This window comes from Nicotiana tomentosiformis, chromosome 1, assembly GCF_000390325.3.
Source record: "Nicotiana tomentosiformis chromosome 1, ASM39032v3, whole genome shotgun sequence".
NCBI classification, from domain to species: domain Eukaryota; kingdom Viridiplantae; phylum Streptophyta; class Magnoliopsida; order Solanales; family Solanaceae; genus Nicotiana; species Nicotiana tomentosiformis.
The window spans coordinates 116,949,747-117,021,835 of NC_090812.1; the positions used below are offsets into that span (position 1 = coordinate 116,949,747).

The window sequence follows — 72,089 nt, forward strand, 5'->3', positions numbered from 1 at the left end:
TTCTTTGAGTGGTCGAATAGCCAACCTAGTTAGCCAACATTGTGCCAGTTTCGAAGAAAGATGGGAAAGTTAGAGTATGTGTCGATTACCGAGATCTGAACAGAGCAAGTCCTAAGGATGATTTCCCACTGCCTAACATGCACATACTGATCGACCACTGTGCCAAGCATGAGCTCCAATCTTTTGTGGATTGCTTCGCGGGATATTATCAGATCTGGATGGACGGAGAGGATGTTAAAAAGACTGCCTTTATCACACCATGAGGGATATATTGTTACAAAATGATGTCGTTTAGTTTGAAGAATGCTGGGGCCACCTACATAAGGTCCATGAAAACTATCTTCCACGATACGATACACAAGAAACTAGAGGTGTACGTTGATGATGTTATCATCAAATCCAAAAGGAGCTCAGAACATATAGCAGACCTAAAGAAGTTTTTCGACCGACTTTGAAAATTTTGAAGTTGAACTCTGCAAAATGTGCCTTTGGAGTCCCTGCTAGAAAGTTGCTAGGTTTCATCGTCAGCCGCCGAGGTATTGAGTTAGACCCGTCAAAAATCAAAGCTATCCAGGACTTGCCACCGCCAAAGAATAAGAAGGATATGATGAGTTTTCTAGGACGCCTCAATTATATCAGCCATTTTATAGCACAATCAACGGTGATATGTGAGCCGATCTTCAAGATGCTGAGTAAAGATGCTGCAACAAGCTGGCCTAAAGAATGCCAGAAAGCCTTCGACAAAATCAAAGAGTATTTATTTAAATCGCCCACGTTGGTACCGCCAGAACCAAGAAGACCTATGTTGCTTTATCTGTTCGTGTTGGATAGATCCTTTGGCTGCATTCTAGGACAGCCTGATGAAACTGGGAGGAAAGAGTAATCGATATATTATCTGAGCAAGAAGTTCACGCCTTACGAAGCCCGTTACTCTTTGTTGGAGCGCACTTGCTATGCTCTGACATGGATAGCCCAGAAGTTGAGACATTGTTTCTGCGTGTACTCTAAATATCTCATATCGAGGATGGATCCACTAAAATACATCTTTCTAAAACCCATGCCTACAGGTAAGTTAGCAAAGTGGAAAATATTGCTAAGTGAGTTCGACATCATCTATGTAACTCAGAAGGTAGTCAAGGGGCAAGCGTTGACCGATCACTTGGCAGAGAATCTCGTAGACGGAGAATACAAACCACTGAAGACGTATTTTCCCGACGATGAGGTGTCGTTTGTAGGTGAAGATATTACCGAAGCATACGATGGTTGGAAGATGTTCTTCGATGGAGCAACAAACTTTAAGGGATTGGGCATTAGAGCTGTCTTAGTATAAGAAACCGGTCAACATTACCCAGTATCTGCAAAACTCAGGTTCCTATGCACCAACGATATGGCAGAATACGAGGCCTGCATCTTGGGACTCAGGTTAGCCGTTGACATGAACATTTAGGAGTTACTGGTAATCGGAGATTCTAATCTATTGGTACACTAGGTACTAGGAGAATGGGCTACTAAGAACACTAAAATATTGCCATACTTGCACTGTGTACAAGAGTTGATCAAGAGGTTCACAAAGATAGAATTCAAACATGTTCCAAGGATTTAGAACGAGTTCGCAGGTGTATTAGCTACCTTATCTTCCATGATACAACATCCAAACAATAATTTCACCGACCCTATCCTAATAGGAATTCGTAAGCAGCCAGCCTATTGTGTTCATATTGAAGAAGAGTTCGACGGAAATCCATGGTTCCACGACATCAAGGAATACTTGGAAAAGGGAGAATACCCAGAGAATGCTACACACACTCAGAAGCGCACACTTCGAAGATTGGCCAGCCATTTCTTTCAAAGCGGGGGAACTCTGTATAGAAGGACTACTGATTTGGGATTTCTGCGATGTGTTGATACCAAGGAAGCATCTAGATTGCTCAAAGAAATACATGCCGAAACTTATGGACCTCACATGAACGATTTTGTTTTGGCCAAGAAGATATTAAGAGCAAGGTATTTCTGGATTACTATGGAAACATACTGTATCAAATATGCTCAAAAGTGTCACTAATACCAGATACATGCTGATATGATACGAGTACCCCCAACGGACTCAATACAACGAGTTCACCATGGCCTTTTTCTGCTTGGGGCATGGATGTCATCGGACCAATTGAACCCGCTGCTTCAAATGGACACGTATTCATTTTGGTGGCCATAGACTACTTCACAAAATGGGTTAAAGACACGTCCTATAAGGCTGTGACTAAGAAGGTCGTAGCAGATTTTGTCTGGGATCACATTGTTTGTCGATTCGGAGTGCCTGAGTCAATCATTACTGACAATGCTGCCAATCTCAACAGTGACATGATGAAAGCTATGTGTGAACCATTCAAGATCAAGCATCGAAATTCTACAGCATATATGCCGCAAATGAATGGAGCCGTAGAAGCCGCGAACAAGAACATCAAGAAGATATTGAGGAAAATGGTGGACAACTACAATCAATGGCACGAAAAGCTACCATTTGCTTTACTCGGATACCGCACTACAATTCGTACATCAACTGGGGCAACTCCCTATCTACTGGTCTATGGTACCAAAGCTGTTATCCCTGCCAAAGTAGAAATCCCTTCCTTAAGAATTATACAAGAAGCCGAGCTCAGCGACGCGGAATAGGTACGGAGCCGGTACGAACAACTAGCTCTCATTGATGGTAAAAGAATGAACGCAGTGTGTCATGGTCAACTCTACCAAAACAGAATGGCAAGGGATTTCAATAAAAAGGTCAGGTCAAGGCAATTCACACCAGGGCAATTGGTGTTGAAGCGAATCTTCCCACATTAGGATGAAGCAAAGGGGAAATTCTCACCCAACTAGTAAGGCCCTTACATGGTTGACCGAGTACTAACAGGAGGAGCGCTTATACTTGCAGAAATGGATAGAGAGATCTGGCCAAAACCTATCAATTCGGACGCAGTCAAGAGATATTATGTTTAAGACTATGTTTGCACTTTCTATTTGATGTAACCTGAACTACGCTTGACCTGATTCTCGTTTAAGAGGGGATACGTAGGCAGCCCTGTGGGTTCGGTCATATCATAATAATTTCATCATTTCCCCTATGGTAAAAAACGGGGGCAAGATCTTGAGTTTGCTCGATTTCGTCATATTTAGAATCGCCAAGGAATGTACCGCCAGAAGTATGCATATAAACTGGGGCAGAATTTTGAGGAGAACCCTTAAAATCTGAGTTAAAGAGGTTGCAGTGTCTCAGAAGCGTGTCACAATCGCCAATTCGACAAAATTATTTGTTCTCATGCATTATCAAATATTCCAAACACCCACATTTTTATATAAACTATTTATTACAAATGCATATTTTTTCGAAAATGACATTATTTCTATAGTTGCCAGATGTTACCCGGGGTGACTCGAACAGGACCTCAAGACAAGAGCGAATGTAAAGCGAGGAATTGAGAGCAAAAACCAACTTTTCCCCCTCTCCAAAACTCACAATTTTTCTTTGGATGCAGGCACAACCGACATAACATGAACGTCCGCAAATATATACATACAACAAGATCACTATATTCATACCAACAGAAGTCGCCAAGCACAAACGCGTCAAGATAAGAATCATTTTTCCTCTCACATTTAATCGTTACTCTTCTTGCAAAGGGCTAAACACTGCCCTCATCATTGCATAAGGCTAAGAACTGCCTTTCCTTGCATTAGACTAAGCATTGTTTCCATTCTTTGCATGAGGCTAAGCACTACCGCCATCATTGCATAAGGCTAAGCACTGCCGTCCCTTTCACGAGACTAAGCATTGTCTCCATTCTTCGCATGAGCCTAAGCACTGCCTCCATCATTGCATAAGGCTAAGACTGTCTTCCCTTGCACGAGACTAAGCATTGTTTCCATTCTTTGCATGAGGCTAAGCACTGCCTCCATCATTGCATAAGGCTTAGCACTGCCTTCATTGTATGAGACTAATCACTGTCTCCATTATTTGCATGGGGCTAAGCATTGTCTCCATTCTTTGAATGAGGCTAATCACTGTCTCCATTATTGCATATGGCTAAGCACTGCCTTTCCTTACATAAGACTAAGTACTGCCTCCCTTCTTCGCATCGGGCAAAGCGATGCTCTCAGCTCATACAAGACTAAGCTTTGTCTCGTCTCATTCTCGCATATGACTAAGCGTCACCTATTTCTTCTATCAAACGATCGATACTACCGCATATTTGCATTTCATAGGCTGAAACATCGCCACATTGTCCGAAGGCGTCATAGTCCGAAGACACCATCCTCATAACCTGAAGACACCATGCCATGGCCTGAGGATCTCTCGAAATTGCATATCATTATTCAAAGGCGTCATAGTCCGGAGACACCATTCTCATGGCCCGAGGACACCATTTCATGGACTTCAATTCCCTTATCATACGCTTCATGGCCCAGGACGTCATAGTCTAAGGACATCATCCTCATCGTCCAAAGACAACTCTCATGGTCCAAAGGGAATTTGCATCATGTTTAAATTTTTGCAATAACCCCGTATATTTGCGTGCATTGTGTTTCAAGTTTTGCAGGAAACTCGAAAGGTAACCGTTCTACAAACAGGAGCGATTCTCGCTCTGGTTTCCGTTCACAACATTCACATCCTTCAATCACCTCAAACGTAACCGATGATCAACAATTGATTACCCTATGTTCTTTAACTATTCAAATACTTGCCTTATACATCCATAACATTCAAATCCATAGCTCCACCTGAAATCATATGTTACTCACGACAATATCGCATCCAAAAGATCCTTTTCGAAACATACGACCACTCTTATAACAACTCCATCGATTTCGTTTGCCGTTGGATCCAGAAATATACACGACCTGATTCTCGTAACACTAGGGATATGTAGGCAACTCAAGAACCAGGGTTCGACCCCCATTTTTTCAAAATACATCATTCCTCACTCACTTCGGACAAAATTTGTCATCATTTTCTTTACCCAACAACTCTTTCATCATTCTCGGGTAAAGATGTGCAGCTGTTGTTACCCAATTTTGCCCTCATATTTTTATAAAGGTCATATATGCTTTTAAAATATCATTCCTACACCATCACCAATTTACAAGAGTCATACAAGTATTTTTTTTTTATAATATTCCATAATTTTTAAAGCCTTAAAATAATTTTCTTGCATTTAAATTATTTGAATATATATTAATTACCCCTTTAAATTATCTTGTGATGATTTAATCATCCGAATTTATTATTTTCATCCACATATATGTTTCAAAATATTTTACCTCATTTTTATATAATTATCTTTGTATTTTAAAGCTATATACATAATTTTGCAGTAATAGCCTATATGATGTGCATAATTATATTTTACTATATTATTTGTGTGCAAATAGCATTTTTATATTTTTATAATGTTAAACGATTATTTCTAAGCATCTTACTATATAAATAATATTTTTTTATTTTTTAATTACTTCGTATAAATTATTTTTATAATTTTCGTGTATTTAATTTGTAGCCCAATTTGGAGCCAATTTCGAACTCAATCCATTAGCCCACACGCCAAGCCAACCCAATAACCTTAAAGCCTAAACCAGACGACCCTCTATAAAGAACCCGCCTCGCTTCCCTTTGAACCTGGTCATTGATCTCAAATGATCAACGGCCCACAACAAATCCCCACATTTCCTTATATCCCAAACCCCTAACTCTAAAGACCATTCCCTTCATTCTTCCACCCCTAGAACCTCTCGAACCTTCCTCCTCACAAACCCTAGCAGCCACCTTCCTCAATCTTCTCTAAATCCGATCAAGTAATGGATTCCCTCGATGATCTACTTACCTTTTATGGATTATCTCGTTGTTTCTTACAAGCCTATGGTGTTATATAGTACTTGCCCCAATTTTGGCAAGTACCAATCTTCCAAATCGAGTGCCATTGCCTTCAACCTTCGAGATTTAGACAATATTTTATCTATATACACTCACTACAAGGTTATATGGGTTCGATTTACCAAGATCTTCGGCCAATCTTTGATTCGGTCAAACTAGGGTTTGCCTGATTCTTTTTCTAATTTGGTTCTTAAACGATTCTGCATGTTCTTCCTTCCTTATTTATGTTTGATTTATTATGTTTCCTTCTTTAGATATTTGATTTCGACTACTATATAAACCCTTCCCCAAATCCCTAGGACGACCCTATTACTGTTATTACTTTCACTATTCTCCTCTTTCACTCACTCACTTACTCTGTTACACTCGAATAGTTTCTGAAACTGTTGAATTCTTGGTCGGCTGAAAGCCAAGGCCATAATACCATTAAACAACCTCCTCCAGTGCAAGCACTACTCGGAGCCCTTCTTGAGGCTCTTGTGAACTCTGAAGCACCAGGGATTTGGGGGTTCCATTGTCCTCTTTCAATTGTTGCTACTGAATCACTACTGATATTCTAAATTCCTCACTCTTTTGCTCGTTTAACATTTCTACTAGTTAGTGTCTCTGACTTTTACAATTTTAACTATTTCCCTCCTGATTGTCTATGACATGTGTGTTTTGTGTGTCAATATTGTTTGAACTTTTGTGAGTAAGCATGATTCAGTTTTCCTTGCTATTCATGAATCTCTGGTACTGTGTTGGTGTATGCTTTACTACAATTCTATTGTCTTAATAATGCTCTACAGTTCCACGTTCTCTAGTAGTTGAACATGATTAGCTTCAACATATGTAATGTACTCTCGTTATGTGTATTTTAACTTGAATGGATTCTAGCCTTCTTAAGTGCTACTTGACTTTCATATTAACTTTGAATTTTGCATAGTTTCACCTGCCATGAGTCCTTGTATCACCTTAGATTTCTTAAATCTTCTTGAGACGATTGATGTCTTCCTAGAATTTGAATGTATTTGTCAATTTGGTTTATGCCCACTAGCCTGCCTGCTTTTTGAGTGTCAATTAGTTGTGATTCCTTTATGTTGGGCTTATAGCTGTCCTATTGGGCTTATGACTGTTTATTTTGATTACACTATTTATTTGGTCTGTAATAATTTGTAATAACGAATAATATGGAGATTAATGAAAGGGGGCTGGGGTATTCTAATATTTGCATGAAAGGGTAGAAAACGTGCCTATAGGGTCTACTTGCTTTATGTGCTATTTTGTTTAACTTGCTTTATTTCTGCATATCAATAGATATCATGGCTATAGGAATCATGTACACCTCACTTGTACACTGTTCAAACACGTTAGTCCAAGTATTTGCCATACTCACTTCTATATTACTACTGTGTGTGTAGACAGTATGCCTATAGGATGTATAACATATGCTTTTGTTGACTTAGATACCATGCCTATAGGACTTCAAATAATCAATTGATAAATTACTTCTATTACTTTAGTGTACTCCCCATCCAGATATCATGACTATCGGACTCTAATCTTTTAATCAACTACCTATGTTGTTTTTATTACACTGCCCCGCCTAGATGATATGCCTATAGGAATAAAGTGTTATAAAAATCAAGTCTGATTGTCAATTGTTAGAAATCTTTCCATAAGCTATTGTCACTCACTTAAAATTACTCATGAGATTAACGTTGTTAATGTTGGACTCTCAAAACTGTTTCATTGCTTAGTTATGCCACTACTAGAAATCATGCCTATAAGACAATGTCACCTGCCTAGATGCATATTTATAAAATCAACGCTAATAATTCTGAGTTTACAAACAGTTTACTGCCTCCTCGCCTAAGCCATTGAGAGTAATAACGTTGCACATACGATGCTGGAATTCAGAATCACCTAGAAACCATGCCTATAGAACTCTAAGTCTTAATTCTGAAACCATCTGCTGCCTATTCTGCCGCGTGCATTTGGTGTCTATGTGTGGAGGCTAGCTTGGGCCTTTAATTGTCTTTACGTGAAATCCTATCTGTTTTGAATGTCTCCTAGCTTTCTTATTTTGAGCAACCTAAGTTGAGTTTAGAACCACCTCATAGTAGGTCCAAATCCTCCAGGACCATAGGTATGGGACGGGTAGTGCACGCATAGGATACAGTTTAGAATTGAACTAGAATGCCTTTAACAACTTCAACATAGTAATCGCGTAGCAGGAGATGATAGTCTGTGCCCACTGAATAATATGAGCAACCCCTACCTTTAGGGAGTTGCGAAGTATTATTTATATTGCATGGGGTGATCCTTTAGAATAAAAAACTTAGGACTCCCCTTTTTTTTTTATATGCTTGTATTTTCGCTTAGTCATTTAACATAGACCAATGCAGTTGTACACTTGTAATCTTTAAGATTGGTACTTATCATCTACTCTTATGGGTTATAATAAAGTCTTCAACTTTTATACCTTTTCTCGCTCGTTTGATCACCTAGCTTAATCATCTAATCCACATAGTTTAAATTTCGGCCGGGAACCACAGTTGTGGACCTCAAAGAGTGCCTAACCCCCTCTCTTTAAGGTAATTTGAGTCCTTACCCAATCTTTGGTGACGTAGATTAGTTAAACAGAGTTATTTGCAAATAGGTGTCCTAACGCACCTTAAAAATTGTTAGGTGGAGACTCTTCTATTTTAATACCTCCCTTAAAAGGGTTGTCACATGTCGAAACCTGCTTTCGCGAGAAAACGGGGTGCGACAATGAGTACGTAAATTAACGCATACCTAGTAAGTATCTAGCCTAACCTTGAAGAAGTAATGGCGAGGGGTCGACATCGAAACTTACACGTGGTCCAATAATCAAAGTACAATAAAAGTAGATAGGTATGAAGCATAGCAAATAAAAGTAACGAAAACAGGTATATGTATATAACATGATTCTCAACAGAAGAATAAATACGAAATCCTCAAATATCGAATACTACCTAAAATGGAATCTATATGACCAATGTTAGGTGTAAACATAAACTAATCCGAGTTCGGATACTCATATATGCACATACTCCCTATCAAAATATTACTCACAATTCTGCCGAGGCGAACGGCCTGATCCCATAAGATAGATTGTAAAATATCCCGTTGTGGTCATATGACCTGCTCCCATATTAACACTGAGGTTGTATGGCCCGATCCATAGATACATCTCATAATATTACCGAAGTTGTACGGTCCAATCTATAAAGATATTTCATAATACTGCCTAGGTCATACGATCCGATCCAGAGTAGTACTAAAGCATTCAGCCCGATCCCATAAAAATAGTAAAACTTTTGACGGGTCATCATCCTAATTCGCGAATATATGTGCGAGCTATGAAATCAAAAAACTTTTGGACAAATAAGTACAACGCAAGAGTAATCCGTAAGAAAAAGTATAATTTTCGTGGCTAATCAAATAGCGTGCCAAGTGTTTGGATTAGTAAAGCTCGATACTCTATGCAAGTCTAGTCTCAGGCTAACACATAAATTAAATCAGTTAAATAGGTAGGTCTAAGTGTACTCAGAAAAATAAAAAATCTAGCATATACACGGACGCTCGTCACCTCATACGTGCGTAGATCCCACAACACATAACACGTAGCAAGTATAACACCTACGGAGTAAGTTCCCTCTTACAAGGTTAGATAGGAGACTTACCTTGCTCCGAAATCCAATAATCGGCTCCAACGCCTCTCTAACACCTCAAACCAATGCCAAACAATCCGAAACTAGCCAAAGAGCATGTAACCCAATCAAAATATACTCTAAGATTCGTAATTTAATAATTAAAAATAATTCCTCAACCCCACACGAAAGTCAATAAAAGTAAACTCCCGAGCTCACACAACCGGATTCTGAATATTCTCGAAGATAAATATTACGCATAGAAACACGAACTCAAATATATAATTTATTTCAAATTTCATTCTCAATTTTGTGGTTAAAACTCAAAAATTCTATTTCTAGGTTTTCTTCCAAAATCCCATAATTTTCACTAATTTTCATGTTTAAATCTATATATAATTGATGTGTTTAGCTCATAACAAGTTGTAATCACTTACCTTGTGTTAGTTGATGAAAATGACTCCTCCAAATCGCTCAAAATCACTTTAGTAAGAGAGAAATGAGATAAAATGAGTAAATTCCTGATTTGCAAAGTTATAATATGCCCAGACCTTATCCATCGCGATCTCGGTCCCAAACCTCGCGATCGCGAAGTAAAATACCTATGTTACCCAAACAAATCTACTGCGATCGCGTCTGCTACTCCGCGATATCAAAATGCCAACAACTTCCCTAGCGTGAATGTGAAACCTCTTTGCGTTCGCGAAGACCAACTCTCCCCCAGCCCGACTTCAACCCTATGCGAACGCAAACCCATACACACGAACCCAAAGTTCCAACCAAGGCCACTAAGCACACTACGCGAACGCGGAGCTATGCCTTCCATCGCGAAGAAATGAAGCTTCATTCTCCAAATCACTCCTTGCGATCGCGACTCACGTCCCGCGAACGCGATGCATTTCGAAGACACTAGAAATCAGCAACTGCAAATCGAAGGGAAATATTCCGAAATAATCCCGAAATACACCCGAGGCCCACGGGACCCCTTTCAATCATACCAACAAGCCCCCATACCTTATCCAAACTTATCCAAAGGCTCTAAATACCACGATTAACATCAAAACCAAGAATCAAAATCCTTCTCTTAACACGTTCAAACTTCACCGAATGCGTCTGAATCACACTTAGCCATTTTGGAGCACGACCAAACTTCACACACAAGTTTCGATCAACTAACTGGACCTATCAAAGGTCCCGAAATACCACCTGGAGTTCGATAATACCAAAGTCCACTCCAAATCAAACTTAGCAAATTCAAGAATCTTCAAAATGCAACTTCCGACAATAAGCGTCGAATGGCTCCCGGACCACCCGATACTCAACCCAAATATACTCCCGAGTCCAAAATCACCTTACAAACCTATAAGAACCTTAAAATCCCTATTCTTAGTTCGTTTAGTCAAAGGCAAACCTTAGTCAACTCTTCTAACTTAAAGCTTCCGAATTGAAAATTATTCTTCTAGATCAACTCTGAACTTCTTGAAAATCAAAACCAACTACACATGCAAGTCATATTTCATAAAGTGACTCAAGGTCTTAAACTGCTGAACGAAGTACTAAAGCTCAAAACGACCGGCTGGGTCGTTACATTCTGCCCCACTTAAATATAAGTTCGTCCTCGAACGTGCCAAAAGTCGTTCCCAAGCTGCCAAATCACTATATAACTCATCATGCACATAATCGTTCTACCTCAATCCATATAAGCACATTAGCACACCTCCGACTGAAAATCCCACCTACGACCTTAGCCCACCAGCCTCAGAACCAAATTTCAACATCCGGATTTTCCTATAAGGTCCGATTCTTACGTACATACAGTGTATCAAGCACCATCAGCCGTATTAAAGTATAATTATACACCCAAGATGTAACAATACGATGTACCTCATAACTCATATGCCCATAGAAATATCTTCCAACCACCATAGCTGCTCATTACCAAAACCGGTATCGGTAATATACCTCATGATACATAAAAACCCTGTTCCAACCCTTGCAATACTGCAATGATGAAAGAGATGTGCAACAACTCATAACCACCCGTCGAATCAAAAAATTATGGAGTTCTCTTGCTCGAAAAGAAACATTACCAGATTCTAAGCTAATTAACGATATTCTTAAAAATCTGATTATACTGATTCTAGGTCCACCTCTTTTCTTTCAAGTAGTACTAGTAGCTTGCTTGTACTTTCCTATTTCTCAGATCTATATTACATCTTGTTGTTTAGTTTGTTTCAGTCATCGTAATCTCATGTTGTTACTATTTTGGTATAACTTATTCTTTTTTTCCCCCTTCTCTCCCATCTCCTTCTTTATTTTTCTTCTTCTTTTTTCCTTCTGCTTATTCTTATTCTGAGTCGAGGGTCTATTGAAAACAACCTCTACCTTCACTCGGTAGGGGTAATGTCTGCATACACACTACCCTCCCCAGACCCCACATGTGGGAATATACTAGGTATGTTGTTGTTGTTGTTGTACTGATTCCAGGTCCAATAACCTTGTCTCACCCAGTACACGCTGCTTAACTGACATGCCATATCAAAACCATAAAAATCTCATGCGACGCGATCCATGCACCAACAAGCCACAATTAGAATATGACCAATAAGAAAAGGAAACTTTAGTACTAGAACTATCCAGCCCGTGTAACGAATAAAACAACCAAACAAATGCTATGAATCTATCTCACAGAGGAAAAGCAATACACAAGATAAGTACAAGGAATTGTACCCAAGATCTCACCGTTACAGCGTGCAACCCGATCCATACATGATACCATTGTGGCGTGCAACCCGGTCCACACATGATACTGTTGTGGCATGCAGCCCGATTCAAACATCATACTCGTGGTGGTGTGCCACCCTGTCCACCTATAATAATCTGCATGGGAATACCTATCGAGTCAAAATACTCACACTCACTAGACATACGTACATCAACAACAACAAGAATACTAAGTGCATAAGCATAACCCTGGGGAGACGGATAGCATAATGCGCTATGAAAAAGGCCAAGCATAACGAAGGTGCAATAAAAATATCAGCATCTTGAAAGCCATCTTGCTAGTATATCACCGCAAGGCCTACATAGGACCACCACCTGTGTGTGAGTAATCAAGGCACCTCACAACCTGCATAACATGAAATAGATGATGGCATGAATAAAATCCATTGTACCATATAACTCCTCCATGGAAAAATGTTGCGCTAAATAGTCAGATCTAATTTAGTGTAAAATTACATTCACATTAGGCCTACCAATGAGCCTCCAAACTGATTCTGATCATCTCAAAATAAGTAAATAGCCTTCCAAAGATTTACAATGACCCTATTCATGACACATACAATCAACTGTCGAACCCTGAACAAGCTTCCATACTCCACAACCATAGGAATAGTCTGCCTCTCAGAAATATACTCTTTAATCTGTGGCATTACCGGAATCTCCATATCTGATCTCAATCTTTCCCACTTAAATGACTGACATGTCATACCTACACAATCCTCCCATTGTAGATACTCCCACAACCTTCCGCACCAAGTAACAAAATCTGAACATCAATGGCTACCAACCATGCTATTTATATAGTGCTAGTCAAGTATCCGTAAATCAAAACATAATACCTCTTCCACAAAACACACCATTCTTAGGCGACACAAAAATAGTACCAGCATACTCTAAACATCTAAAATATCCCCTGCCACCTCGAACTCATGACATCCTTATCAAAATTGAACCTCAACCTTGACCCTTCAATCCCAATTCCGCACAGCTCACCGCATCTCTCATGCTATCATACGACAATACAAGAATCCCATCATAAATCCTGAATTATCAGTAGAATAAGTACTTCATCGGCTAGAAACCTTTCACTTAACTCATTTTAGGAGAAAAATCGCAACACACATCCAACTCCCCGTAAGCATAAAATCCTAATCTCAAGTCGTGGTCTAAACAACCATAACTCTTTCGGGACCCATTTGCACATAACCAAGCCATCATATTTGAATCCCTCTAAATCAACCAAATCATGGAGACTTCCAAGACCACAAGTTTTTCCACAACACCTGTATAACTGTATCATACCAAAGGAACCAATTGTTTCTCTTACCATGCTGATCCATGCCACTACTAAACTGCAACATTTTCAGATTTCCTCTTGACTTGCCTTCAAAATAACAACTCTCTTTCCCACTACACAATAGATCTCAATCAACACTCATCCCGAGTGAACCCCAAATCACAAGACCATGTCGCCTTAATACCTATAAGCTATTGTATACCATCTCATGCACTCAATAGTACCTCCAACTGATGCACCTGTTCCCAATAGATCTTCTTTGAATCCGAAGTTGTTTCTTCTATCTCTCTAACACTACATCGTAGACCCGATGATGATATAGAGATACTCAAAGTCTCTTCATAATTTGGTGCAATTCTAAATCCTTAGCCACACGAAACCCAAAAATCCCTTAGGTACCACACCTAGAATCTTGAACCTACCAAAACCATCCTTGAGAGTCACCTACTTTGACCTAGTCCCGAATCCGTAGTCAAACAAGCCGAATGACTAGTGCTCTGTTAGCACATGAATACTCTATAGAAGCAACCGAATGAATCCTTTCCCTTGCATATCACATCCACAAATGAATATCAAATTTGAGTAATGCTACAACCTCCATAAATCTATAAGGCGAAATGTAACATATATCCAGCAAATTCCTTGCTCGAGTTACCTCTGATGTCCTCCTCCTCAAGTCATAACTAATCCACCAATATATCGAAATAAAAAAACTACAAAAACCCATGATCATGTGACCCAATCATCGACAGTAGGCTCCCCCAAGGGCTGTTCTTATTTTACCGAAAGGGTTTGAATTAGCTCCCCCCCGATCGTATCTGAGAGTGAGAGGAGTCGTAGGAATTCATATTGCCTTTTAAGGCTTGGACCAGAAATAAATGCTAGCTCCATTTCCAATCCACTATTTTGAGCGCGCGACCCATCAACCTACTAGCAATGGGGGAGAAAGCATAGCATATGTTGTTCAGGTCGATTAGAAGGTGCTTCTGTTCGCGCTTAGTCGATTTTCAACCCACACCGTAGTACATGCTTCTCGTTAGATAGAAGGTAAAACTCTTCATAGGAATCTCATAAGAAATCATGTAACCCTAACCCTCTCACAGGATATAGCCCACATGTGTAATCTTATATCGACATCCTTTAACGACATTGCCATGGGTATAGCCACTTTGAAATCTGTTAATCCTCCTGAGCCTATTACCATCCACCAACTGTAAGGATCCGTTCATTCCATCAGCATTAACCGAAGGTCTAATAGCACATTCAAAACTCGAAGTTATAATGCATCCCCAAAATAATAGTCAAGCATTCACATTCCTCATGCATTCCAAACAACTCTTTTCGCTACATCCAAACTTTCTAAGTATAGAAGCCGCCATCCTAGATGGAACGCACAGACTTAGTCAATTGTTCACAAGCATTCTCAAAGCAAGTGGCTACCTTATACCTACTTCCACTCCGGCTTAGCTATCTTCTAAAGCAAACTACTCAGTCTCTGCAACTCATACTTGACCTGCTAACAATTCAACCACTGCGAGACATATCCAATAATTCCCCTTTTCATCCTCTGCCACCAATTATACTACTTCAAATCACGATTCATCTTTGTAGCCCCTGGACGAATAGGAAACCATAAACTCTGAGCCTTCTCGAGGATCATCTCCCTTGAATCATAAACACTGGATCACAAGTTTGACCCTAAAGTCACAACATGCAGTCATCTCCGATAACCGCATCTTAAGCACCACTTCGCAACGCCGTATCCCCAAGGACAGGATATAGAAATCCATCATATTGGTGAGCCTTAGTGAGCTCAAACAAGGATGATGACATGACAACAAAAGAAAGAAATCTACCAAGTTCGGAAATACCTAATCTCGCAACTCCGTCGATCAAAGCCTAAACATCCATCTCCCAAATGCCTCTCCACTGGAATAAACACCAACCTCCCAATCATGAACCGAATAATCCTCCTCCCGAAGAATTCACTATAGCGACACATAAGTCAACACCCTACCATTTGCACCAAATTTGTGCGATAACAACGCGTGAAACATCACAATACATTGTGAACCTATGGGCAACACCAACGCTGGGCTTTTATGAATGAACACCTCTCCACAAGGCGACGATAGTATCCTGCCCTCATAATGTAGGGCAAAACATCCTGCACCACACATATAGCATCACCACAACTCGTCAGTGCCCAACTAATATCAAGTGCTTGAGATCACGTTAGAACGAGTAGGAAGGAACTGAAGACATAAGATTCAACCAAAATCAAGTCGCACGATAAGGAATCAAGAAAGGGAAGTTCTCCTAACGGTCTTGTAGCGTCTCAAAGATAAGTACAAACGTCTCCGTACCGATCTGCAAGACTACTAGACTTGATCATGGCTCGTACGACCTAAGTGAACCTAGTGCTCTGATACCAAGCTATCATGACCCAATTTCTACCATATGTCGTGATGGTGCCCAACACTGTCGTTAAGAAAGCCAACAACAAATCCACACACCGATCGAAAGTTTATAACATATTTTGAAACAAGTGATGATAGTAAACTACTAGCATTATATTCAAGGTTATAATATGATCAAAATGTAAATTGAATATCATAATAGAAATACAATCATGAACAATGGCCGAAAGTTCCAAAAATCCGGTGTCACAAGTGCATGAGCATCTTCTAGAATATACAACACTACTAAAATAACTATATGGAATAGAAAATATACAAAATACAGTAAACGGATAGGAAGGAAACTCTATGTGTTGCAGATCATAACATAGAGAGCATCTCACCACAAAGTCTCTTCAACAGCTACACCTACGCGCCTGCATGACCACTAATTTACATGTCTCAGTACCTGCACAATTAGTACAAAAATATAGTGTTAGTATGTAAATCAATGCGTACGTAGTAAGTATCTAGCCTAACCTCGAAGAAATAATAGCGAGAGATTGGTATCGACATTTACTAGTGGTCCAATAATCAAAGTACAATAAAAGTATATAGGTACGAAGCATAGAAAATAAAAGCAACGAAAATAGATATATGTGTATAACACGATCCTCAATAGAAGAATAAATACGAAATCCTCAAATACCGAATACTACCTCGAATGGAATATATATGATCAATATCAAGTGTAAACGTCAAAAATTCTGAGTCAGGATACTCATATATGCACCGACTCCCTAGAGAAATATTATGCACGATTCTGCCGAGGCGAATGGCCCGATCCCATAAGAGTAATTATACAATATCCCACAGTGGTCGTACAACCCGCTTCTATTATACTGCCAAGGTCGTATAGCCCGATTCATAGACGCACTCATAATACTGTCGAAGTCGTACGACCCGATCCATAGAGATATTTCATAATACTGCCGAGGTCGTACGACCTGATCCATAAGAGTAGTGCTGAGGCGTTTAGGATGATCCCATAAGAATAGTGAAACTTTTGGTAGGTCATCAGCCTAACTTGCGAATATATGTGCGAGTTAAGAAATCAAGAAACTTTCGGACAAATAAGTACAACACGAGATTAATCCCTAAGAGAAAGTATAATTTCTGCGGCTAATCAAGTAGCCAAGTTTCCTGAATAGTAAATCTCGATACTCTATGCAAGTCTCGTCTCAGGCTAACACAACAATTAAAACATTTAAACATGTAGGAATAACTCAAGTATTAAATTTAAAGCATGATGTTAGTCTAAATCTACTCAGACAAATAAAAAATCTAGCATACGCATGGACGCTCGTCATCTCATACATGCATAGCTTCCACAACACATAACACATAGCAAGTATAGCACCTATATGTAAGTTCCTTCTTACAAGGTTAGATAAGAGACTTACCTTGCTCCGAAATCCGATAATCGACTCCAACGCGTCTAAAACACTTCAAACCATTGCCAAACGATCCGAAACTAGACAAAGAACTTGCAATCTAATCACAATATACTCAAAGACTCGTAATTTAACAATTAGAAATAATTTCTCAACCCCATACGAAAGTCAATAAAAGTTAATCCCCGAGCCCACGCGCCTGAATCCGAAATTTTTTGAGGATAAATATCACCCATAGCAACAATAACTCAAATACATAATTTATTCCAAATTTCATGCCCAATTTCGTGGCCAAAACTCAAAAATACAATTTCTAGGGTTCTTCCAAAATTTTATAATTTTCACTAATTTTCATGTTTAAATCCATGTATTTCACTCATAACAAGTTGGAATCACTTACCTTGCATTAGTTAATGAAAATGGATCTTCCAAATCGCCCAAAATCGCCTTAGCAAGAGAGAAATTAGATGAAACGAGCAAATTCTCGATTTGCAAATTATAATCTTCCTAGACGTTACCCATCGCGATCGCGGTCCCAAGACTCGCGATCGCGAAGTAAAATACCTTTGTTGCCCAAAACAGTCAACGCGATAGCGTCTGCTACTCCACGATCGTGAAATGCTAACAATTGCCCCACCGCGAACCCGAGACCTCTTTGCGTTTGCTAAGACCAACTCTCCCCCAGCCCGGTTTCAACCCTACACAAATATGGACCTAGATACGCAAACGCGAAGCTCCATCCAAGGCCACTAAGAACACTTTGTGAACGTGGAACTACGCCCGCGATCGCAAAGAACAAAAGCTCCCTATACCAAATCACTCCCCAGGATCGCGAATCACTTCCTGCGATCTCGATGAATACCAAAGACACTAGAAACCAGCAACTGCAAATCAACGGGAAATGGTCTAAAACCATCCCAAAACACACCCGAGGCCCCTAGGACCCCGTCCAATCATAAACAAGCCTGCATACCTATTCCAAAATTATTCAAAGACTCGAAATGCAACGAATAACATCAAAACCAAGAACCGACAATCAAAATCTTTCTCTTAACTTTCAAACCTTCAAACTTCGGCAAACGCGTCCGAATCACACTTATCCATTTCGGATCACGAATAAATTTTACACACAAGTTATGATCAATTGAATGGACCTATCCGAGGTCCCAAAACACCACCCAGAGTCTCATAACCTAAAGTCTACTCCAAGTCAAACTTAGAAAATTCGAAAATCTTCAAAATGCAAACTTACGACAATAAGCACTGAATCACTCCCGGACCACTCGATACTCAACTCTAACATACGATTGAGCCCGAAATCATCTTATTAACAAATCTATATATGAACCTTTAAATCCTGATTTCGAGTTCGTTTACTCAAAAGTCAAACATTGGTCAACTCTTCCAACTTAAAGCTTCCGAATTGAGAATTATTCTTCCAAATCAACACCGAATTTCTCGAAATCAAGATCAATTACACATGAAAATCATATTGCATAAAGTTAATCTACTCAAGGTATCAAACCGCCGAATGAAGTGCTAAAACTCAAAATGAATGATCGCATCATTACAGTTACTTTTCGCCAACCGGGGTCCCCCTCCGTACGTTAGACGAGACTGTTAGTGTCGTATGGGAAAATTGATGTCAAAAGAAATTGAGAGAATAAAAAAAAGAATGAGAATGAAAGAAATCTTGATTGACTTAAAGAAAGCAATTAAGAAAAGGCAACATAGTGTCGAGGGGTAGAGACACCAATATAGAGAATTATTTATTTGCTTGAAAGTTTGACTACTTGATTCCCCTAATAATGCCTTAAAAAAATAAATCAAAGTTACAGAACGTGACATAAATAAGCTAGAGAGTCATAATAGAAATAGAGGAAGTAAAACTACTCTATATTTACAACAAAAGGACCTAGATTCCTACAAGGTAAAAGCAGGTCCATTGGCGGCACTTGGAGAGGCCGCAACCTTGACTTTATCATCAGGGTCTGCGCGTACGACACTGACCATAGGGCATGAGTCGATTGCACTGACGACGGACGGGCGCTGGGGCAGAGCCTGCCGAATAGCACTGTTGGCATCTGCCTGCGGTTGGGCGATGGCGGGGGTTATGGATGAGGCGACATAGGTATAGGCGCACTTGTCACTTGGTGCAGCCAAGGCCACAAGGCTGTCCATGGAGCTAAGTATTGGGATGCTTTCCAGGACACCGTGGGGGCCTCCAAGGGGTCACGGGGCATGGCTGGAGCCGCCCATGATAACATGCTTTTCTCACCACTAAATATTTGCAGTTACCTTCCTCTCTCTTTCCCAGCTAAATTGAAGATTTATATCTATCCGCCATCCAGTTTTTTATTGTAATCTTGTTTGGACAAAATTTGGTTAGAAATTGAGAAATGAATATTTTAAATTAAAGTTGAAATAATGACAAACTTACGGAACAAATATCTCTATGCTAATAATATCTCATTATTTGCAAATAATAATGTATGTCAGTACGTCTATTTTAAGTGATGTTTTTAATTGTATTGCGAACACGATTCATTTCTATCAAAAAGCTAACACACGAGTGTATGTTAACTCTGATTCAGAATTATATATGAAAGATTTCAATCACAACACTCCTGAAGATATCATCCAACTTCGTAAAGAGCTAAGAAGTCTACACCTTAAATATGAACCTTTAGCTTGTTTTCCATGCTAGGGAAGTTGTATAAATTGATTTAGACAGTGCAATCCATGCTAAATTATATTTTCATATACTCAAGGACTAGTTAAGTTTATCTCGAGTAAAAATACCACCTGCAAATAATCCTTAATTATATATTCATATTTTCAATAATACTTTTTCAACAAAAGTATCTAGAAAATGATATTTTCAAAATTAAATCTTCCCTTCATGAAAAGTAAAAGAAAATCAAGTAATACAAAATATCAACTATAGTAAACAATTTTTATATAGCCAATTTTATATGTTTATTGGATTAACAAAAATTGATACTTGACATTCTCTTATTTGTTACGAAATTTTCGAAAAAACACAAAAAAGATCAGAAGTAAAAGTGTAAATTTCAATTAATATTAAAATAAGATGAGCATTTTTTGTGCATATTTTCCAGAATTTTGAAAGACATTAGTGAAAACTCCCTCTAGAAATAGGAGAAAAGGATAAAAAATACTGGTATTTACTGTTTGCTAGAAACAAGTGAAGGAGGTCTCCAGAGTGCAAATTAAAACTAAAAGGGAACCAGGTGTGATTTTAACTTAAAAGACATGTGCTTATATTATTGCCAAAGAATAATGATTTAAGCACTTGTTTTATTTGTTTATATCCTTATTTAATTCGATAAAGTAATCTTAGCATGTGTTATATTTTGGGATTGGTTGGTGCAATTGGACGGGGTTTCGAGGGCCCCGAGTGTGTTTCAGATGGGTTTCAGATCATTTCTCCATGTTTTGGTATTGCTAATTTCTGATGTCTGGTTTCCTTCTTCGTGTTCGTGTAGTTGTGATCGTGTTCGCGATGTTTTGGGAGTCAGTGGCCTTTGCGGTCGCGTGAGGGGCGACGCGTTCGCGTAGAAGGGAGGCCGGCTGAGGGAGTTAGGCTGTAAGCTTTCGCGATCGTAAGAGGTAGCACGCGTTCGCGTAGTATCAGGATATATGTGCATCGCATTCACGCCCTGGGTCTCTCATTCGCGTTATGCATTCATTGGACAGTGTTTGGGTGTGCTTCGCGATCGCGAAGTCAGTCCCACGATCGCTAAGGGTATGTCTGGGCAGACCATAAGTACTCTATTTTGTTTTAGGGTTTTAGTCATTTTAACATATTTTGAGTTGTGGAGCTCGAATTTAAGTGATTTTGGAGGAGATTTTAACGATTTGGATTAGGGTAAGTATTTTTGACTCTGATTTATAAATTATTCATGATTGCAACCTTGAATTTAGCATTTAATTGGTGAATTAAAGTGAGGAAATTTAGAATTTAAGTAAAAACTTTTCTAAAGCATAAGTTGATGATTTGAGGGTCGATTTGACGCCGGATTGGGATGTAACATATATATTTTGACTCGTATCGGAATGGATGTTCGGAATTTGTAAATTTGGCCGAATTTCGGGATGTGGGCCCGAGGTTGACTTTTTAATTTTTGGTTAATGATTTTAGTTTTATCATTTGAAATCATTTCATATGGCTTTAATTAATGATATTAAGTTATTTTGGCTTAGATTCAAGTCGTCCGGAAGTTTATTTATGCAGAAAGGGCTTATTAAAAAATTGATTTGGCTTGCTTGAGGTACGTATCTTACCTAAACTTGGTTGAGGTACTAGTTTCCTGAGTTATTTGTGATAGCTACGTGTTATGGGTGGCGCATATGTGTGGGGTTAAGCCCATGTGCGAGCACCAGAGTATTTATCCATGCTCAGGGTAGTGCTTAGGCTATTTGAATTGATTGTTAAGCTTTATGATGTGATATTTCTCATATTTGTAACTCTGTTGTGAGCTATTTGATTCATGTTTGAGGTTACATATAGGTTAATCTCCTGATTGAACTTGATAATTGCTATTTGTGATGTAATCACCGATTTGAGCTATGATAGCATACTTTGCACATGCATATACCTTATCATGTTACCTATACCAGTCCAGGAGTATGAAATCTGATATTCACTGATCATATACATGTATTATTATTATTATTATTATTATTATTATTATTATTATTATTATTATTATTATTATTATATATATATATATATATATATATATATATATATATATATATATATATATATATATATATATATATATATATATATATACTTTCTGTGTGATATGAGCTGGACTGGTAGCCTGTGACTATGCCGGACGGATTGTGATATTGAGCTTGTGACCACGCCAGGCGGATTGTGATTATTGGCACGTGAGTCGTCTGTTTGGTTGAAATTATTAGCACGCGAATTGTCCATGCAATACGTGAGTTGTCCGTGCGGATCCAGATATTGATATTATTGGCACGTGAGTTGTTCGTGCAGTATGTGAATTATTCGTGCAGTTGATATTATTAGCACGTGAGTTATCCGTGCAATACGTGAGTTATCCATACAGCGTGTGGATAGGGATCCATCCCCTTAGGGTCACCCTCTCATGTTCCTTCTTGATGGTGTACACATGGTTATTGAGGAAAACAGATCAGTGGTTTGGTACGGTTATGGAAATTCTGAGGAAAAGTTAGTCAGTGTTTGTTTTGGTTAGTGCATTTCATCTTTACTTGCAATTTCTTTAGTTATTTACCTGATTTACTTGCGTATCATATTTATATGCTTTCTCATTGACTGAGCAGAGTACTTAAGTAATTGTGTACACCAAGATTGTTCCATCTGTGCTTTATTGCTGAGATTTTCAACCAATTAAACTTGTAACAAATGCTTCAAATACTTCTAACTACTCATAATAAACGAGTTTGAAGTATTGAAATTACCTCTAGTAGATCAATCTTGACAAATCACAACTTTGGTGATTTTTGTGTCTAGTATTTGGATGCAAGAATGATATTAGAACTCATGTATATTGAGTAAAAATCAACCCAAAATATCATTAACAACTTAGCTTGGTTGGTTGGACTTGATTTGAGCTTAAAATCGCCCCTTCACCTCAAGAACCCGAACCCTCAATACCCAAAATACTCTCTTCCCCAGATTTTTTTACTTATAGGCCTAGATTTCTGGGTTTTGGACGCGACCCCGGATGCTTCGCATCCCCAGTTCACTCCTCTTCGAAGCTCGGATGCGGACTCGAAGCTATGGCAGTACTTCACTGCCAGCCTTCGCTAATTTGATCATAACTCCTTGTAGGAATGTCCAAATAACAAACGGTTTGAAGAGTTAGAAACTAGACTCAAAGACATTTCATTTGATAGATTGCTCCCCCCCATATATATATATATATATATATATATATATATATATGCTCATCCAAAGTTAGGTCTTGTGCGTACTCATTTGGAACTTTAGTCTATCATGTAATTTCTAACTTGACTTGAACTTAAGGATATCCTTAGACCCTACATCACTTATAATATGCCTCATACACTTGTTATCATGTCCGATTAATATTCATCATATTAATAGTCCATGTCTGCACATAAAATAATATAATTAGTATATCAACTTTCTTAATAGAGCTTAAGCACTTTGAAATTTTTTGAGGTGCTACATACCTGTAGAGCCACTAGTCGCTCCACTAGAGGAGCAGGTTCCGGATATTGTTGAGCCGGTGGGACTAGCTTAGACACTATCGGTACCAAGTGTTATACCCGGTCTTCAAGAGGCTTTGGCTTAGATCTTGAGTATGTGCACGCGCTTGGCTCAGGTGGTTACAATCTCAGTTGCACCAGCTACCTCACAGGCTGGGGGAGGAGCCTAGACTCCTGCCACCTGCACACTGAAGAAGCTAGCTCAAGGTTATCAAACACCATGGGTGCTACTAGTTCAGCCAATTGTTGCATCTCGGGACGAAGTTGGTCCACCTATGACTGAAGAAGAGCAGAAGAGGTTGGAATGGTCTAAGAGGCTTGACCCTCCAGAGTTAGCGGAGGAGAGTCAGATGATGCCCGGGGTTTTCTGGATCGATGCCATCAGATTCTTCGTACATCGGGTATTGTGGACATAAGTGGAGTTGCTTTTACTACTTTTCAGTTGACAGAGGCAGCCTACAGATGGTGGCAAACCTATGATTTAGGCAGGCCAGCTGGCATAGCACCACTTACATGGCATGAGTTTTCAGTTCTCTTCTTAGAGAAGTTTGTACCACAGACTCGTAGAGTGGAGTTGCGTAGGGAGTTTGAGCAGCTACGTCAAGAGGATATGAAAGTGACCCAGTACAAAATGAGATTTGTATATTTGGAATGTCATGTAATATTGTTGGTTCCCATAGAGAGGGAGAAGATCAGTAGGTTCATTGATGGCCTCAACTATGGTCTATGTTACAGTTTGGCTCGAGAGGTCAAGACGGATGCTAGGTTTGACCAGGTGGCCGAGCTTGCTAGACGTTTAGAGCAGGTTCACAGGCTTGAGCGTGAGGAGCGGGAGGCCAAGAGGTCTCGTGGTTTGGGTGGTTTTAGTAGCTCTTCATCTGCAGGCCAATCACATTACAACAGAGGTCGTCCTTCTTGGACGGCTTAGGAAGCTCATCATATTCCTCGTGGTTCATCAATTAGCCACCGTTCATACAGTTCTCGTCCAATTCAGTTGTCATTCGGTGCGATGCTGACATAGAGTTCTTACCATGATCCGTCCGCTCAGGGTTCCACATGCAGTTATTCGGATTATCAGGGTCATCAGCTTCGTTAGAGGAGGGTTTGTTATGAGTGTGGAGACTTGAGTCATCTCTAGAGGGATTGCGCCATAATTCTAAGTAGGGTTCCATAGCAAAGCTCGCAGTCTATGATTTTAGCACCAATAACTACACCGCCCGTACAACCACCTAGGGGTGGGGCTCAGTCATTTTGAGGTCACCCTAGAGGGGGAGGTCGGTCAGGCAGTGGTTAGGCCCATTGTTATGCATTTCCTTCCAGGCCAGAGGCAGTTGCTTCTGATGCCATGATCACATGTATTGTTTCAGTGTTCCACATGGATGCTTTAGTGTTATTTGACCCTGGATCCGCTTATTCATATGTGTCATCATACTTTTCTCGTTATTTGGATATGGCTCGTGATTCTTTAGTTGTGCCTATTTATGTTTTTACACTAGTGGGTGATTCTATTATGGTGGACCATTTTTATAAGTCGTGTATGGTTACCATTGGGGATTGTGAGACTAGGATTGATATCTTGTTGCTCAGCATGGTCGATTTTGATATGATTTTAGGAATGGATTTGTTGTCACCGTATCACACTATTTTGGATGCACACGAAGACCGTGACATTAGCGATGTCGGGGTTGCATAGGGTTGAGTGGATAGGTTCCCTAGATCATGTTTGCAATAGAGTGATTTCATATTTGAAGGCTCAATAGATGGTTAAGAAGGGGTGTTTGGCGTATTTAGCCTTTGTGATGGATTTTAATGCTGATACTACTACCGTCGAGTTATTGCCGGTAGTAAGGTATTTTCTAGATGTGTTTCCTGCAGACCTGTCAGGCATGCTACCCGACGGGGATATTGATTTTGAAAACACACGGCACCAGTAGAGCTGAAGGATTTGAATGAATAAGTATAAGAATTACTTTATAAGAGTTTCATCAGTCCTAGTATGTCGCCTTGGGGTGCGCCAGTTCGGATTAAGAAGAAGAAATATTGTTCTATGCAGATGTTTATTGACTACAGGCAGTTGAAAAAGTTTACCGTCAAAAACAAGTACCCACTACTGCATATTGATGATTTGTTTGATCAGCTTCAGGGTGATAGGGTGTTCTCAAAGATTAATTTGAGATCGGGGTATCATCAATTGAGGATTCGGGCTTGAGATATTCCAAAGATGACTTTCAGGACCCGCTATGGTCACTATGAGTTTCTGGTGATGTCTTTTGGGCTGACCAATGCCCCAACAACTTTTATGCACTTGATGAAGAATGTATTTTAACCATATCTTGATTCTTTCATCATAGTTTTCATTGATGATATATAGGTGTATTCTCACAACCGAGAGGATCATGAGTAGCACTTGAGAATTGTGCTCCAGACTTTGAGAAAGAAGAAGCTATATGCTAAATTCTCCAAGTGTAAGATTTGGCTTGATTTAGTGGCATTTTTAGTTCATGTAGTATCCAGGGAGGGGATTAAGGTGAATCTGAAGAAGATTGAGGCAGTTCAGAGTTGGCCCAGATCGTCTTCTGCTACTGAGATCATGAGTTCCCTTGGGTTGGCAGTGTATTATCATTGTTTTGTGGAGGGGTTTTCATCTATAGCAGCCCCATTGACTAGAACGCAGAAGGGTTCCCCATTCAGGTGGTCTGATGAGTGTGACAAGAGCTTTCAGAAGCTCGAGACTGCTTTGACTACAACTCTAGTTCTAGTTTTGCCTTCGGAATCGGGTTCTTATATAGTATATTGTGATGCTTCATGGATTGGCATTGGATGCGTGTTGATGTAGGAGGGTAGAATTATTGCTTATGCTTTGCATCAGTTGAATCCCCATGAGAAGAACTACCATGTACATGATTTGGAGTTGGCAGCCATTGTTCACACACTGAAGATTTGGAGGCATTATCTTTATGGCGTGTCTTGTGAGGTGTTCATAGATCACAGGAGTCTCCAGCACCTGTTCAAGCAGAAGGATCTGAACTTGAGGCAATAGAGGTGGTTATAGCTACTAAAGGACTATGATATCACCATTCTTTATCATCAGAGGAAGGCCAATGTGGTGGCCGATCCTTTGAGTAGGAAGACTGAGAGCATGGGGAGTCTTGCTTATATTTTAGTTAGGGAGAGACCGTTAGTATTAGATGTTCAGGCTTTGGCCAATCGGTTCGTGAGGTTAGATATTTCGGAGCCCAGCCGAGTTCTTGCTTGCGTGGTTTCACGGTCTTCTTTGTTTGAACGCATCAAGGCGCGTCAGTATGATGATCCCCACTTACTTATCCTAAAGGACACGGTGATGCCAAGGAGGTGACTATTGGTGATGATGGGTTGTTGAGGATGCTGGATTGGTGTGAGTTGATACTTGAGGAGGCCCATAGATTGAAGTATTCCATTCATCCGGGTGCCGCGAAGATGTACCAGGACTTGAGGTAGCACTATTTGTGGCGGAGGATGAAGAAGTATAATGTTGAGTATGTTGATCGATGTTTGAACTCTCAGTAGGTGAAGTACGAGCATCGGTGACTCAGGGGTTTGCTTTAGAGGCTTGATATTTTGGAGTGGAAGTGGGAGTGAATCACTATGGATTTTGTAGTTTGGCTTCCACAGCCCTTGAGGAGATTCGATGCAGTATGGGTCATTGTGGACAGACTGACCAAGTCTTCACACTTCATTCCAATCATGACTACTTATTCTTAAGAGCAGCTGGTCGGATTTATATTCGGAAGATTGTTTGCTTTAATATTGTGCTCGTATCTATTATATCGGATTGAGGCACACAGTTCACATCACATTTTTAGCGAGCGGTGCAGTGAGAGTTGGGTACACAGGTCGATCTGAGTATGGTATTTTATCCCAGACGGACGGACAGTCTAAGTGCACTATTCATATATTAGAGGACATGTTACGTGCATGTGTCATTGATATCGGGGGTTCATGGGATCAATTTATTTCATTAGTAGGGTTTGCCTACAAAAATAACTATCGGTCAAGTATCCAGATGGATCCTTATGAGGCCTTATATGGGAGGCGATGCCGTTCTCCGATTGGTTGGTTTGAGATAGGGGAGGCTAGGTTATTGGGCACTGATTGGGTCTGTGATGCTTTGGAGAAGGTGAAGTTGATTCATGAACGGCTTCGTACAACACAGTCTAGGCAGTAGAATTATGTGGATAGGAAGGCTCGGGATGTTGCATATATGGTGGGTGAGAAGATTCTACTCAAAGTTACACCCATGAAGGGCGTAATGAGGTTCGGGAAGAAGGTCAAGTTGAGCCCTAGGTATATTGGTCCTTTTGAGGTGCTTGAGAGAGTTGGAGATGTGGCCTACATACTTGCCTTGCCACCTATTCTATCAGGTGTTCACCCAGTGTTTTATGTTTCTATGCTCCGGAAGTATTTTGGGGATCCGTCATATATTTTGGACTTCAACACGGTGCAGTTAGATGTGGATTTGACTTATGATTTGGTGCCGGTGGCCATTTGGAATCGGCAAGTTCGAAAGTTGAGGTCGAAGAATATAGCATTAGTAAAGGTTCATTGGAGAGAACAACCAGTCGAGAAGGCTACTTGGGAGACTGAGCAGGAGATTCAGAGCAAATATCTACACCTTTTTGAGACCCCATGTATGATTCTAGACCGTTCTAGGAAGAATGTTGGTTTAAGAGGGGGAAAATGTAATGATTCGGCCGATTGTTATGAGTATTTTAGCCTCTTTTCCCCTATTTTATGCTTTACATATGTGTATCTGTGGTTATTTGACTTTCCGAGGTGATTGATTTGATTTTGGGAAGGTTTTGGAGTGAATTGGAACACTTAGTCCCAAAGTTGGAAGCTTAAATTGTAAGAATTCACTGGACTTTGAATTTTGTATAGACGACTCCTGAACGGAGTTTTGATGGTTCCAATAGCTTCATATGGTGATTTTGGACATGAGTGTACATCCGGATGTGGAATTGGAGGTTCGTAGGTTAATTTGATGCTTTTTGGCGAAAATTGGAAAGTTGAAGGTTTGGAAGGTTGATAGGTTTGACCGAAAGTTGACTTTGATGATATCGGGTTTGGATTTTGGTTTTGGGAGTTATAATAGGTCCATTATGTCATTTGGAACTTGCATGAAAAATTTGAGGTCATACCGAAATATTTAGGCATGTTCGGCGTAAGTTTTGAATTTGGAAATTTCATTAGCTTCCTTAGGCTTGAATTGAGGAACGATTCATGATTTTGATGTTGTTTGGTGTGATTTGAGGCCTCGAGTTAGTTCGTGTTATATTTTGGGACTGTTTAGTATGATTGGATGGGATCCTGGTAGCCCCAGGTGTATTTCAGATGTATTTCTGACCATTTCTCTATTTTTCGCATTGCTAATTTCTGATGTCTGGTTTCCTTCTTTGTGATTGCGAGAAGGAAGTCGTGATCGCATAGGGTATTTTTGGATGGCAGGTGAGTCGTTCTTATCGTTCTCATAGTTATGATTGCATTCGCAATGTTTTGGGAGGCAATAGCCTTAGCGATCGCGTGAGGGGCGACGCGTTCACGTAAAAGGGAGGTAGGTTGGGGGCGTCAGGCTTTAAGCCTTCACGATCGCGAGAGGTAGCCTGCGTTCGCGTAGTGTCAGGATAGTCGTGCATCGCATTTGCACCCTGGCTCTCGCATTCGCCTAGTGCATTTCTGGGGCAGTGTTTGGTTGTACTTCGCGATCACGAAGTTAGTCCCGCGATCGTGAAGGGTATGCCTGGGCAGACCATAAGTACTCTATTTTTTTAGGATTTTAGTTATTTTAACATATTTTGAGTTGTGGAGCTCGGATATGTGCGCTTTTGGAGGGGATTTTCATGATTGGATTGGGGTACGTGTTTTTTACTCGGATTTGTTAATTATTCATGATTCCAACCTTGATATTAGCATTTAATTGGTGAATTAAAGTGAGAAAATTGGAGATTTTAGTAAAAACGTTTTTAAAGCATAAATTGACGATTTGAGGTTGGATTTGGATGTAACACATATATTTAGATTCTTATCAGAATGGATATTCGGAATTTGTGAATTTGGTCGGTTTTCGGGGTGCAAGCCTGATGTTGAATATTTGGGTTGACTTTTTGATTTTTGGTTAAAGATTTTAGCTTTATCATTTGGAATCATTTCATATGGCTTTAATTATTGGTACTAAGTTATTTTGGCTAGATTCGAGCCGTCCGGAAGTTGATTTATGCGGGAAGGGCTTATTAGAGGATTGATTTGACTTGCTTGAGGTACCTATCTTACCTAAACTTGGTTGAGGCACTAGTTGCCTGAGTTATTTGTACTAGTTACGTGCTATGGGCGGTGCATATGTGTGGGGTTAAGCCCATGTGCGAGCACCAGAGTATTTATCCATGCTCAGGGTAGTGCTTAGGTTATGATATGCCTTGAATTGATTGTTAAGCTTTATGCTGTGATGTTTCTCATATTTGTAACCATGTTTTGATCTATTTGATCCATGTTTGAGGTTACATAGAGGTTAATATCCTGATTGAATTTGATAATTGCTATTTTCGTGATGTAATCACCGATTTGAGATATGATAGCATACTTTGCACATGCATATACCTTAGCATGTCACTTATACTAGTCCAGGAGTATGAAATCTTATATTCATTGATCATATACATATATTCTTGTATATCTGCTTTCTATGTGATATGAGCTGAACTTGTAGCATGTGACCATGATGGACAGATTGTCATATTGAGCATGTGATCACGCCAGACGGATTGTGATTATTGGGACATGAGTTGTACGTGCGGTTGATATTTTTTGCACTTGAGTTATCCGTATAACACGTAATTTGTCTGTGCGGATCCAGATACTTATATTATTGGCACGTGAATTATTCGTGCAACATGTGAGTTGTCTATGCGGTTGATATTATTAGCACGTGAGTTGTCCGTACAACATGTTAGGTATCTTTGCAGCGTGTGGATATGAATCCATCCCCCTAGAATCACCCTCTCATATTTTTTCTTGATGGGGCACACACGGTTATTGAGAAAAACTGATCAGTGGTTTGGTACGGTTATGGAAATTCTGAGGAAAAGTTTTCCAATGTTTGTTTTAGTTATTGCATTTCATCTTTATTTGAAATTTTCTTGGTTATTTACCTGATTTACTTGCATATCATCTTTATATGCTGGATCATTGACTGAGAAAAATACTTAAGTACTTGTGTACACCAAGATGGTTCTTTTTGTGCTTTATGAATTGAATCATATTATTATTTTGTACTTGTTAAATTTATGAACTGTACAGGTGATTAGCAAGTATCATTTCAAATTCTTGATTCAAATACCTCGCCGAGGTTAGTTATAATACTTGTTGAGTACATGGGATCGGTTGTACTCATACTAAATTCTGCACTTAATTATGCAGATCCAGGTGTTGGACCAAGCCACTAGTAGAGGAGTATTGCGTGCTGAGTTGTCCGAGAGACGAGGTAGAGCTGTATTTCGACCACAGTCTTGGCATCTTTTTTCTTTTGCACTATTGTCTTTATTTCAGACAGTATTGTTATTTAGCTTTTCAGACTTGTATCCCGTTTTAGAGCTCATGACTTTGTATTTACCATTTCTAGGGGATTTATCATGTATTGGCATTATTATGCTATGTTGAAGGCTTTAGACTCGTATTGTTTTTGTCCATGTTATTATTATGATTCATTTTTTATGCTTGGCTTGCCTAGCAAGTGAGTTAAGCGCCATCACTGTCGGTTGGTGGTTGGGTCGTGACATTAGTCCTCAGCCATAGTCCAAATCCCTTTGATGACTCTCAACTGGCTCTCTAGTTAGGCCTTTTATAAGCGGATCCAACACAATATGCTTTCACTTTACATAGTCAATTGTGATAATTCCACTAGAGAGTAGTTGCCTAATGGTATTATGTCTTCGTCATATGTGACGAGATTTTCCGTTGTACATAACGCTCCCAGCCTTTCCTTTTGTCATTTGACTATCGCAATGTATGCATATAGGTGCCAACAGTTAGGGCCAAAATAGAATATCTTCCAAGAAATTTCGGAGCCATTCAGCTTCTTCACCGGCCTTATCTAAAGTTATGAACTCAGACTCCATTATAGAGCGGGTGATGTATGTCCGTTTGGATGACTTCCAATACACTATTCCTCCATCAATGGTAAAATCGTATCTACTTGTGGATTTTGTTTCAGTTGATCCAGTGATCTAATTTGCATTACTATATCGCTCAATAATCGTGGGATAATTATTATAGTGCAGTGTATAGTTTGAGACAATGTCGTGTACAATTCATGATGTCGTATACAATTTCATTGGTATCCAATGAGCTTGGTCGAAATTACTTGTGTATCGACTAAGTTTACTTATTGCACAAACTATATCATGCCATGCACAATTTATGATGTACATCAAACTTTCCAACACTCGAGTATAATCCAATTAAAACTTGATTTGATCTTTATAATAGTATGATTTAAATCAATTAGGGTTCTTGCAATTGTAAAGTCCAAATATTTGAACTTTTCAAGTACCATTTTAATATAATGAGATTGAGACAATGCTGGAACTTGAGGAGTCTCATGGATCTCAATTTCTAAAATTATATCGGCAACCCCTAAGTCTTTCATATTAAACTTACTAGTAAGCATGCGCCTAGTAGCATTTATATTAGCAATGTCGTTACTCATTATCAACATATTATCCACATATAAACAAATAACGACTATTTGATTCGGAGTATTCTTAATGCAAACACATTTATCACACTCATTAATTTTGAAACTATTTGACGGTATTATTTGTCAACTTTTGCATGCCATTATTTTGGTACTTGTTTTAGTTCGTAAAGTGACTTAACAAGTCGGCACACTTTCTTTTCTTTTTCGAGAATCACGAACCCTTCAGGTTGTTCCATATAAATTTCTTCCTCCAAATCTCCATTTAAGAAGGTTGTTTTCACATCTATCTGATGGATTTCAAGGCCATACACAGCGACTATTGTTATTAACATCCGAATATATGTAGTCCTAATTATAGGTGAGTATGTGTTAAATTAATCAAGATCTTCTCGTTGTCTAAACCCTTTAACAACTAATCTTGCCTTATATTTTTCAATAGTACCATCAACTTTCGTTTTCCTTTTGAAAATTCACTTAGAATCCAAAGGCTTATTTCCTAGAGGAATATCAACCAATTTTCAAGTATGATTACTTAATATGGATTCTATCTCACTTTTAATTGCCTCTTTCTAATATTGTGTTTCCGAGGAAGACTTTACTTCTTTAAACATTTGAGGCTTATTTTTCAATAAGAATGTCAGAAAATATAGTCCAAAGAAAGTAGTTGTCCTATTACGTTTACTACGTTCTTGATTTTCCTCATTAAACGTACTTTTCTTTGCTTCTTCTCGAGGTCCTTAGATTTTTCACTAGACGACTCACATTTCTTTTTATAGGAATAAATATTCCCAAAGAATTCAGCATTATCTTATTCTATTACCATATTAATATGAATATTGGGATTTTTCAATTGATGAACCAAAAGATGATATGCCTTACTATTTCTTGCATATTCTATGAAAACCAGTTAATGATTTTCAATCCGATTTTTACCCTTTTGAATTTAAGAACTTGTACTTTAGCTAAGCACCCACACACTTTAAAATATTTTAAGTTGGATTTTCTTTATTTTCATTATTTATATGGAATGGATTGTGTTTGCTATGGAGAACTCGATTAAGTATTCCATTAGCTGTAAGAATAGCTTCCGTCCCCCTTCTTCCACAAGTTCTGGGATAAATCAGAACTTATCAACAAGGTATTTATCATCTCCTTTAACATTTTGTTATTTCTTTCTGCAATCTCACTAGATTATGGTGAGTAAGGGCAATTGTTTGATAAATCATGTCATATTCTAAACATATTTCTTCAAAAAGAGATTCATATTTGCCACCCCTATCACTTTGTAGAGCCAACCACAGGAAATGTTGTTTGTGTCACGACAGAGCTAGAATTAATAAATGGTAAAGTTTTAATCTTCAAACCAATCTGACACAACCATAATTGATAAACGGTGGAGTTTATAATCTTCCAACCGAGTAATATCAGATATAATAAACGGTGAAATTTTTAATCTTCAAATCGAGTAATATATGACATAACCAAATTTAATAAACTGTGAAGTTTTAGTCTTCAAATCGAGTAAAAAATTGGAGTAAAAAATCACTAAGATTTTAATCTCCAAACATAGAAAAAAGTCTCTTAGACTTTAATCTCCGACAGATGAGCAGAAAGTCACGAAGACTTTAATCTCAACGAACGAGTACAAAATCATGCAGATTTTAATCTCGAAACAAGAGTAGAAAAATACAAAAAATTTAGTCTCCATAACGGGAGTAAAAAATACGAGAATTTTGATCTCCAAAATAGAGGCAAAAAATCACAAGTATTTTAATTTTCTTTTCAAATGGCTTTCCAACTAAACCATGGTAATTCTTAAATATTTCAATTGTTTGATATATTATTTTTTATCAAACTAATCCATGTATATCTTTATTGATCCAAACGACTATACATGGAGTATAAAATATCATCTTCATAATCTCAAAATAATTTTCAAGCATTAATGTAAGCCTAAATCATATCTTACAATCTTGAAAATAATCTTTCACATAATTTTATTTATGCCAACAAATTTTTACTGATTAATTTATTTGATAAACGGAATAACAATTGAGATAATGACTATCTATCCTAATATAAATAGATATTTATTCATAAATCGCAAAAGATAGATAATTAAACGAGTAGAGTAAAAAAAAAAGAAAAAAAAAGCGAAATCCGAATTTATTGCCAACTTTCTTGTGAAATCATCTTTTGGTGTTTTATCTTGACCATGTTCATGAAAGGTGGTCTAATCTCATGAGGATATCACTTCAGTTTTCCTTTTCCTTTTCTTTTAAGTCCATAATAAATACAATTCTTCAATGATGAATTTGGATTTTATGGAGCTGTTTGTTATTTGCTTTCCACGAGAATGTCAGTGAACATCTTGCACTTAAACCAAATGAGATTAATTTCCAACAAATAGCATTAGTAACTTCTCTTAAATTCGGACAACTGCTCCCTATTTGTGTCTGCCTTCGCAATTATTGTGTCAATGAAGAAATTCACTGAGACAGCTGAAGGATGCGCATGGCGTAGTTTCCTCCGGTCAAGACTCGTATTTTCTTCACTTAGTGATAAATCTGAATGTTGTTCGTACTCCTCTACAGACTGAATTTATCGTTCAATAATCAAAACCCACTCTGTCTCGATCGTCATTTGCATGCCTCTTCAAATTTGTACGTTATGTGAACAGATCTCTCAATCGTCAAAGACAAAAGTAAAAGTTTCACTTGCTATTAGCATCTTCACAAAGACATTAAAATTCTCTACTGCTTCGTTCGCCTTAGAGAATCACTGGAACCAATCAGCATATATATCAATACAACAATTCGATTCCGCCGAAGATGTTGTTCGCTTGTTCATTTTTACCGTAGCAGACAAACTGCCATAATTTTACTCTGAAATTTATCTGTCAAACTATCTATCTGAAATTATATTCCTTAAGCTTGTTGGTAAAAACAACTGTGTTAAAAAAATAGAAAATCAGAGAAGTAAAGAAACATTAGTTCAATAAACTAAATATAAAATAATTCTCAGCCCACAAATTGTTTGTGTGTCCTTAAGGAATTTAATGTCCTCACTATTGCCCAATATTTTGTATTAATTCTTAGAATTAAATAACTATTCTGTAATGCTGGCAATCGATATTACATAACCTGAGCTAACTCAACAAACGGAACAAATCATACTTGACACTTATGTTTATTTGAAAAAAACAATGCAACAATATAGAATAGAGGAGAGAATTTTTCAGATTTTCCTGTGTATAAAAAATGAGGCCAAACCTTTAAATTTATAGACAATGAAAAGGTGGGATGAAGACATACAATCTAAAAGGTGCCTCTTCCATTTTTCATTCACACCCATTCATAAAACACAACAAAAACTTGAGATTGAAGAAGACTCCATTCGTGTATCTCCTCCCCCTTTGTATATCCGTGCACCTTATATATCAGTGTACTCAATATATCCATTTATCTCATGTATATCATGCATATTGATATACATGTTTATATATATCAGTGAAAATCTAGTGTGATATACACTGATATACAACGTGATATATCTATGTATATCAATAAAAATTTTGTGATATATATATAGAGAGAGAGAGAAAGAGAGAGACTAATATACTACGTGATATATATGAAAAATATACAACAACCGAGGTTTGTATTGAAAATTTGGTGATTGTTTATTTTTTCTGTACTTGTTTGAATTAGTGATAAGTGTGAAATTAGGTTAAAAATTGCATGAGGCACCCTATTTGGTCGCCCCTTTTTAACTTATACCCGTTTTATTTTTCCGTTTGCATCCGTACCCATTTTTTTGTTAAAAGTATTTTGAAAAGATGATTTTGCCCTTCTTTAATAAAAGACTATTGACAAACTGCAGGACAAAAAGTTAAGCATGTTTAGGCTGAAGTTTTAGCAAATAAACTAAAAAATTTCAGCTTGTTTAGACTGAGGTTTCGGATAAAACTCAGGACAAAACTGTAGACTGCGTTACAAAACTTCAGGATATTTTGGTATGAAATTTTAGCAAATGAACTAAATAACTTCAGCATGCATTAGCAAAAACTCTTTAGAAAATTACATAGTGCAAGACAAAAACTTAAGCATGTTTAGTCTGAAGTTTTAGCAAATGAGCTAAAAAACTTCAGCATGTTTAGTCTGAAATTTTAGCAAATGAACTAAATAACTTCAGCATGTTTTGTCTGAAATTTTAGCAAATGAACTAAATAACTCCAGCATGCATTAGCAAAAACTTATTAGAAAATTACATACTACAAGACAAAAACTTAAGCATGTTTAGTCTGAAGTTTTAGCAAATGAACTAAAAAACTTAAGCATGTTTAGTCTGAAGATTTAGCAAATGAACTAAAAAACTTAAGCATGTTTAGTCTGAAGTTTTAGCAAATGAACTAAATAACTTAAGTATGTTTAGTCGGAAGTTTTAGCAAATGAACTAAATAACTTAAGCATGTTTAATCTAAAATTTTAGCAAATGAACTAAATAACTTAAGCATGTTTAGTCTGAAATTTTAGCAAATGAACTAAATAACTTAAGCATATTTAGTCTGAAGTTTTAGCAAATGAACTAAATAACTTCAGCATGTTTAGATTGAAGTTTCAGATAAAAGTCATGACAAAACTGTAGACTGCAGGATAAATAACTTCAACATGCATTAGCATGAAGTATTAGCTTCAATGTGAAACACTTTCATGCTATATTAGCATGAAGTTTTAGCTTCAACATAAAACAACTTCATGCTACATTAGCATGAAGTTTTAGCTTCAAGATGAAACAACTTCATGCAAGTGTAATTCTGAAGATGAATCTGGACAAGTTTCTATTTTTTTATAAAGTTATTGAGAGGAGAGGAGGAGATCGTTTTATATCTTTTGTCAGGGGTGTGATTGTCGTATTATTACGAATTTTTTGTGAGATGAATACCAAATTAATAATTTTAAAAAATAGGGTACAGGTTAAAAGGTGGCACAAATATAGGGTACGACTGCAAATCCCCGAAATTAGGAGTTGAATATTCAGCTTCTCCTATTTTTAGTTCGTTTAGTAAGATTTTTCTATTCATTGTCGATTTTTTAAGGCTTTAGTTACTAAGCCTAATCTTTAGTTACTAAGTCTAGTCAATGAGTGATATGTATTTATCAATTCCTCTTTGCATTATGTGTGTCGCATTTTCATGATGTAGTGACACAAACTCATTGATGAATCGACTAGCGGCCTATTAATTAACTTTGGGCTAGAAAAAGCCATGAGTGGCCCATTCTTCTACTCATACCGGCATTAATTAGCGAATTAACTGCATGGGGCGCCCTATTTGGTCGCCCCTTTTTAATTTATACCCGTTTTATTTTTTCGTTTGTATCCGTACCCATTTTTTTGTTAAAAGTATTTTAAAAAGATAATTTTGCCCTTCAGGACTATTGACAAAACTGTAGACTGCAGGATAACACTTCAGCATATTTTGGCACGAAGTTTTAGCAAATGAACTAAATAACTTAAGCATGTTTAGTCTGAAATTTTAGCAAATGAACTAAATAACTTCAGCATGCATTAGCAAAAACTCATTAGAAAATTACATATTACAAGACAAAAACTTAAGCATGTTTAGTCTGAAGTTTTCGCAAATGAACTAAATAACTTCAGCATGTTTAGTCTGAAGTTTTCACAAATGAACTAAATAACTTCAGCATGTTTAGTCTGAAGTTTTAGCAAATGAACTAAATAACTTAAGCATGTTTAGTCTGAAGTTTTAGCAAATGAACTAAATAACTTCAGCATGCATTAGCAAAAACTCATTAGAAAAGTACATATTACAAGACAAAAACTTAAGCATGTTTAGTCTGAAATTTTCGCAAATGAACTAAATAACTTCAGCATGTTTAAACTGAAGTTTTAGCAAATAAACTAAATAACTTCAGCATGTTTAGTTTGAAATTTTAGCAAATGAACTAAATAACTTCAGCATGTTTAGACTGAAGTTTTGGATAAAACTCATGACAAAACTATTGATTGCAGGATAAATAACTTCAGCATGCATTAGCATGAAGTTTTAGCTTCAATGTAAAACAACTTCAGCTGCTACTGTAATTGGCTGACGTTTTACACCATCTCGCATGCTAATGAATAACCCCTGGTACTGTAAAACAACGTCATCTCCAAATGTTAGCATGCTGCTACGTTTATCAGGGTTTATTTTACAGTATGCTAATGCGAATGAGGTTATCTCCAAAGTAGCATGCTAATGCTAATACTATCAGGGGTGTAATTCTCATATTATTACGAATTTTTTGTCAACTAGCTACCAAATCAATAATTTTTAAAAATAGGGTACATGTTAAAAGGTGGCATAAATATAGTGTACGACTACAAATTCCCCTCAATTAGCTTAGGGTTTGTTTTCTTCGTATACAATATTTGAAACTTATTTACGAAAATTGTCATAATTTTGTATATTACCCGCTTTAAACAAGGATTACTTACAAATTATTTACAATCCATTATTAGTGACTTAAATTAGGGGATTTAATTACTTTTTTTCCTATTTTCTCTCCACTCCTCTTTTAATAAGATTCATTCCAATTGTTTAATATCCCTACCACCTTATACATTTAAGGCCGAACATATTTTGTCTTGAGAAATTGCGGTGAAGATGGTAATTTCGTTGCAACTCAACTGATAAACTTGAAGTCTAAATGATCTAAAGTTATTAGATTTAATTTGTTAAACAAGGTAGGTGATATACATTGGTAGTACTTCTATATAGGGTATCAAAGTTGTACTTTGTCGTTAATAGTGGCTTGTGAGCATGTTGATGTAGCTCCATGAGTCAAATTAAATTCAATTGCCTCCAAACTTAAGATTCAACTTTAATAAGAATCTATGCTACCCAGTTAATTTCTCACACAAAATTCAAATCTCACATAAAACTCAGTTTCTCCGAAGTGTGACGATTACGCTTTTAATGTGAAACTCAAAATTTCTCCACTAAATCATTCAGTTCCCATCAATATTCAAATTTTTCAGTTCAAACAAATATGAATTAGTGCACATGAATCGATTTGGAATTCATTCTCTACCTTTCTTTCCTTAATAAATCAATTGAGAAAAGAATAATGTATGGTACATCAACATACAGATTTAAAACAAATTTAATGCAAATTTGAACATCAACAATAACATACATAGTAAAAACAAAACTTTAGTAAAATAATTTTGATACATATCAATAACTTTATGTAAAAATATAGTATTTTAAACTTAAATACAGATTTCATACGATGATTCATACATTATACAATTATTTTGCAACTTTCATATAATATTCAAATTAAAATATATATATATATATATATATATATATATATATATATATATATATATATATATATATATATACAATTTCGTAAGTGTATTGTATGTCATGTGTTCTTCTTCTTCTTCTACTTCGAGTTTCAATATGAAATTCAGCCAAAATCAAGTCTAATCTTACCAAACACCCTCAAAATTGAGATATAAACTCCAAAGAATATTCTCAATTGTTTGCAACAACACCCAATCCAAACAAATAATAATTTTTGAAAACCCAAATTCGATTTCAAAGCTTAAAAGTTTTTTAATGGTTGTCAATGGTGGAGAGTCAAACACTTCCAAAATTTATTAATTGACAATTTCAATTTGAACACCAATTGTGCAACAAAAAAGAAATTGCTAAGTTAAAACTCTATAGTAAAATGATTGAAATCCATTGATGAAATTCCATTAAAAATATATACAACATAAAAGGATAAAAAGTAGAGAACGTTAGAGGAAGAAAAATTGGGGAAAGAACAGAGAATGAGAGATAGAGAGAGAGACGGAGAGAAAGAGAGCGCAGGAGAGAGAGAGAGAGACGGAGAGAGAGAGAGCGCAGGAGAGAGAGAGAGACGAAGAGAGAGAGAGAGAGAGAGAGAGAGAGAGAGAGAGAACAGTGATGTGAAATAACTAATTCCTTATTCAATTCATAATTTAAAGGGATACTCATTTAAAACTAATTTGTATATAATTGATAAATTGTATATGGCCATATAATTAAGTTAAAACTTAATTATAGAGGGTAATAAAGTTTCATATGTAGTATATGAAGGTAAAAATCCCATTAGCTTATTTGACCGCGAAAATAGTATGGGCTAGCCAGTTTTCGGATTGGTAATTGAAAATAGCCAGTGCTTGCAAAGTCATTGAACCATAGTGTTACACCCTATATTTTCGTATGTAAAAGTGCGTCGTGAGCAAACTAATGTAGACCAAAAATGAGATCATCTTTGAAAATATATAAAGTAAGTTAACTATGTTACCTCGGAGGTTACAAATATTGAAGATCATGAACAACAAGTACAAAGAGGGTTGGAAGGTTCAGAAGCTAAAGGAATTGAAGAAAATAATATTTCGTCGAAAGTCAACAAGTTGGGAATGTTATAACATGTACTTTTGGGGTGAGACTAGGGTGATTAACATGATAAGTAGGCTATGTTATGAGTTATGTTAGTCGTGTGATAGTCATGTGTTATGTTTAGAAGTCAAGCGAGTGGTGGAACAAAAGTCGATGAAAGTCATCATAAGTTACATTCATAAGTTTTACTGAAACTTTGGGTCAAATGTAACTGCTATTTTCTCCCAATATACGTAGAGTTATGGGGGTTTTCACCCATAAAATTAAAGATCTATGAGTATATTTTCTAAAGCATTAAACCTTTTGTGATTACGATATCTGAGTAGATAGATATGGGCATTTTTGCGAGACTGCGCAGACTATCACCTACTTGCTTAAATGAGAGTCCAAAAATGGGCCAATTCGGTCATCCAAAAATGGGCCAGTTCGGGTCGTCCAAAGAGGCCTTTTTAAAGGCCTATCTCCTTCATATATTAGACTGATAATAAGGCATAATAACCAGACATAAGCTCTGCAAAAATCCTCCCAAAAAATGCCCACAAACCCTAATAGATTTTCTCTCCCTTTCAAGTTCTAATTGGAGGTAAAATCTAGAGTTTGGAAAACCAAGATAGGAGCTGAGTTATCCAACAAATAAGGTAAGGTTAATGATCTCTTTCATCCATTTTTTCTGCTGTAAATGCATAGTAAGTCATTCTATAGGTGATCGGAAGCCGTGAGTTTGAGTTATTCACTTGTAGCAGGCTGTTTTGTGGACTGTTTTGTGTTGTTTTTGGGATACGTGTTTTACTACTATTATGTGGAGTTTTGAAGGAGGGAGGGTATGGATAAACACCACATAAATGCAGGGTGGTGGGCTGGTCGTACGTCGTAACATTTTCGGATTGTTTGACACTACTACGGTGGTCGTTTTGTGTATGAAGAGATTGGGGTGTATTGGGCTGTTTTGTAGTATTTTGTGGTGTATATAAGGTTGGAAAATAATGTATATATGTTGTTATTATTGTGTTCTTGTGTTGTTGGTATTATCTTGAATTTGGAGGAAGTAAGGATTATAGGGTAGATGCTGCCCGTTATAATACAAAATAAGCTTGTCGTTTGTTGTATGATAGTTGTACCTTTCATAACTTAATGATAGTATTATTATCGTTGTTATAGATTAAGGTGCGAAGAGGCGAGTTCAACTTGGTGATTGGAAAGATTGTGATAAGGTATGTTAAGGCTAAGCTCTTCCTTCATTTTGGCATGATCTCGTAACTACATGTGTTTGATAACGAGGCATAAAGAGAAGTTCATGCTCCCGAATTTATATACATTATCCTAGTCTCATAAGTTACAATATTCTCCCTTATTGGGACTTTATATTCAATTGGGTATTGTCTTCTTCCAGTCAAGAGAGCAGAAGGTCTATATATATATATATATATATATAATATTACAATATGTTTACCACCATCGAGCTATAATTGGTTGGGCAACCTATGATCAAATGGTAAGTTATATACTGAGCCTAATGTAGTCGCGCACCTATGAGCAAGCCTAGGATGACCGAGATACAGAGCCTAGTATGGTCGAGCTCTTCTGAGCGAGCCTACTATGGCCGAGTAGTTACACATACCGAGCCTTATAGGGCCGAACATTTATTTTACTTACTATATTGAAGGAGTTGAGTCAGTATCAATAGGTAAGTATATCTACAGATCATTTTTGACTCCCAGTTACTTTCAGTTATTATATTATCAGTTCAGTTTTAGCTTTTACTTATGTTATTGCCTTACATACTCGGCACATTATTTCGTACTGAAGTCCCTTTTCTGGGGACGCTGCATTTCATGCGTGCAAGTTTAGATAGATAGACAGGTAGATCTCCTCAGTAGGTGTTTCCCAAGTTCATCCTGATCGGTAAGCTCCATGTACTTCGGAGTTGCCGGGTCTAGGGTTTTATGTACATCTTCTGTAAGTAAGTATATATGTTATGGGTAGGTCGGGGCCCTGTTCCGATCACAATACATCCATCAGTAGAGGCTTGTAAACATATCCTGTCAGCTAGTGCAGTATGTTGGGCTTGTAGGCCTGGTATGTATATTTATTGGTTTGTCAGTTGTAATAGTTATGACGGCCTTGTCGGCTCAGCTTTATATTGATGTTTAGTCAGTGCTAGTTTTTGTTAAATTTTATATCTTGCTTCGCAAAGTGTCTTGCAATGTGGCCCCATGGCCAAATTATGACATTATATGTTCAGAGTCCCTTAGTCGCAAATTGGTATGTTAGGTAAGGTGAGGCACTGGGTGCCGGTCTCTCCCCTAGGTTCGGGGCGTGACAAACTTGGTATTAGAGTAGTTCTGTCCTAGGGAGTCTAAAGCCGTGTCTAGTAGGGTCTTGTTTATAGATGTGTTGTGCACCACATTATATAAGCAGGGAACTACAGGGCATTTAGGAGTTGGTTACCCTTCTTTCAAATCTAAATCGTGATGTAGAATTGAGTTATAGGGAATTTGAGTTAAACTTACGTGTTGGTGTTGCATACACAGATGATGGTGACTAGAAAGACTACGGCTAGCCAGAGGGGAGATGCAGCAGTAGGTGAGGGGACCAGCAGGGTACCCCAGTAGATGGGTCCCAGTCTGAGGCCTAGGGCGAAACCCCTACTCAGCCATTACCGGCTCCTCCACTACCTGAGGAGATTACTAGGGATACCACACACCCAGTTCCCCCTCCACTTCCATCAGATCAAGATTTGAGGAGTGTGGTGCATTTGTTGACATAGTTGGTAGCTACCCAGCAACAAGCTAGGGCATCAGCTAGTGCGGGATCTTCTGAGGGGTCTGGGAGTGAAAGGGTCAGAGAGTTTATTGCTTTGAGTCCCCCAGAGTTCATGGAGACAGATCAGAGGGAGGACCCGTAGGATTTCATAGATCAGCTTCATAGGATCTTTCAGGTTATGAATGCCACAGAGAAAGAGGTAGTTGAGCTAGCAGCTTTTCGACTCCGAGATATAACCATCCTTTGGTACGAGGGATGGGAGAGGTCCAGGGCATGTGATGCACCTCCAGCAAGTTGGGAGAATTTTTCAGATGCCTTCCTTGACCAGTACTTACCACGGGAGATTCAACAGGCTCAGGTCGATCAGTTTCTAGCCCTCAAGCAGGGCAATATGAATGTTCGCGAGTACACGTTTTGACTCATTAGCTAGATATGCACCATCCATAGTTGCTACTACGCGGGACATGATCCACATGTTTATAGCAGGGTTGGCCCCAGAGTTGACCGAGGCATGTGCCACCGCTACATTGTAGGATAGTATGGATATCTCCCAGATTCAGGCATTCTCTCAGAATATAGAAAGGGGTAGGCGTCGGTAGCAGGGTACAGAGAGGACTGAGCAAGGGCAGCATAAGAGGATGAGATCTCCAGGTCTCAGGAGCAGTCTCAGGGTAGTTATAGGCCCCAGTACTTCGGACGGCCACCTAGGCCTCCACCACCTCAGTTACAGGGTTACATGTATGACCGCTACACTCAGTCAGGACTAGGTGAGAGCTCACGGGCGTCGGGTTTGCAGCGACAACAAGGTTCAAGGCAGACATTGTCATTTCTGCCGCAGTGTGACAGCTGTGGTAGAGGACACTTGGGCCAATGCTGAGTAGGTTCTTATGCTTATTATACATGTGGGCGTTTGGGGCATATGATGCAAGATTTCCCAAATAGAGATTCTGGGGTGTATGGTACATCCAGCGAGTTCAGCAACATGATCATCTATGTTTGTGCATCCTTCAGGGCGCGAGTCTCAGTCTTCGGCAGGTAGAGGTCGAGGTAGAGGTAGAGGTTCCAGTTCAGGTGGTAATCAGAACCATATTTATGCTTTAGCGGGTCGACAAGACCATGAGTCTTCACCAGATGTTGTGACAGGTATATTGACCATTTTCTCTCACTATGCTTATGCCTTGATATACCCAGGATCTACTTTATCGTATATTACCCCATTTATCGCTGGTAAGTTTGGTATAGTGCCTGAAATACTAAGTGATCCTTTTGTAGTATCTACACCGGTCAGAGAACTGAATATTGCTAGACGGGTTTACCGAGGTTATACGGTGACATTTTGTACTCGTCAGACCTCAGCCGACCTAGTTGAGCTAGAGATGATGGATTTTGATGCTATCATGGGCATGGAGTGGTTGGCATCTTACTATGCCACAGTTGATTGCCGAGCAAAGGCAGCCAGATTTCATTTTCTGGGTGAGCCAGTCCTTGAATGGGTAGGTAATACAGTGACACCCAGAGGTAGGTTTATTTCCTATCTGAAGGCGAGGAAAATGATCACAAAAGGGTGCATTTATCATATTGTGCGAGTTAGAGATGCAGATGCTGAGATACCTACACTTCAGTCTATTCCCGTAGTCAAAGAGTATGCAGATGTGTTTCCAGATGAGCTTCCAGATATTACTCTAGAGCGAGAGGTTGATTTTAGCATCGATTTACTTCCAGGAACTCAACCAATATCCATCCCTATGTATATAATGACACCTGCCGAATTGAAGGAGTTGAAGGAGCAATTAAAAGATTTGCTGGAGAAAGGTTTCATCAGGCCCAACACCTCACCTTGGGGTGCACCGGTACTGTTTGTACGGAAGAAAGATGGCTCGCTGAGGATGTGTATCGATTATAGGCAGTTGAACAAGGTAACTATTAAGAATAAGTATCCACTTCCAAGGATCGATGACTTGTTTGATCAGTTCTAGGGGCTAGATTCTTTTCAAAGATAGATTTGAGGTCGGGATACCACCAGGTCAGAGTTCGGGAGAAATATATTCCAAAGACAGCCTTCAGGACCTGATATGGCCACTTCGAGTTCCTTGTCATGTCCTTTGGGTTGACGAATGCACCCACCGTATTTATGGACTTGATGAATAGCCTATTCCGGCCATTTTTAGATCTGATCGTGATAGTATTTATTGATGATATACTAGTTTATTCAAGTTTAGAGGATGAGCATGCAGACCGCCTGCGAGCGGTACTCCAAACCCTCCATGATCGTAAGTTGTATGTTAAGTTTTCTAAATGTGAGTCCTAGTTGAAGTGTGTAGCATTCTTGGGGCATATTGTATCCGATGAAGGTATAAAGGTAGACACTCAAAATATTGATGCCGTGAAATCTGGGCCTAGACTACCACTCTGACAGAGGTTCATAGCTTTCTATGCTTAGCAGGATACTACCGGAGGTTCGTAGAGGGTTTTCTTCCCTTTCGGCACCATTGACGAAGTTGACACAGAAAGCAACTAAGTTTCAGTGGACGGAGGCTTGCGAGCGGAGTTTCCAAGAGCTTAAGAATAGGTTGACCTCAGCGCCAGTTCTAACACTTCCAGAGGGTCCAACGGGTTATGCCGTGTATTGTGATGCCTCAGGTGTCGGGTTAGGATGTGTCTTGATGCAACATGGGAAGGTAATTGTGTATGCTTCAAGGCAGTTAAGGAAGCACGAGAAGAAATATCCAACCCACGACCTCGAGTTAGCTGCGGTTGTCCATGCACTTAAGATATGGCGACATTGTTTATATGGTGTTCATGTTGATATATTTACAGATCATAAAACCATGCAATATATCTTCAAGCAAAAAGAGTTGAATTTGCGACAGAGGTGATGACTTGAATTATTGAAAGATTATGATGTTAACATTCTCTACCATCCATGGAAAGTTAATGTTGTAGCAGATGCCTTAAGTCGCCGATCTATGGGTAGCTTAACCTATGTAGAGGCCAAGAAAGGACAATTAACTAGAGAGATTCATCAATTGGCTTGTTTGGGGGTTCAGTTAGTAGATTCTGACGATGGTGGAGTTGTACTCCAAAACACTGCAAAATCATCTTTCACAGATGAAGTCAAGGAAAGGCAGTACGAGGACCTAGAGTTGGTCGAGTTGAGAGAGCAAGTTCCACAGCAAAAGAAGCCGTTGTTAGAGCTCAAGGGAGATGGGGTTCTCAGATGCCATCTGTGTTCCAGATGTAGCAGGGCTACGAGATAGGATTATGTCAGAGGCACATTATTCGTGGTACTCCATTCATCCTGGGTCGACGAAGATGTATCATGACATTAAAGATGTGTACTGGTGGAACGATATGAAGAAGAACATTGCTCGGTTTGTTGCCTAGTGTCCTAGTTGCCAGTAGGTGAAGGTAGAGCATTAGAAGCCCAGCGGGCTAATGCAGACTATAGAGAACCCGGCGTGGAAATAGGAGGCGATAAACATGGACTTTGTCACGAGTTTACCTCGTTCTCATCGTAAGTTCGATTCTATATGGGTGATAGCCGATAGGCTCATGAAATTAGCTCATTTCCTACCGGTCAAATCTACATATACATCAGAAGATTATGCAAAGTTATATATTAAGGAGATAGTGCGATTACATAGAGTACCAGTATCTATTATATCTGACTGTGGGGCCTAGTTTACAACACATTTTTGGAGGTCATTTTAGAGAGGGCTAGGGATTCAGGTGAATCTCAGCACAATATTTCATCCACGGACTGATGGACAAGATGAGCGCACAATTTAGACGCTCGAGGATATGTTACGAGCATGTGTGTTGGATTTTAAAAGAAGTTGGGATGAACATCTACCTCTTGTCGAGTTTGCATATAATAACAATTACCACTCCAGTATCCTGATGGCTCTATATGAGGCTTTGTATGTGTGTAATTGCAGATCTCCTATAGGGTGGTTTGATGTTGGAGAATCTGGGTTACATGGTCCAGACCTAGCTCAACAGGCCGTCGAGAAAGTAGAGCTTATCCGGGAACGATTGTTGACAGCACAAAGTCATCAGAAGTCATATTCTGATGTGCGGCGACAAGACTTAGAGTTCGGAGTTATTGACTGGGTATTCTTAAAGGTATCACCTATGAAGGGCGTGATGAGGTTTGGCAAGAAAGGAAAGATTAGCCCACCGTATATTGGGCCTTATAGGATCATTCGGAGAGTGGGACAAGTAGCTTATGAGTTAGAATTGCCCTTAGAATTAGAGTCAGTCCATCCGATTTTTCACATATTTATGCTACAGAAGTGCATTGGCGATCCTACCAAAGTGGTGCCCGTGAATGATGTACAAATTACGGAGGACTTGTCATACGAGGAAATTCCAGTTGCCATCCTAGACCGACAAATCTGCAAGCTACGAAATAAGGAGGTAGCCTCCGTGAAGGTTTTATGGAGAAGCAAGAATATGGAAGAGATGACGTGGGAAGCGGAGGAAGAAATGAAGTCTAAATACCCCCCACCTATTTCAAACTGAAGATATGGCTCGATATGGGATGCTATAGCAAAACTCTATTCATGCTAGTAGGTCATCAAGTAAGCTCTTATTTCTTGACTTTCAGTATTTATGATTTACAGTTGTGTGAGGTAAAGTGTTGCTATTTATAGACATTGGCCATATGTGGCATACATAGTATGTTTTTTGGCTGCGTGCAGGTTAGTTTTAGTCTAGTGTACAGAGGAGACTCTGACAAAAAATTTCCAAAGTCTCTAAGAGTAAAAATTCGAGGACGAATGTTTTCAAGGGGGGAATGATGTTACACCCTATATTTTCGTACGTAAAAGTGCATCGTGAGCAAACTAATATAGGATAAAAAATGAGATCATCTTTAAAAATATATAAATTAAGTTAATCATGTTACCTCGGAGGTTACAAATATTGAAGATCATGAACAACAAGTACAAAGAGGGTTGGAAGGTTCAGAATATTGGGAATATTGGGAATGTTATAACATGTACTTTTGGGGTAATACTAGGGTTCTTAACATGATAAGGAGGTTATGTTATGAGTTATGTTAGTCGTATGATAGTCGTGTGTTATGTTTTGAAGTCAAGCGAGTGGTGGAACAAAAGTCGATGAAAGTCATCACAAGTTACGTTCATAAGTTTTACTGAAACTTTGGGCCGAATGTAACTGCGGTTTTCTCCCAATATGCTTAGAGTTATGGGGTGTTCCATACATAAAATTGAATATCTATGAGTCTATTTTCTAACGCATTAAACCATTTGTCAATACAATATCGTAGTAGAGAGATATGGGCATTTTTGCGAGACTGCGCAGACTATCACCTACTTGCTTAAATGAGAGTCCAAAAATGGGCCAGTTCGGGTCGTCCAAAGAGGCCTTTTTAAAGGCCTATCTCCTTCATATGTTAGATTGATAATAATGTCTAATAACCAGACATAAACTCTACAAAAATCCTCCCAAAATTTCCCACAAACCCTAATTGATTTTCTCTCCCTTTTAAGTTCTAATTGGAGGTAAAACCTAGAGTTTGAAGAACCAAGATAGGAGCTGAGTTATCCAAAAAATAAGGTAAGTTTACTGCTCTCTTTCATCCACTTTTTATTCTATAAATGCATAGTAAGTTGTTCTATATTTGTAAGAACTCACGGGACGATAATCGGAAGTTGTGAGTTCGAGTTATTCACTTGTAGTGGATTATTTTGTAGATTGTTTTGTGTTGTTTTTGGGCTGCGTGTTTTACTAATATTTTGTGGAGTTTTAGAGGAGGAAGGGTATGTATAAACACCACATAAATTTAAGGTGGTGGGCTGGTCATTCATCATAACATTTTCGGGTTGTTTGACACTACTACGGTGGCCGTTTTGTATATGGGGCTGTTTTGTAGTATTTTATGGTGTATATTAGGTTAGAAAATAATGTATATATGTTGTTATTGTTGCGTTCTTGTGTTGTTGGTGTTATCTTGAATTTTGAGGAAGTAAGGATTATAGGGAAGATGTTGTCCATTTTAATACAAAATAAGCTTGTCGTTCGTTGTACGATAGTTGTACCTTTCGTAACTTAATAATAGTATTATTATCGTTATTGTAGATTAAGGTGCGAAGAGGCAATTTCAACTTGGTGATTGGGAAGATTGTGATAATGTATTTTAGGCTAAGCCCTTCCTTCATTTTGGCATGATCTCGTAACTACATGTGTTTTATAACGAGGCATAAAGATAAGTTCATACTCCCGAATTTATATATATTATCCTAGTCTCATAAGTTATAGTATTCTCCCTTATCAGGACTTTATATTCAATTGGGTATTGTCTTCTTCCAGTCAAGAGATCAGAGGGTCTATATATATACAGTATTACAGATATTCACCACCATCGAGCTATAATCGTTGGGCAGGCCCCTATTGGGTAACCTCTGATCAGATGATAAGTTATATACCGAGCTTACTATGGCCGAGCGCCTATGAGCGAGCCCAGGATGTCCGGGATACAGAGCCTAGTATGGTTGAGCACCTATGAGCGAGCCTACTACGGCCGAGCAGTTACATGTACCGAGCCTTATAGGGCCGAATATTTATTTTACTTACTATATTGAAGGAGTTGAGTCAGTATCAATAGGTAAGTATATCTCCAGATCATTTTTGACTCCCAGTTACTTTCAGTTATTATATTATCAGTTCAGTTTTAGCTTTCAGTTATGTTATTGCCTTACATACTCTATACATTATTTCGTATTGACGTCCCTTTTCTAGGGATGCTGCATTTCATGCATGCAGGTTCAGATAGACAGACAGGTAGACCTCCTCAGTAGGTGTTTCCCGACTTCAGCCTGATCAGTAAGCTCCACGTCCTTCGGAGTTGTCGGGTATAGGGTTTTGTGTACATCTTCTGTATGTAAGTATATATGTTATGGGTAGGTCGGGGCCCTGTTCCGATCACAGTACATCCATCAGTAGAGGCTTGTAGATATATCCAGTCAGCTAGTGCAGTATGTTGGGCTTGTAGGCTTGGTATATATAATTATTTTTGATTTGTTAGCTGTAGTAGTTATGACGGCCTTGTCGGCCCAACTTTATATTGATATTTAGTCAGTGCTAGTTTTTGTTCAGTTTTATATCTTGCTTCGCAAAGTGTCTTGCAATGCGGCTCCATGGCCAAATTCTGACATTATATGTTCAGAGTCCCTTAGTCGCAAGTTGGTACGCTAGGTTAAGTGAGGCACCGGGTGCCGGTCTCGCCCCCCAGGTTCAGGGCATGACATATAGACATTATTTTAGCTGAAACGCGGAAAGTTCCAGCATAATATGCTAGATTTTTAATCTCATGTGTATAAACTTTAAGCATATTATGTTAGAACTCTAGCACATTATGAAATTCCAGTACATTATGCTAGAATCTCATATGGAAAAAAATTCGAATTCCAGCATATTATGCTGAATTTTTCTGGATTTTCAAGAGTATTTTTGTTCAGATTTATCTTTATATGAAAAAGTGGCTAAATTTTGATTAGTTTTAAAACTGTGACTTTTTTTAAAATTACTAGTTGTAAATTAGGTTATTTTTATTTTATTTCCTATTTGACCCTGTCACACCTTTAAATATAATAAAAAATTAGGTACTCACAGACTCCCCCTCCCCGCCAAAAAGAGGAATGTAACACTCCATGGACCGTTAAAATTGAACTCGAAATAGGGTTCACTATAAACCGCCTTAAGCAAATTACACATTGGAATGAGGAAGAAGAGTTAGAGGCCGTATAAGGGTGAGTTCAGAATTCAAGTGTTGAGGCGTCATTATGGTTAAAACTCAATGTGACAAAATAGTGAGGCCCAAAAGCCTTTAGGTGGTCTAGAAAAATTGTACCAAAGCGAACAATGGCAGTTGGACATGGACCATGACATGTAATATCAGAGTTGATACCTTTCCTTGGACAAACCTCAATGAGAATGCTAAGCTCCTAGGGAGTGAGGTGAATATTATTGTCCATAGGCCACTGGCGGTTATATTCAAAAGGAAAATCCCGATCAAATAAAAAAGAAAATTTAGAGGCCATATAAAAGATAGTTCATGATTCAATTTGTTGAGACTGCTAAGACCTAAGATGCCTTCTTGGTTAAAGCCTGAAGAGACCAATTCGTGTGTCTAAAAAAATGTAGAGATGGCTTATAGAGAGCGGGCTAAAGTGAATGATACTTTAATGGGAAAAGGGCCAAATATACTCATTTACTTTCAGATATTGTCTATATTTAACTTATGTTATAATATCGGGCCAAATTTACCTCTACTGTTATACTATCAGGCCAAATTTACCTCCACCGTTATACTATTAGGCCAAATTTACCCCCTGGCGTTATACTATCGGGCCAAATTTATCCCTACAATTAGCAAACTTTAAAAAATTATCCATCAACCCGTCAGGTGACCCAGAATCTCTCAAATTATTTTAATTAAGTTACCGATTCTTCTTCTTGGTCCACTATTTTTGAAATAATTAGCATTTACCTGCTTTCTGAATTAGACAAAAAAAATATAAGAGAAAAAAATATTAAATAATACAACCGAATAAATAAAGTATAGTAAATTAAAAAATCTAAAATAGGTAGCTTTTCTAAATTCTAAAAGTATTTACAATATCCCAATTTTAATGAATTCATTACACCAAATGTATGGAGACTTTGCAAGTATTAGTGATTAAAGTTGAAGTTCCTTGGAAACTTTACATTGTCGAATTCAACTTTGCTTTAATTAAATGCCTACACATTATGCACTCTTAAGTTAGTCGATAGAACTCTATACTAACTAGGCAATGACAAAATATATTTAAATATACATATACATACATGATGATCAGTTGCACAATAAATAGACCCACCGAATTCTACGGTGTGTATATGATTGAAAAATAAATAAAATTTTAAGCCAATTCCAAACCCATTATTACAAGAAGAGAAGTGAGTGAATTGGTAATTAAATTTTTTTTTATGAATTATTTGTATAGTCTAGTAACTTTAGCATTCACATCAATAGTAATTTCAGAAAATAATGGAGCAAGAAAAATAACAAGTGATTTAAATAAAAGGAATTTGGGAGATTTTGAATTATTTAACAGATCAAGGAGTAATTTTTATTACCGGACAATAGACCTCGCGAAGCCTGGTCTGTAGCGCGGACAAGCTGGCTATAGAGCTCGCGAAGCCTGATCTGTAGCGCGGTCAAATTGGTTATAGACCTCGCGAAACCTGGTCTGTAGCACGGTTTGGGTACTTGATGCTTTTGCGCTCTTTTCTTGCATTTTTTTGTCCTCTTTTTGTGCAACTTTCATTCGACTATTTCTTCCGATGTTCCTACACAATAAACAACATAATTTAACTCAAATGTCGCACAATTAATCACTAAACCAACAAAATATAGGATGAGTAATGTACTAAAAGTATAGTATTTTGGCCTAACATCACCTATCCGACTTATCAGTTATTATGAACCACTTAATCTTTTCGAAAGTTGATTAGCCACCAGAGTTCATGCCTTCATATCAGAAAATTTAATTTCATGATTTCATATTACAAAAACATTAAGTAAAAAACAATGAAAACCTAGAGGAACTTGGAAACAAAAATCAGTGAAGTAATTATAATTGTATAGCTAGTGAGTTCAGCTTAAGTGAAACAAAAGACTCTAAACAAAACTGCTTTTAATTTCGTTTACCTTTGATATATAGAACTGAATAAAACACGGAAAGTCAAGGGTGATAATCCGTTCTGCAATTTAAATATATACATCATCGTCTATAAATGTAAGATTGGTCCACATATCAAGAAGAATTAGCCCAAATAGCCACTCATTCAATCACTTTAAATTAAAAATAGCCAACGAATATATAATATGTAGCATTGTGTATAATTATTGTATAGTCTATTTGTATTGGCTAGAAAAAATAAATAGCGAATGCGGTAGGCTATTTGTATAAAAATCCTAAAATAAAATATGTAAGAAGAAAGAAAGAAGACTTCACAAAAGGAAAAAAAGAAAAAAGGAAAAGAGAAGAAACGGTGCCAGTCACCATCTTCCTTAAGATAGTTGACTAGCTTTATCAATCAGTAGAGAACAATATGTTACTTCAAAACAGCTAGCAGAATTTTAATATTTAAATCGCTTCAAAGATAAAATAGCGAAGAAGCTTAAAACCAGAAGAAACAATTGAAAGGGAAAAGAACATTATAATAAAAAAACTACCTATAAGGAACTGGAACATTTACATTGAAGGTCATCTTCCAAATTAAAGATCAAAGTCTTTCCTTTTTTAATTTGTTGTTTTCAGAGACTTTCACTAGCACGATAATCTTCTTTATATTTTCAGAGCTATTAAACAATTAAACAGATCAGACCAAATTAATCGTAGTCACATGGTATGATTGCTCCTAGGGTGATGAAAGCGTACAGATGTCACTGCAAATAATGATGTGGAAGAATCCAGAGTAATTAGTAAAGAAATAAAAAGAATTACAATGTCAAAAAGCATTATTATTAACATGTATTAACGAAAATAATGACGAATCTGATAGAGAAGCGTGAATTTCATACTTAAATGTATCCGTCAAGGTCAACTGATTTATTAGAATTTGTATGTAACTGGTGGACTATAATTGGCGTTTTTTCCAAAAAGAAAGGTGAAAAAAGTAGGGGGTGGGTGGGGGATGGGAATTCAACCAAATTTCATTAGAGAAATTTTGCGAAAATTAAAAAATTATTTCAGGAGTGTTTATTAGTTTTTGCATAAACTGAATAATTGCACTAGGACGAAGAATAATTATCTGTATAGAATCTGTACCTACTAATGTTTACCCGTAAAACGGTACAGTTGAATTTATATCGTGGTTTATAGAGAATCGAATCGATTTGATCCAAAAACGATAAATAAATAGGAACAAAAATAAGATTAACGACTGGAATTAAAAGAGATGACAAGCCACTATGAACTGTCTTTCCGAGAACAAAAGTAAAAGCAATTGTGAAACTATTTAGATCGAACGTGACAAGATAAGCCTCACTACGAACTCTGTCATAATGCTCGTTACTTCTGCTATTTATAACCCTACTTAGGGAGACAAGATCCTAAAATCAAGCTCCTCTTAAATGAGAATAAAAATATCATTGATGGGTGCATAATGGCTGACTTTGAGTGCAGATATTCTCTGTAATGACTGCTCATTAAATGTTATCCGATGTAAAACCTTTGATCTTTATTATCGGCTATGCTTCCTTCGGAATCCATCCTGTACCGATTACATATTTCGCACCCGCTGTCAATTATTTGCTGACTCATTATTTGCCCGTCTTCTGTTCTACGTGTCACCTCGCCATTTGACCGCCAGTTATCGATCAATTTCACCTCATACAGATAGTCCCCCTACTTTTCAGTGACGCAACTTAGTGTTACGGGGAAGTAGATGAGCATTCTTTTCTTGGCGGGAAAGTTCCTGAACGGTCTCTGACACTTAAAGGACATACGTCTCCTCGCATTTAATACCCCAAACACATATTGCCCAGTGATTCAGCAAGTATTTTTGTCCATTTTCGAGGTAATCATGACCACGAAATTTGCCGTCTATAACTTCTCTGCTACTCATCATTTTTACGTCTTCACTTTCACTACTTTCACAACTCTTTCTCCTTCTCTGAATTTTCTTAGAACTTTTCTACAACATTTAACTTTCTCAGTAAAAACTTCTTCACCGATCTTTACCACCATGTCTTCTTACACTGCTATCTTCGGAAACACCGGTCTTCTCTTCAGTGGAGGCCCAAAGAAAAACAAAATCAAAGAGGTTGACACGGAGTATGAACCTCCAACCGTAAATACCATCATTCCACTTCACCTTAGTACTACATCTAATCTCTAGGAGCAAAAAGTACCTGCAGATCCCACAAGTGGGAGGTTTTGGCATGTTCGTAGGTACCCCTCCTCCATTCGGCCTTCTAGCATCGCTGTTGTGAGGGAGGACTGTAACTATAACAATATTGAAATCTTCACCCCTGATGGGGTAGAACGAGTTACCTAATCCAGAGCGGGGTTCATGTATGTCTATACATATATCTTCACTTTAGGTCCCTTTACCTTGGGGTCGGGTGAAGGACTTGACCTAATAATCTTGGAGTTTTGCCACCGGTACTAGGTCTGCTTGGCACAAGTAGGCCCATCCACATGGCATACAGTGGCTTGCCTTCGTTAGTTGTGCTCTAAGACTAGGGAAATCCTGACTCTTGCGCACATGATGAATCTTTACTCCCCAAATTTTTTTGCGGGGTGTGCTGAAACTCAGCAAGCGTGGTCATCATGCCCTTCTCACCAGTGTTGACGATGACAACGACCGTGGATGGATGAAATGGTTCGTCGTCATAGCTACCGGGAATATCATCCCGTACACAACGCCAGTTGTTCCTGAATCATGGAACCTTTTTCCTAAGCCTTCATACATTTGTTTTCTTTTCTTCGTGAAAAACATTTCTCCTATCTAGCTACCCGTTGGGAACCACCCCGAGTTGAAAGACTGGCCCAATGGGTCCTAAAAAATTGGATATTACTACTCCGGAAACCCGACGATGGAAAGAAATGGCTCCCAAATACGGGTAGTGAGCCAAGAACCATGGAAAGCAAAATTCTTCTTTCTTTCAATCTTATCTGTGTAAACATCTTAAGAATAATTCACTAATTGTCATCTTGTTTGCATTGGGCTTCCCAGGGGTTCTATCGTGTGTGCCGACGGTGATGCCATTGATGACCCCGAAGTCGAGCGGGTATTGCAGAATGCTCTTAACCGGAGCAGGGCTCATGGATATGCTCGAGCCTCCGATGAGGATGCCTTCTCTCGAAGTCCCCGGTCTAAAAGCAAGAAACCAAAGAGGAAGCCAACCTCCTCGACTAGGACTCAGGAGAAGAAAGTGAGAAGATCATCAATTGAACCAGTTACATTGGTTATTGATGATGAAGAAGGAGCTAATGATGAAGGCGCCCCTCTTCAAATAAGAAAAAGGTCTTCATCAGCTCAACCGGGAGCTCAGCCGGTAGATCTTCAAAATTCATCGTTAGAGGAAGTTCAGGCGCTCTGGGGGAAGTTCTTGGCCTCCGAGGGACTGCAGAGGTTGATTCTGGACAAGCAAGAGCTTGCTTCAGAACGAGACCAACTCTTGGCTGAGAGGAATCAGCTTGCTGAGCACCTCCCGGTGCTGGAGGCCAAAGTCGCTCAAATGGATGAGCTCGAGGCCCGACTATAGCAGTCCGAGTAAGACAGGATGGCTCATAGTCAAGAATCTACCCAGCTGCATGAGAACCTCAAGGAAGCGAAGGCTAAATGGGCCGAGCTTCACGATGTTATGACTGCTACTGTCGAGCGTGAGTTTGACTTCATGGAACAAGTTAACAACTTGGAGGCTGGATTACGTGCCAAACCCTAGGAGGCCACTACTGCCGAGGAGAATAGGGCCAAAATAGAAGAGAGGCTTAATAAAGTCACGGAGCAAAATCGGCTTCACTCAACCACCAATGTTGAGCTTGATTCCAGACTCAGCATAATGAAGGCTGAAAATCAAGAGCTCCAGGCCAAAATTGACAAGATCCGAGCAAAACTCCAGAACAAAGAAGACTCTCTTGTCTTCGAGAAAACCTACACCATGTTTCACATAAAGAGGAAGACTTTGGAGGAGGCCAAAGAAGGCATTTCCAATATCGATGACTGCATTGCCCAGGCTCGGGGACTGGAGTTACCTACTCGTGAGTATCTTCCTACTCGGCCCACTGCAACCGGCTCCTCGAATACTAGTTCTGAGTATTTGAGAACCAAAGGGGAGCTCGAAGAGGGTGAAGGCCCCGAACTGGCAGTGGAACAGCCTTCTTCCACCAGGGAGAATAAAGACCCTTCTCTCCCTTCGGGTTCTGGCAGTAAAGAATAATGTATCATTTTTTTCTTTTATCTTTTGTAATTATTCCAAGACCTTTTACTAAGTTTGGCACTCTAATAAATAAAAGAACTTTTTGCTTAAGTGTTGTGCAAAAATATTCGCTTTACATTTGATGGATAAAGCTTCGGGAACATTTTTGCATACGATAGCTTTTGATTCCGGGTATAAGCACTTCTGTAATCTACCATTTACTATGAGGGTTTCATAAGAGAGGACCCTTATATTTACGATATTATTGAAGAGGACGTCTCATGTTCATTACGGCACAAGCATTTGAAGTTTTCGTTAGCTCTCAAATGATAAAATAAAATGACTTATAATTCAGACACGAAATAGGATAAAATCAAAACGACTTTAATTTATTCCTTCTATCTTCAAAAGTACACTTACATAAACATTCATCTGCTTAAGTAAATAAAGCTGCCAATACATGTGGCTAACTTGTTTCTACGGAGCTGATCATGCAGTCCCCAGTCCCCATAAGACTTTGATCCCGATTCTAACAGTCCCCGATTTTGGTGGTACTCTTGGTGACATATCATATATTATTCTCCCCCCAGTGTTCAAATGCTAATTACGAGAATTCGTACACTGGAAGTCTTGCATTCATCGAAGGCCTTTCCTTTTGTTTTATACTTTATACTACTGCTTCATCGATGGAGAGAACTTGTGAATGGTTAAATAATCTGTTTGAGTTTTGGGAGGCGAGATTTGTCGCCGAACCAAAGATTATTTAACCATCCACAAGTTGTTTTCCACACGAGCTCATGGTCGTCGATCCCATCGGCGAAAGAACTTTTAGTGCCTTGATACCGAAGGTCTTACCTTCACTGATGATCATTCCTTCGTAGTATGCTTTACGGCACTGCCTCGTTAAAAACCTTGCTAGAAAGTTTGATTAGGACAAAAACTGGACGAAGGAAAAAAGAGTGCAGCACATGCTTTCAGTACCAGATAAGAAATCTTACTTTCCCGGGCCCTTGCGATAAGGGACCGACTATGTCCATCCCCTATTTTTAATGAATGGACACGGGGACACCACCGAATGCAAAAGTTGTGCTGGTTGGTGCACTAACTGTGCATATCGTTGACATTTGCCACATTTTTGCACGAATGCCTTTGCGTCCTGTTCCATCCGGGGCCAATAATAGCCAGCCCTGACTAACTTGAGAACTAACAAGTCCGCACCAGAGTGTTTTCGCAGACTCCTTCGTGGACTTCTCTTATCATGTAGTCCGCCTCCAATGGTCCTTGGAACAATATCCTGTATAACTGTCCATCAACCAGGCAGTAACGAGCTGCTTTATTCGTAGTTCCCGGGATGCCTTTGAGTTCTCGGGTAATTTACCATGCATGACATATTCAATGAAATCATTCCTCCAATCCAATATTAAGTTGGTTGAATTTACTTCGCAATAGCCATCCACATCCAACACCGAATGCAGCAATTGGACGACCGTACCGGAATCCAATCCTCTCATCTCTGTGGATGATCCCAAATTAGCCAATGCGTCTGCCTCCATATTTTCCTCCCTCAGAATGTGGACGATTGACCACTCTCGAAACTGTGTAAGTAATGCTTGAACCTTGTTCATGTACTATTGCATGCGCTCCTCCTTTGTGTCAAAAATTTCATACACTTGGTTTACTACCAGCTGGGAGTCGCACTTTATCTCGATGACCTCGGAACCTAGTCCCCGAGCTGGTTCAAGTCATGTAACCAAAGTCTCGTACTCAGATTCATTATTAGTTAATGGTACAGTCCTGATGGCTTGTCTTAGGATTTCCCCCGAAGGGGTGATTAGAACTACTCTGAGACTGGACCCTTTTATGTTGGAGGCTCCATCCGTAAACAAGGTCCAAACAATCGATGTCATTCCCGTCACCAACACTGCTTCCTTAGCAGCAAAAAGGCATTAATCCCGGACCAAAATCGGCCAAAACTTGTGACTTGATTGCAGTCCTCAGTTTATATTCATGTCAAACTCGCTAACTTCGACTACTCATTTAGCCAAATGGCCAGACAACTCAGGCTTATGAAGGACAATTCTTAAGGGAAAGGTTGTCACAACGGCTATTGGGTGACTCTGAAAATAAGGCCTAAGCTTTCGAAAGGCAACTATGAGAGCTAAGGCCAGTTTTTCAAGGTGCGGATAATGAGTCTCCGCTCCTGATAATATTTTACTAACATAATAAATAGAAAATTGCGTACCTTCTCCGCTCCTGATAATATGATACTAATGTAATAAACAGGAAATTGCGTACCTTCTTCTTTTTGGACCAAAATGACACTTATCGCTACTTCCGATGCCGCTAAATAAATTAGCAGTTGTTCACCTTCCCTCGGTTTTGACAATGACAGAGGGTTGTATAGGTACCTTTTTAGGTCCTTCAGTGCATGCTGGCATTCTGTAGTCCATACGAAGTCGTTCTTCATTTTCAAAAGTGAGAAGAAGTGGTGGCATTTTTCCGAGGACCTTGAGATGAATCTGCTGAGAGTTGCCAATCTACTGGTCAGCCTTTGTACTTCCTTTACACTTGTTAACTGGTCCGGGATGTCCTCGATGGCTTTGATTTTGTCATGGTTTACCTCGATCCCTCTTTGCAATACCAGAAAACCCAAAAATTTGCCGGAACCAACCCCGAAGGCATACTTCTTCGGGTTGAGCTTCATGTTGTACTTCCTCAGAATATCGAACGTCTCTTGGAGATGTTTCATATGATCTCCTATATTTAGAGACTTAACTGACATGTCATCAATATATACCTCCATCGTCTTACCTATCTATTTTTCAAACATCTTATTAACTAGCCTCTGATACGTGGCTCCAGCCTTTTTGGAGCCCAAAAGGCATCACATTGTAGCAATATATGCCAAAGTTTATGATGAAATAAGTTTTTCCTTTATCTTCCAGGTTCATCCTAATCTGATTATACCCGGAATAAGTATCAAGGAAACTCATTAACTCATGCCCGGTCGTAGCATCAATCATTTGATCAACGTTTGGCAACGGGAATGAGTCTTTGGGGTACGCCTTATTTAAATCCTTATAGTCCACACACATCCTAAATTTGTTATTCTTTTTATGTACTACAAATATGTTAGCTAAACATTCCTGGTACTTTACCTCTCGAATCGAACCGATGTTAAGTAGTCGGGATACCTCTTCCTTAACAAATATGTTCCTAACCTCTATTATCGGGCGTTTCTTTTGCCTTACCGATTGAAAGTTTAGATCCAGACTTAGTTTGTGGACCTCTACCTCTAATGGAATACCTGTCATATCCAAGTGCGACCATGTAAAGCAGTCAATGTTAGCTTTAAGAAAATTTATAAATTCTAATCTGAGATCGGGATTTAACCCCATTCCCAAATGAAATTTTCTTTCCAAAAATTCCTCGAACAGGGCCACTTGCTCGAGCTCTTCCGCGGTTGGTTTGGTTGCATTTGTCTCCTCCGGTACCTGATATAATTCCGACAAATCCCCTTTTTGGTCATCTTCGATTGGGATGAGAGAAGGCATCGGTTCCTGTAATTGCTATTTATTGGATTCTCTGTCCTTGCTGCTGGAAATGGTTACAACGTTCATCTCCCTTGCCGCCGACTGGTCTCCCCTTATCTGTTTGATCTCTTCCTGTGTTGGAAATTTCAATAATTGGTGATAGGTAGAGGGCACAACCTTCATCTCATGTATCCACAGCCTTCCGAAGATCACATATAGCCCATGTCGCTATCTACCACTTCAAACAAAGTGGTTTTCAATACCCCTTCGGCATACGTGGGTAGCTGAATTTCTCCTCAGGTTGTGACGCTTGTTAGCTTGAAGCTGGCCATAAGTTTTATCGTCGGAATGATGTTCCCAGTCAACCTCGCTTGTTCCAGGACCCTCCATTGTATGATATTGGCTAAACTCCCTGGATCGACCAAAACACGCTTAATTTTGAAATCTAAGACGTTAAGTGAAATTACCAACATATCATTGTGCGGTAGGAGAAGTCCATCAACATATTCTTTCGTGAAGGTGATGTCATATTTAGAGACTTCCCGAATCCTCTTTCCATGAGTCACTGATATTTTTCGTCTTTTTTGCTGCCGAAAATATCACCCCATTGATCTCGCTCCCTCCGAATATCATGTTGATTGTCATCCGAAGTGACCCTCCTGCTGTCTTTGATAGTTTTGCATTGTCCCGAAATCTACCATAATTGTTTTTGGTGCGGTCACTTAAGAACTCTATAAGATGTCCATTCTTTAACAACGTCGCCACCTCCTCCCGAAGATGTCAGCAGTCTCTAGTTCTATGGCCGTGAGTCCCATGGAATTCACACCATAAATTAGGATCCCTTTAGCTAGGATCTGATCCGATTGGTTTCAAACACCGTGCTTCTTTGATATTCCTCATCGCCGATGATAAGTGGGGATTTTGACTCCTTATTAACGCCTTTTAGCTTTAGTTTTAGTCTAAAAGCATTGAATTGTGTTCCCAAAACTAATGAAATTATGCAAAATTATAGGAATGCTGGAAGTTGATCTCCCGAGATAAAATCCGACTCAAAAAGGAGTAGTCCAAAGCATAAGGCAATAAAAGCCGCGGAAGCAAAAATGTGCGGTCCGCAAAAGAAATTGCGGACCACAGAATTCCATCTGCGGCCGCAAACAAAGAGGAAAAATCTACCAGACATTTTCGCAAAGTGCGGACCGCACATGAGTTGTGCGGCCGTAAAAGCTAGGCTAAGAGTCGAAGATCAGAGAGTATGCAAAAATACCAAGTCCAGGAGTTTCTATGAATTGCGCACCGCACACGAATTGTGCGGCCGCAGAAGAGTGCCTTGCGACCGCAGTCTAGAAATGTGTTGCCGCAATTCATAAATGTGCCGCCGCAGAACTCCAGCTCCTGCCAGATGAAGAAATCTGCGGACCGCACATGGAATTGTGCGGCCGCAGATCCTCCCGAGGGGTATTTTTGTCCTAGATTTTCGGCCTTGTATAAATAGATGAGTTTCACAAAATTTGATCAAGTTTGAACCTTTGAAGTTGTTGTAGCCATTTTCTTTACTATTTTAGAAAGTTTTACACTGTTTTGGTGTATTTACAATAGATTTAATCATTTTAAGCTTCCATTATGAGTTTAATTAGTTTTTCTTCCTTATTTTCTTCAAACCCCTTTATGAGTAGCTAGACTTTTACTAGGGTTGTGACCCAACCCTAGTGTGTAAACCGTATGGGTATCTAATTTAGTGCTTGTTTATGATTGGGTGTTGATTATTTAGCTTAGTTCATGCTTCAATTTTAAAATTAATGGTTGCAAACATTGATTCATACCTATTTGACTTAGTCTTTACTTGAGAAAGAAAGACCTAGTCTAGGATAACTTAGCTAACAAGGAATTGGGTCAATTGATAGATTGATTAACCCAATTAAAGGGTTCAATCTAGAGATAGTAATAACGTGACTTGAGCTTTTATCAATTGTTTTGGGTGATACCCATTTGATCTTGAGAAAGCCAAAGTGGAAAAAACCACTCTCTGACCGTGAGGTATTGAGTGGGTAATTTAGAGTTAATAGCTATAATGCACCCCAATCAACAAAACAAGCATTAAAGTCTTTATCCCATTAGGCAAACACCTAGGTCACGGTCACAACCCTAGGCTTTTTATCCATTTGGAAAAATCTTAAAAATAATTATCTCTAGTCTCCTTTCTTTATTTCGCAATCATTAGTGTAACATTAGAAATACAAAACAAATCTTTATTGTGGAAGTACAATCTATATAATCCAATTGCTCAAATTAAAATATATACCCCTAACTCCCATCTTAGCTCCCTGTGGATTCGACCCTGACTCTTAGTTGGGTTTCTATTATTGCATACGACAGTTTCATACCTTTTTTAAGGCATGCTTTGGACGTGATCAATTTTTGGCGTCGTTGCCGGGGAGTTAAAAACGGTGTTAGTTATATATTTGGGTATGTTTTTGGAATATCTTCTTTTCCTTATGTGTTACTAACTTGTTTGAGAAATCGTAGGTACAATCATGGCAAACAATGAGCTCGAAAATATTGCTTTGGGGGATGTGGACGTCGAGGATGAGTAAGTTGATGAGGTTCCTTTTGAACCTCAAGCCAATAGAAGAGGTCGAGTGCCTCATGACAATGTCCCCGCTCCACCCCCACCTCCATCACGAGCGGCTCCTCACCGGGTGTTACCCAATGAAGGATATGCTAGTGCAATAGTCCCTCCCCGTATTAGGGTGGGCAAGTTTCAAATCACCAATGTGATGCTCACTTTTCTAGAGCAACGAGATTTCTTCACCGGTGCTCCAAGTCAAAATGCATACAAACATTTGAAGGGGTTTGTGGACACTTGCTGGGGGAGAAACAAACAAATGTCTCTGAGGATGCATTGAGGCTAAGACTTTTTCCCTTCTCTCTACGGGGGAAAGCTTTATATTGGTTAGAACGTTTGCCGAACCATTCCATTCAAACTTAGGATTAGTTGGCAGAAAAGTTTATTTCTAAGTTCTTCTCTCCGGGGCACATGGCTACACTTTGGGACGAGATTTTGGTGTTCAAGTAAGATCCAAATGAACCACTACACGAGATATGGGAACGCTATAGAACAATGGTTAAGGAATTTCCCAATAATGATATGACAGAGAATATGATTCAACAAACTTTCTATCGTGGGATCAACACAACCAGCCAATATGTAGTGAATCAACTTGCCAGTGGGAACTTCATGACTACGCCTTATTCGGAGGCGTGTGAGATTCTAGATGAAATGGCAGAAACATCATTGGCATGACAATCCCGGGCTAATATTCCACAAGGTGATCCCAACGTGATCCACCTCCACAAAGAGTTGCATGACCATTGGTAAGCCATTGACGAATTGATTACCATCATGAATCAATTAGAAAAGGCTCAACTTCAACAAGTGAAAAATCCTAAGCAAGTCAATGCCATAGAGGGAGTGAACATGATGGTGAACAAAAGAAGGACCAAGGGTCCACAAGTGCAACATCGAGTGGAGAATTATGTGCAAGAGGATAGTGGTTTTGATCAAGATGATTCTTACAATGAACGAGAAGAGGAGGTGCAATATGTGAACAACTTTCAAGGGCAACAAAACAACTTTCAAGGCCCAAACCAACAACAATGGCGATCTCAAAACAATCAAGGCAATTGGAATTCTAACAACCAAGGAAACTGGAATGGTGGAGACAATCAAGGGAATTGGTATAACAACAACAATCAAGGAAATTGGGGGGGGGGTAACAATCAAGGTGGATGGAACAATAATCAAGGCAATTGGGGGTCGGGTTTTCAAAGGCCCCCGATGTATCAACAACCGAGAAACCCGCCTCATTATCCTTCCCATGGTCCTAGTTCAGCAAACAATGAAATGGGGTGTATTGAGAACATGTTCAAGCAAATGATGGAAAACAATGCCGATTCGGATGTCCAACTTGCCTCACACAACACATCCGCAACTTAGAAGTTCAAGTGGGGCAAATATCTCAAGCTCTAAATTCTCATCCTAAGGGGATACTACCAAGTGACACAGTGGTAAACCCAAAGAGTGGAAACAAAACGAGGCATGCCATGGCCGTTACTACAAGAAGTGGAAGAGGTGGGAATGCACCCACCTCAAGTCAAAGGCAACTTGTGGATGATGAACAAGTGGTACAAGAAGAAGAGGTCCTGAATAATGTGGTGCAATCAAATGATGAAGTTTGGATTGATATTGATGATAGTGTGTAAGAGACTCAAGAGGAGGTGAACCCGTCTAGGGATTACATTATTGACATACCGAAGCCGGTAGTGCAAAAGGCTAAGGCACCATTGCCTAAGCCTCCACCTCCATACCCTCAAAGACTTGCCAAACAAAATGGCGAGAATCAATTCAAAAGGTTCATTCAAATTATGAAGAGTCTCTCAATCAATGTGCTATTAGTTGAAGCTTTGGAATAAATACTCGGTTATGCAAAGTTTATGAAGTATCTCGTGACAAAAAAGCGGCCAATGAATTTTGAAACTATCAAGGTCACTCATCAAGTGAGTGCAATCTTGTATTCAATGGCTCCTAAGTTATAGGATCCCTGTGCTTTCACGATTCCTTGTACAATTGGAAGTGCCGAGTTTGCTAAAGCTCTTTGTGATCTTGGGGAAAGTATCAATTTGATGCCATATTAGGTTTTCAAGACCTTGGGAATTGGGCAACCAAGACCCACCTCCATGAGATTGCAAATAGCCGATCGTACCATGAAGAGACCTTTGGGAGTGATTGAAGATGTCTTGGTTCGTGTTGATAAATTCATTCTTCCAGCGGATTTTGTCATTATAGATTGTGAAGTTAATTATGAGGTGTCGATTATTTGTGGAAGACCTTTCCTTGCTACGGGGAAGGATCTTTGTGATATTGAAGCCGGAGAACTCATCTTCCGGGCGGGTGATGAAAAAGTGGTATTCTATGTGTGTAAGTCCATGCGGCAACCAAATAGCAATGAGGTGTGTTCTTTTGTAGACTTGGTGACTCGTGTTATTGTTGATGATAAAAGTGCCACAATCAATGTTGGTGATACGTTGGAAGTCATCTTGCTCAACTTTGATGACGAAGAGATGGATGGATTCATGGAATATGTGAACTCCTTGCAAGGAATGGGGTCGTACAATTATGCACCCCGAAAACTATCTTTGGATCTTGAAAATAGGACAATTTTTCCCACAAAGCCTTCCATTAAAGAGCCTCTTACCTTGGAGTTGAAGCCATTGCTTCCACATCTTCGGTATGAATTTCTTGGCCCTTGTTCTACTTTATCAGTTATTCTTTCCTCTTGTTTGACTAGCGTGCAGGTAGATTCTACATTAGCGGTGCTACATAAAAGGAAGAAGGCTATTGGGTGGACATTGGCGGATATTCGGGGGATAAGCCCTGCATTTTGCATGCATAAGATCAACTTGGAGGAAGGTGCCAAACCATCTATTGAACATCAAAGGATACACAATGAGGCTATGCAAGAAGTTGTCAAAAAGGAGATTATCAAGTGGTTGGATTCCGGGGTTGTCTACCCCATTTTCGATAGTTCGTGGACTTCTCCGATTTAATGTGTCTCGGAGAAGGGGGCATGATGATGGTCACCAATGACAAGAATGAGTTGATTCCTACAAGAACGATGACCGGTTGGAGAGTGTGCATGGACTATCTCAAGCTCAACAAAGTCACAAGGAAGGATCATTTCACACTTCCTTTCTTAGATCAAATGCTTGATAGATTGGCCGGTCGTGCTTTATATTGCTTTCTTGAATGGTATTCGGGCTATAACCAAATCCTCATTGCTCTGGAGGACCAAGGGAAAACAAACTTTACATGTCCTTATGGTACTTTTGCCTTAAAGCAGATGCCATTTGGTTTGTGCAATGCACCGGTAACTTTTTAAAGGTGTATGATGGCTATCTTCACGGACATGGTAGAGGACTACCTTGAAGTTTTCATGGATGACTTCTTGGTGGTTGGAGATTCTATTGATAATTGTCTTGCAAATTTAGATAAAGTGTTGGCAAGATGTGAAGAAACAAATTTGGTGCTCAATTGGGAGAAGTGTCATTTCATGGTCGAGGAGGGCATTGTCCTTGGCCACAAAATATCAAAGAATGGAATTAAATTGGCAAGTCAAAGATTGATGTTATTTCTAAACTTCCACCTCCAACTTCGGTGAAGGGTGTGCAAGCTTCTTGAGAAAGATAATAAGTTTAACTTCAATGATGATTGCATGAGAGCCTTTGAATTGTTAAAATTCAAGTTGACAACTACTCCCATCATCACCGCTCCAAATTGGAGCGTCCCCTTTAAACTCATATGTGATGCAAGTAACGTACATGTTGGGGCTGTTTTGGGGAAACGCATCAACAAGATTTTTTTTCTGGTCTACTATGCTATTAAGACCATGAATGGTGCCCAAGTCAACTATACCGTTACGGAGAAAGAGCTCCTTGCCATTTTGTTTGCAATTGAGAAGTTCTGCCCGTACTTGATGGGTGCAAAGGTTATTTTCCACACGGATCATGTGCCTCTTTGTTATCTTATGAGCAAGAAAGATTCCAAAGCTCGGTTGATGAGATGGGTGCTTTTGTTGCAAGAGTTTGATATTGACATCCAAGATAGAAAAGGGAGTGAAAATCAAGTGATGGGGGTAACATTTTTGCAATAAGGCTTTCGACACTTTACTTATCAAGTTTACCGGAATATGTGTACCGGAATATGTGTACACTTTAATAGAACATATGTACTGGAAGAAGAGCAAGGTGAAATTCTTGGGGCTTATCATTCTTCGCCATATGGTGGAGCAAGAACGGCGGCCAAAGTGCTAAGTTGAGGTTTTTTTTGGCCCAGTCTTTACAAGGATGCTAGTAAACTAGTGAAAAGATGTGATGAAAGTCAACAAGCTAGTGGAATCTCAACGAAAAACAAAATTTCCCTCACCACCATTTTGGAGATTGATATTTTTGATGTGTGGGGTTTTGACTTCATGGGTCCTTTTGTGAGTTCTTGTGGAAACACCTACATCTTGGTCATGGTGTATTATGTGTCCAAATGGGTTGAGGCCGTTGCTCTACCCAACAATGAGGTGAGAAGTGTGGTGGCGCTCTTGAAGAAGAATATCTTCACAAGGTTAGGTACTCCGCGGGCTATTTTAAGCGATGGGGGGTAACATTTTTGCAACAAGGCTTTCGACACTTTACTTATCAAGTATGGTGTTACTCATAAAGTCACAACTCCCTATCATCCACAAGCTAGCGGTCAAGTGAAAGTCTCCAACCGGGAGATAAAGAGTATTTTATCCAAAATAGTGAATGCTAGCCAGACAGATTGGTCCAAGAAGATGATGATGCATTATGGGCTTATTGGACGGCTTACAAAACACATATCGGAATGTCGCCGTACTAGTTGGTGTTCGAAAAACCTTGTCATCTTCCAGTGGAACTTGAGCACAAGGCTATGTGGGCTCTAAAGAAGTTTAATCTTGATTGGGATGTAACCGCTAACTTGAGGGTTGCACATTTAAATGAATTGAATGAATTCCGACACCATGCCTACACAAGTTCGTCTTTGTACAAAGAAAAGATAAAATATCTTCATGACAAATACATCTGTAACAAAGAGTTCAAGGTGGGCGATCTCGTATTGTTGTTCAACTCAAGGTTGAGGATGTTTCCCGAAAAGCTAAAGTCTAAATGGAGTGGTCCCTTTGAAATTATGGGTATGACACCTTTTGGTGCATTGGACTTGAAGAACAAAAACAATGAAGTATTCCGAGTCAATGGTCACCGGGTGAAGCACTATTTGGTAAAAGTTGGAGATAGCCACATCGTGGTGGGCATTCATTTCAATTGATGGTATTTTGCGTCGTGTCGCGATATTAAATTAGGCGCTTCTTGGAAGGCAACCCATGTTTCTTTCCTAATCGTCTGTTTTCCTTTTGTAGTTAGGTGTTATTTTTGTACTAACTTGATTTGAAGTGTGCTACAGGGCTGAGTCTGACTTACAGGAATGGTGGACAAAAACAAATGAGGCTAAGTATTGAAAGAAGTGCGGACCGCAGTTGATTTGTGCGGACTGCACAATTTGGAGTGTTGTAGCAAAAGAGCAATGCGGCCGCACGCAAAATTCTGCGGACTGCAGACAAGACACCAACTTAAGCTCACCAGGTAACAGAGTGCGGACCGCAACTGAAATTGTGATGCCGCACTCGCTCCTCCTTCCCTTAGAAAATCACCAGTATAAATAGAGGGCTAGGGAAACTGTTACACTTTTAACTCTCTGAGCACAAAATTTGCACTATATTGAAATTTCTTGGCGAATCATCTGCCCACACGCCCAACAATAGTGATCACTCATCCCTTGCACTCATTCACATCTGGTATGCTTAAATTCCTTGCTAGAATTTTTCATTTTTTTAGTTTAATTTGTAGCTTTTTAATTATTTTTAGGCCATTTGTCAATATAATTAAATTGTGCATTCATGTGGGGGTAAATCTGTAGTGGGTTATCTAGTACATGTTCTATGGGGACTGGATCAACATTTTTTTATGCCTTTATGTTGTTACCATGTCAAAATATGCACAAAAATTGCAAACCCTAGATTGAAATACTAGATTGTTCGTAGAGTTTTGAATTTTGTGGCCGCACCTGAAATTGTGCGGTCCGCAGAAGTTGAGTCTAGGGCAGCTTCAGTAAAGAATGGGTCTGCGGCCACAAAAAAAATGTGCGGACCAGAGAATTCCCATTGCGGCTGAAAACCAACCCTTTCACTGTCATCAGAGAGTCTACATTTTGTGACTCAAATGTGCGGCCGCAGGTCTAATTGTGCAGACCGTAGAAATCATGTTGCGGCCACACATCAGCCAATTCTCTGTCATCAAAGAGTTGGCATATTTTGGGTTTCTGAGATACGCCACAAGTGAAATTGTGCGGACTGAATTTCACTTTTGCGGCCGCAAAGCTAAATTGTGCGGTCTGCAAGGCCTCATCTGCGGCCACAACAAAATTGTACGAACCGCAGATCCTTACTATGCAAACATATTGTGCCTATGACCCTCACTGTGTTTTGTGGTGTATTCTTTCCTATCTATTGTGTATGCCTTAACATTGAATTGTAACTAAAAGCTGCCTTTGCTTGATACAGACAATGGTTCGATCTAGAGGCAGAGGCGACACTTCCAAAGGGAGGGGTGAACCTTCTCGAGGACGAGGCAAGAGAGCTTTACCTATTTCCCAACAGCAGAAAATCAGAAAAAAGGCAACAGTCGAGAGAGGGAGAGGTGCAGATCTCTCCGAGACGAGTTCATGTGCCCCGTCTAGGGACGTATCAGAGGGCAACTCAACATCTGTTCAGGAACAACCGGCAGTACAGTCCAGGCCGTCAGGGAGATTTCAACTTAGGGACGAGCTGTCCTCATCCCACAGCACTTTCGAGGGATCGAAAAGTGCTAATCAGGCTTCTAAGCCTTCAGCAGCACCAGTCCCTATGACACAGGAAACACCCAATCAGGACATACCCGATGATGGTAGAGGGGGAGATTCCACAACTACTGGGATTGAAAGAACAAAGAAGAAAGAGGTTTGGGAGGACCGATTCGTCAGCCTAGCAACTTTCACTAGTTTCCGCACATGGTGGCCGGCGAGGTCGCTAACACTTGAGCGACAGTTCTTACTGATAGATTTAGAGAGGTACAACCCGACCGTGCTGAGTTAGTTTATAGAACGCAAAGGGTGGATGTGGTTTTCCCAGAGTGTGGTGGATGCTAAGGAATACCTTGTCCAGGAATTCTACGCCAATGTTGCGCATATCAAAAAAGGGACAAAGGTGACAAAAGTGCGAAACCTCAAAGTGCGATTTGATCAGCACATACTTGGGCTTTGATGATGTCGAGCCAAAAGAATACTTGGAAAAGTGTGCACTTGGGGATGCAGTTCGTCCTTGGTTAGCGGAGATTCTAGGTGCACCTGGACCAGCACCACCATGGATCACCATTGGGGTTCCTATCCACCGGAGCACACTGAGCTTCGAAGCAAAAGAGTGAAAATCATTTGTCTGCAGCAGGCTGGCTCGGGTAGTCTTAGTTACCTCTATTATGCCGGGTACCTTATCAATGTGGGTGCCGTGATGTCGGCCAATATCTCAGTGATCGCCCGGCATGATGACTCTTCCTACCCGTACCCTAACACCATTACAAAGTATCTTACAGATGCGGGGGTAGAACCAAGGGATTTTGATACAAAGGTGAGGGCGAAGAAGCCCTTCTCATGGTACTCACTTATGGATGCGAACAACCCGAAGAGAAAAGGTCAGACGTCTACCACCACATGCCAGTCTAATGAGCCAGTTGTGGTAGTTGCGGAGGCAGTTGATGTTCCATCCACTACGGCCGAACCTTCCTCTAGTGTCATAGCTATGCCTTCACCAACATCTTCATTCCCTACTGCAGGTTCTGCCATAGCTTCCACTTCGGCTTTGAAGACAGTGCCCATGCCTATTACTACACTTTCTGCGCTGCGAGTCTCCCAGACATTGGCGAGCGTCAATAACTAGATGCAAACAACAACTGCAAAGCTGTCTGACTTATCCAATGCTGTTGCAGCACAGTCTACTGTTCAGGCACCTCAGTTTCCCCTGACAGTTGAGGACAAATTGAATAAGATCCTAGAGAACCAGAATACCATCATGGCTACCTTGGTACATCATGGGTCAGTGATTGAAGAGCTAGGAAAAGAAGTAAAAAAGATGAGAAAGTCTTAGGCCAGCAAGAAGTCAGTGGACAAGCTCCGGAGATAGGTGACCAAGCTTGCTGCAGCCAGAGATATACCCTTTGACATATTGATCGACCCACACCCTTCAGACTAAGATCTTGCGGCACC

General features: G+C 39.1%; 1 protein-coding gene across 1 annotated transcript; it reads left to right on the forward strand.

The window, feature by feature from the left end:
• Positions 1 to 24,040: 24,040 nt before the first annotated feature.
• LOC117277457 (uncharacterized) lies at positions 24,041 to 24,693 on the forward strand. The gene is made up of 2 exons (XM_070199764.1): positions 24,041 to 24,166; positions 24,208 to 24,693. The coding sequence occupies exons 1-2, from the start codon at positions 24,041 to 24,043 to the stop codon at positions 24,691 to 24,693; spliced, it is 612 nt and encodes a 203-aa protein (XP_070055865.1).
• The last annotated feature ends 47,396 nt before the right edge of the window (positions 24,694 to 72,089 follow it).

Coding starts and splice junctions, on each gene's coding strand:
- LOC117277457 (XM_070199764.1), top strand. CDS start 24,041: ATGACTGAAGAAGAGCAGAAGAGGTTGGAATGGTCTAAGAGGCTTGAC. Junction 24,167..24,207: donor TCAGATTCTTCGTACATCGG/GTATTGTGGACA, acceptor ACTACTTTTCAG/TTGACAGAGGCAGCCTACAG.